This window comes from Malania oleifera, chromosome 6 (genome assembly GCF_029873635.1).
Source record: "Malania oleifera isolate guangnan ecotype guangnan chromosome 6, ASM2987363v1, whole genome shotgun sequence".
Classification (NCBI taxonomy): Eukaryota; Viridiplantae; Streptophyta; class Magnoliopsida; order Santalales; family Ximeniaceae; genus Malania; species Malania oleifera.
The window spans coordinates 22,116,925-22,189,013 of NC_080422.1; the positions used below are offsets into that span (position 1 = coordinate 22,116,925).

The window sequence follows — 72,089 nt, forward strand, 5'->3', positions numbered from 1 at the left end:
AAATATGGGAGTAAAGGGCTTTAATTCTATCAAAGCTATCATAAAATTCTCATACAAAAATTCCATCAAATCTTGCTCATTGTTCTACCTACTGCCAATTTTTTTAGCAGCTAGCATTCATGATAAAGAGTATACTCCAATGCTTTGAATTAAACAAGACCTCAATTCATCTTGGGTGATTGCTTTTAATTAATTTGAACATTGTGTTTAAATTCTATGTTATATATAAAGTACTCTCAGCTGCTTTATAGTTTTATAACGTATGATTACAGTGGTAGACATTTACCAAAGATATGTAGAAACATGTTCTATAGTGAATCATGAAGGCTATTTTGATCATTTGTAGATTGCAATACAAAGTTTTGTCACACTGTAAACAAAGTTTTGAAAATATTATCAATGCTTGTAACAACAGCTTAGGATGAATGGTTAGGTGTTTATTGATCTATGGCACATTAATTGATTATAATTATGTAAGGCCTTTTTCCATTATTGATGAGATTGACCAATAAATTTTAGAAGAGGTTGGCCTTCTAAACCAACATTCTTGTCTAAAGGGGGTAGGCTGACTCCTATCAATGTTGTGCTGGAGTCAGGAGATGCGTGAGCTGTGATCTGCAAGCTAAAGACACGTTTGCAAGCTGTAATCTGCGGCTATTTATTTTAGATGAACGTAATTCCTCAAATTTGATTTATTGTGATTTATTGTGGTTGATTACCAGTTACCTATAAATAAAGGAGCTTTTGAGAGATAGTATGTATAGAGAAGAACAAAGAGGAAGAAGAGAGTGTGAGGAAGAGAGAAGAGAGGCCTGAGAGATTGTATTTTCTTTCCCGGTGGTTTTAGTGAATTGTGGTGGCTCCGTGAACGTAGGTTGATCTTGACCGACCCACGTAAATTTCTAGTGTCTCTCAATTTCTGGTACTTGCTTATTGCTCACATGATCCTAACAAGTGGTATCAAAGCATAGTTTGGAGCAAAAATGCCAGATTGGAGATTTTCACCAAAATCATAGCTCTGTCTAGTGGCTCAAAAGTGAATTTTGAGGCCAACATCACTTTCATCTCACCGAGAAGAAACCAACGGTGCAAACCAAAGCTCAAAAGGAGTTTCTGACGGCATCACACGCGCCTCGCTGGAGTCAAACGTGTCCTTACGCACCGTCATGCGCCGGTGACCTACTGGCCACACGCGCCACGCGTCTTCCTTACCCGACCTCTTCGACCCGACCTGGAAACCCTCGACCAGACCTGAAAACCCACTCTAGACCCCGACTTGGATCCATAATGGTCTGTCCACGTCAGCGAGCTAACAAGCCACGCGCCCTGTCAGCACTAAGTTAGCCCCTCGTTAGCCGCCACGTCAACTGCCACGTCAGTTGCCACGTTAGCAATGGGACCCCAAGAATCTGCAAGCAATTGAGCCCCACAGTGCCACGTCAGTGATGGACCCCACACCTGCCACGTCAGCAACCGTTGACCATATTTGACTAGGTTTGACCTAATCTTTGACCGGATTTTTCGGAGTCATTTTAGCTCTGTTTTTCAAACAACTTAAACCATTTCTAAGGTTTTCGACTGTTCTGGATGCAACCGTGCTATCCATTTGAGTTAATTTCATCTCTAGATCAGTGAATTGAGATGTCGAACGAAAAGAGCTCAAAGATCGAGGTGTTCAATGACAACAATTTCGGTTTCTAGAAAATGTAGATTGAAGATTATTTGTTTGGAAAGGAGTTGCCCTTATCATTGAAGGGTAAGCCAGCATCTATGAACGAGGACGAGTGGGAGTTGCTTGACCAGATTGCTCTCAGAGCTATCAAAATGACGTTGTCAAAGTGTGTGACATTTAATATCAAGCACATATCAACCACTAGGTCTCTAATGGATGCACTTTATAATATGTACGAGCAGCCATTGGTCGTTAACAAGGTACATCTTATGAAAAGATTATTTACTATGATCATGTCTACAAATGAAAGTTTTAGCAGACATTTGAATAATTTCAATGAGTTGTCGAATCAATTCGCCTCAGTCGGGAGTATGAGTTTACTTTCTGAAATATAAATCTGATGTTTTTGATGCTTTTAAAATTTGGAAAGCAATGGTAGAAAATGAAATTGGTTTGAAAATCAAGAAGATGAGAATAGATAATGGTGGTGAGTATGATGACACTGAGTTCAAGAAATTCTGCTATGAGCATGGTATTGGAATGGAAAGAATTGCGTCAAGTATGCCTCAACACAACTGCGTAGCCAAGCAGATGAACAGAACATTGATAGAAAAAGCCAAAAGCGTGCGTATGCAGTCAGGCTTGCCAAAGATGATTTGGGCAGAAGCAGTCAACACAGCAGCTTATTTGATTAACAGGAGTCCATTAGTACCATTGGACTATAATCTACCAGAAGATATATGGAGCAATAAAGAGGTAAGACTTTCACATTTGAGAGTTTTTGGTTGTGTTGCATATGTACATATCAATGATCATGTCAGGAATAAGTTGGATCCGAAATCCTAGAAATGCACCTTCATCGGTTATGGTGGAGATGAATATGAGTATCGCATTTGAGATGATGAAAACAAAAACGTGATCAAAAGCAAAGATGTAATTTTTTATGAAAAGGTGGTGTACAAAGATAGACACACAACAGAATCTACAGAGTCTGAAACGACTTTTGTATATATGGATGATGTTCTAGAAGGTGTAAGGATACGTCAGCGAAACATTGAGAATCCTCAGCAGAATATCAAGAATCCTTAGGCAGAGGAACCTGTGGAGTAGATTGTTGCACCACCACCTCCTACTCCAGTAGTAGAGCTTAGGAGATCTTCTCGGCAGCATGTACCAAATAGGAGGTATGTGAATCATTTACTTCTTAGAGATGGAGGAGAACTTGGATGCTATGTTGAAGCATGTCAGGCAGGAGATTCGAGCAAGTGGGAGCTTGCAATGAAAAATGAGATGAAGTCTCTTAACTCCAACAAAACATGGAAACTAGCTAAGTTACCCAATGATAAGAAGACTCTTCACAACAAATGGGTGTACAGGATTAAAGAAGAGCATGATGGATCCAAGAGGTATAAAGCTCGGTTAGTAGTCAAAGGTTTTGAACAGAAGGAAGGAATTAACTACACTGATATTTTTGCACCAGTTGTGAAGCTGACAACCATCAGATTTGTCTTGAGTATTATTGTCTCAGAGGGTTTACATCATGAGCAGTTGGACGTGAAGACGACATTTTATTCACGGTGATCTTGATGAGGAAATTTATATGTAACACCCAGAAGGTTTTTTAGTTAAAGGTAAAGAGAATCTTGTATGCAAATTGAAAAAGAGTTTGTATAGTTTTAAACAAGCTCTTAGGCAGTGGTACAAAAAATTTGACAGTTGTATGTAGAGGAACAATTTTTAGAAGTGCAATGTCGACCACTGTTGTCATTTCAAGAGGTATCGTACTAGCTATATTATTCTATTGTTATATGTTGATGATATGCTAGTCGCAGGATCAGATATAGAAGAGATCAGAAAATTGAAGCAGCAATTGTCAGAAGAATTTGATATGAAAAACTTGGGTCCAGCAAAGCAGATTCTTGGGATGCAGATCTCTAGAGATAAGCAACAAGGAACGTTGCAGCTATCTCAGTCAAAGTACATCAGCCTTGTTTTATAGAGGATTAACATGAGCAGCGCCAAAGCTGTAAATACACCATTGACAAGTCACTTCTGTTTCTCTAAGGATCAGTCTCCCTAGAAAGATAAAGAAAAAAAACTACATGGCTAAGGTACGATACACCTCAGCTGTTGGAAGTCTCATGTATGCTATGGTTGGTACCAGACCAGATATTGGCCAAGCAGTGGAAGCTGTCAGCAAATATATGTCAAATCCAGGGAAGACACACTAGGAAGCAGTGAAGTGGATTTTGAGATATCTACGTAGGACTATTGATAAGTGTCTATGTTTTGGCAAAAGTGATTTGAAAATCCAAGGGTTTGTAGATGCTGATTTTGCAGGTGAAATTGATCATCGCAGAAGCACCATCGGATATATATTCACTGTTGGCACAACAACTGTTAGTTGGATGTCATAGATATAGAAGATTTTTGTTCTATCCACTATAGAAGTTGAGTATGTAGTAGTGACAAAAGCCAATAGAGAGATGATTTGGTTTCAGGGTTTGCTAACGGAGCTTGGATTAAAGTAGAAGAGAAATGTTTTGTACAATGACAGTCTGAGTGCGATACATCTGGCAAAGAACTCCGCATTTCATTCTAAAACTAAACATATTAGATTGCATTATCACTTCGTCAGATTTTTGATAGCGAACAACTTGTTGACACTTGAAAAAATCTAAGGTAGCAAAAATCCGGCAGATATATTAACTAAGGTGGTGACTACAGAAAAACTAAAGTTGTGTTCAACTTCAATTGGTCTTCATACCTGAAAACATATTTTGAGTACATCATTTATTCATATACTGATACTAGTTGAGGAGGTGTCTCTGTCTCCAAGTGGGAGATTGTTGTGCTGGAACTAGGAGACGCGTGAGCTATGATCTGCAAGTTGGAGACGTGTTTGCAAGCTATAATCCACGGCCATTTATTTTAGGTTAATGTAATTCTTCAAATTTAATTTATTGTGATTGATTACTAGCTACCTATAAATAGAGGAGCTGTTGAGAGATAGTATGTACAGAGAGGAACAGACAGGAAGAAGAGAGTGTGAGGAAGAGAAAAGAGAGGCCTGAGAGATTATATTTTCTTTTCCGATGGTTTTAGTGAATTGTGATGTGCTCCGTGGATGTAGGTTGATCTTGATCAAATCACGTAAATTTCTATTGCTTGCTTATTGCTCACAGGGTTCCTAACAATTAATAGCAAAAGTACTAATCTTTTTCTGTAGAATCCTATCGCGATATTCATCTCAACACAAATCGAGATGATAAAAGATATTGTCTTATTAATTAACTTTCTTATGAAACTAATATTGATTTTATCAATTTACGGCACAAGGGCAAACCATCGCAGGTAATACGCAAGATCTGCCCACTATCTACATAAACTAGTTGAACATGCCCATGTTGTGCATGTGGGTCAACTATTCCTAAGTTGAAAATGAAAAATAAAAAGGTTAGAAATTATTATTTTGTATTTAGCAATTTAGTTATAACAGCGAGTTAAATATTTAAAAAGTTGTAATGAAAAAAAAGATCATTTGAGAATAAATAGTGTTTCCGCCTTAACATTTCGCCTTGGAAGTATTAAAAGAAAATAAGAATTTTTAACACAGGTTTTACCTACTTCATCAAGTTTTTTTCAAATTGACCGGTAAAGGTTTCGTGCACAACATCAAATCCTAAAATTAAGGCATTGCCCCATCAAACACTTTACTACTAAAACAAACATCATGCACTAACATTGGGTTTAAGATTTGAAGTTGTATTGGATTTGGATAAAATATAGTATAAAATTATATTGAAATTTGTTCAAATTTACTAATATCTAAATTTAACTTCTTAAATCCATGCTCCCAAACACTATCTGAATGTAGGTACATTGTTCAATCTATTATTATTATTATTATTATTATTATTATTATTATTATTATGTTTTTAAAAATTTTCATGGAAAACTTATCTAATTAGAATATAGGATCTTTGGTACTATGCACATAGCGTCTCAAGAAATTTACTTACTTTCTAGGATAAAGTTTTTAAATTAGTTATTTTCTTTGATTTATAAAAAGTTATTCTAATACCAAGCAGTGCACTTAAAGAGTAAGTTCGAATAAAGATGAAAGGTTTTTCAATCTTTTTTCTAAATTTATTCTAGGTTATGGTTCTAAAAATTAGTTATTTTCTTTGATTTATAAAAAGTTATTCTAATACCAAGCAGTGCACTTAAAGAGTAAGTTCGAATAAAGATGAAAGGTTTTTCAATCTTTTTTCTAAATTTATTCTAGGTTATGGTTCTAAAAATTAGTCTTACGACCAATCCAAAGTCGTAAGTTAATCGGACTAATCAATTATATATATATATATATATATATATATATATATATATTCATAAAGTAAACTAATTAAACATATTTTATACTATTCATTAAAGCATAGATGTGTAAAATTAATTATTGAACATATTACACACACACACACACACACACACACACACACATATATATATATATATATATATATATTATTTTTATTTTTATATTAACATTATTTTTTTTTCTTATTTTTTTTAGTTTCCAAAAATAATCACAAAGGTCAATTATGCATCCATAGCCTCTTCTAACAAAAATTCTTTCTTATTTTTGAAAATTCAAAAAGAAAGAAAGACATTAAAAGATAAACCCTACTATTTAAAATGAAAAATCATATTTATTGAATGCATTACATCATAAATGCTTTGTACATAGAGCACAAGGTGTTGATTTAGAAACATCCATATGAGAAGCCATGGCAAAGTCATTGAGATATGTCTGATAGGTTTGAAAGGCCTTAAACTGTGCCACCACGACCTCCTTTGAGCTCACCATAACCTGCTTATCCTTGGCTAGCTCCTCCTTGATCTTGAAAAGCTTTACCTTTACCTTAGAGAGCTCCTCCCTAAGTGTCGAAGATGCAACCTCTTCCTAGCCTCTAGATTATCTACTAATGGGTGGCCACACCCTTCCAAACGACACTATTTATATGAACATTTTCATCCCTTACGAAGGCGTAAGGGAGTACGTTGATTGGTTAACAACTCAAAACCTATTAACTAAAAGTTTATTAAAAATCCGAATTATTGAAAAGAGTGATTGAATGCTATTTTAATTTTCAATTCAAAGGTCAACTATAGGACTTGCACATTCATATACAGGGTTGCTGAATATTGTAAAACATATATTGATTACTTGTATTGTGTTTGTTTGATTTGAACAGTTAATCAATTGGTTGTGTATGTTGTGATTGTGGATTGAATAGAAGAAGTAAATTTTTATGTGGATTGTCTAATCAATAAGAATATAATAATTGTAAAAAGTCAAGAACTCATAAAAAGACTCTAAAGAAATTTAAATAACCCAATTCAACCCCCTATTGGGACTACACCTTATGTTTCAATTGGTATCAGAGCGCAATTATAGAAAATCCTAACAAGTAACTATATAAAGATCTAGATGACACAAATAGGAGTAGCTCTCTTTGGTGAGGGTCAATCCTCAACTAGACCGCCCATTTTTTGTGGACTCAATTACACCTTTTGGAAGCAAAGAATGAAAATCTGCCTTCAAACAATGGATTGGAAGGCATGGAATGTTGTCACAAATGAAAATATGATCCCTACTAAACTAGTAGATGGAAAAGAAGTACCTAAAGAAAAAAAAGAACTAATCGAATCATATTACAAAATGCTGCAAATTAACTCAAGTGCAATAAACACCCTATATTGTGCACTTGATGCAAATGAATTTAATAGAGTAATGACGTGCAAATGAATTCATGTGATGAATCATGTAATGATTCATGTGAAAGTATGCCCTCTTATAAAGAACTTCAAGCTGAATTATTCTCTCTTCATAATAAGTTCATTAAGATCTCAAAAAGGAACATAAGCTTGAAACAACAAAACGAAACACTTAGAAATCAACTTGAATCTTCAAAAATTGTTGAAAAAGAAAAGGACCTAAAGATTGATGAGCTTGAGAAGAAAGTAGATAACATGTCTCAGAAATTAGCAAAGTCTCAAGTGAATGAAGATGACAAGAAAGAACTAGAAATAGTTGACCTTAAAAACCAAATTCAGATAAGGAAAAGGTTATTTATAACTTTACCAGAGGTAAAGAAAACTTTGAAAAAATGGTAGGACAATAAAGGATGTCTAACAATAAAAAAGGAATTGGTTACAATGGAACACCAAACAAAAGAAAGAAAAACTTGTTTATGAGATATTTTGTAAATCAATCTAAACACTATGCAAGTACTTCATCGACAAACATTTATGAGCATACTACTTGCTACATGTGTAAAAATAAAGGACATATAATGCTTAATTGTACATTCAAGAAAAAGTACATCAAAGTGAAAAATGAATGGAAGATAAACACAAAAACTATACAAGACTTAAAGAGAGTTAAGAAAGTTTGGGTTCCAAAAGTAACCACATGAATCCTCTCTTGTAGGTTTGCTTTAGGTCCACTCTGTCTAAAGAAAAATGGTACTTGGACAATGGATGTTCAAGACATATGACGAGAGATAAATCAAAGTTCACTTCTCTCACTCAAAATGATGGAGGATATGTATCCTTCAGTGACAATGCAAAAGGCAAGATCATTGGAATTGGTAAAATAGGTAAAGATTCCCCGCTCACTATTGATAATGTTTTGCTAGTGGACGATCTAAAGCATAATCTATTAAGTATTAGTCAACTTAGTGACAAAGGATTTGAAATAATCTTTAAGAAAGACAAATGCATAATAAAGAATTCTAAGGATTATAAGATATTATTCACTACACATAGAATGGATAATGTGTATTGCATAAACCTTGATAGCCTGATCGCTTAAGATATAACTTGCTTAGCAGCCATGAATGAAAATAGTTGGTTTTGGCATAGAAGATTAGGACATGCCAGCATGGATCTCATATCTAAACTCTCCAAAAAGAATTTAGTTAAAGGCTTGCCTAATACCAAGTTTATCAAAGATAAAATTTATGATGCCTGTCAACTAGGAAAACAAATCAAGACAAGCTTCAAAAGGAAGAAACATATATCAACTAGTAGACCCGTAGAACTCATACACTTAAACTTGTTTGGCCCTACTAGAACTCAAAGCTTAGAAGGAAAAAAATACGCCTTCGTAATTGTTGACAATTACTCTAGATACACATGGGTATTATTTTTAGCTAACAAAGATGAAGCTTGTAATTTGTTAATCACTCTATGCAAGAAGTTTCAAAATGAGAAAGGGTGCAATGTTTCAAACCTAAAAAGTGACCTAGGAAGAGAATTTAAGAATCAAGATGTTGAAAATTTTTTCAATGATCATGGCATAAGTCACAACTTTTCAGTACCTAGAACCCCACAACAAAATGGAGTTATGAAGAGAAAAAATAGAACTCTTCAAGAAATGGAAAGAACTATGCTTAATGAAAATAACTTACCTAAGTATTTTTGGGCCGAAATTGTAAATACAGCTTGCTATGTAATTAATAAGGTTTCTATTAGATCAAGTTTAAGTAAGACACCTTACGAATTATGGAAAAGAAGAAGACCTAACATAACTTACTTTCATATTTTTGAGTGTAAGTGTTTTGTTCTCAATAACAAAGATAACTTAGGAAAATTTGATGCTAAATCGGATGAAGGAATTTTCCTAAGATACTTTACAAATAGCAAGGCCTATAAGATCTATAACAAAAACACTCACCATAATTGAATCAATTCACGTAGACTTTGATGAATCAAATCCTTTTTCAAAAGAAGTCAAAAATGAAGAAAATGATGATATTTTCAAAAAGGAGAATGAGATAGAAATCAAGGAAGAAAAGGAAGTAAATGAAGAAAACCCAAAAGATGAACCTATAGAAAATCCAAAATTACCAAGAGAATGGAAGTATATAAAAGATCACCCTCAAGATCAAATTATAGGTGAACCATCTATAGGTGTAACTACTAGATCTTCTTTAAAGAATCTATGCAATCACTATGCATTACTATCTCAAGATGAACCTAAAGATGTTGAAGAGGCCCTTAAAGATGACTCTTGGATAATTGCTATGTAAGAAGAATTAAACCAATTTGAAAGAAGTAAAGTATGACAATTAGTACCCAAACCTAAAAATCATTCGATCATAGGAACTAAATGGGTATTTAGAAATAAAAAGGATGAAAATGGTGTAGTAATCAGAAACAAAGCTAGACTTGTAGTTAAAGAGTATAACCAAGAAGAAGGGATAGACTATCATGAAACCTTTGCCCCTGTAGCTAGAATGGAAGCTATAAGAATGTTGTTAGCTTATGCTTCCTACAAAGAATTTAAGTTATACCAAATAGATGTCAAAAGTGCATTCTTAAATGGGTATATTAATGAAGAGGTATATGTTGAACAACCCCCCGGATTCGAAGATATAGAAAATCCTGATTATGTGTTTAAACTAACTAAGACTTTATATGGGTTAAAGCAAGCCCCTAGGGCTTGGTATGAAAGACTTAGTGGATTTTTAATAGAAAAGGGGTTTTCAAGAGGAAAACTTGATAGTACCTTGTTCATTAAAATTAAGAAAGATGACATACTTTTAATTCAAATCTACGTAGATGATATAATATTTGGTGCCACTAATGAACATCTATGTAAAGAATTTGCAAAATGTATGCAAAAAAAAATTGAAATGAGCATGATAGGAGAATTAAACTATTTTGTTGGACTACAAATTAAACAAGCCAAGCATGGGACTTTCTTAAGTCAATCAAAATAATGAGAGAAATGACACAAAAATTTGGTATGGAAAATAGTAAACCCATTGGAACACCTATGAGTACCTCCATCAGCCTAGACAAAGATGAAAAAGGAAAACCTGTAGACACAAAGTATTATAAAGGTATGATTAGAAGTCTACTATGTCTATCAGCAAGTAGACCTGACATAATGTTTAGTGTGTGTATATGTACACGTTTTCAATCAGAACCTAAGGAATCACACCTAATAGCTGTTAAGAGAATCCTAAGATACTTAATAGGCACCATAGACTTAGGACTATGGCATCCTAAGGACATTGGATTTGAAATGATAAGTTATTCAGATGCAAACCATGCAGGGTGTAAAGTAGATAGAAAAGTACAAGGAATATATGCCACTTCTTAGGAAGATCTTTAGTCTCTTGGTTCTCTAAGAAACAAAATTTTGTGACTTTGTCAACTGCTGAGGCTGAATATGTAGCATTCGGGAGTTATTGTGCACAAACATTGTATATGAAACAACAATTAAGAGATTTCAATTTGAAATACACTACTATACCAATTAAGTGTGATAATACGAGTGCGATAAACATATCTAAAAATCCTATTTCACACTCAAGAATCAAACACATTGACATAAAACATCACTTCCTAAGGGATCATATTCAAAAATAAGACATCATTCTAGAATTTATCAATACAAATGATCAATGGGCTGATATCCTCACTAAATCTGTCTCAAAAGATAGATTCATAACCATTAGAAGAGAGTTTGGTCTACTACATAGTAGAAAAACTAAGTGAAAGGACAAAACTTAGAGAAAAAGCTATAGTCAGCCGGCTGACTGAAGTGGTTTTCCTGAAATAGAGGCCAATCAGCCAACTGACTCTGAAGTCAGCCGACTGACTGAATTATTCTTCCTAGATTAGAGAGCAGTCAGCCAACTTAATCTGAGGTCAGCCGACTGACTGACGAAAAAACCCTAAGCTTATTTATAAAACCCGAGCCATTTGAGTGGTCAGTCAACTGACGTAGGGTTTGTCTCTTCGTGTCCTCTCAATTTTTTTTTGCGTGTACTTTGATATGTTGTATGACAAAACACTTAACTTAGTTGTTTTGCTTGTTCCCCCCCCCCCCTAAATTTTTTGAATGATGACCAAAGGGGGAGAGGTTGTGAAAAGCAAAGATGGAATATAATGTGTATGGAATGGAATATTAATGATGTGTATGGAATATGGAATATTTATATGATAATGTGTATGGAATATGAAATATTTATGATGAACATGTTAAACAATGTTGAGCATATTGTTATCTTTGATTTTGAGCATACTGAACATTTCCATATGCTATACATAGTTGATGTTATATGTTAAAGAACACTTATAGTAAGGGGGAACCTTTTCATAGGAACCCTCATCTTTGCTCCTTGTTTGTCATCATAAAAAATGGGGAGATTGTTGACCTAACTTGCTTTTTTAATCTTATTTTAATAATAACAAATGAAAGATGTTTTAACATATGTTGTTGAGTGACTTTATTTTAGGTCTAAGTAAAAGGACACTCATGATTAATCGTGAAAGTAAGCTGGAAATCAAAGTCAATCAAGTGAAAGCTTCTCAGTATATTGAAGTAATGAATGACAAATGAAGAGCTTAAAGACTAAGCAGGTCTCGAAGTAAATGCTGAACCTTAAGAGGCTGCAAGACTTAGTGATTAAGGAAATCATGTTTAGAAGGATATTTGTAAGTACTTCAAGTCATTGCTATTTAGATATGTGAAACTCCTTAAGATACAAAGACCTAGAGACCAGAACTTGAAAAACTCCTGAAAATGTTTTTGAAAAATTGTATTTGAGTTTTTCAAGTAAATTAGATTTTAAAAATCAAAATTAAAAAAAATATTTGAGAAGAGAGGACTGTCTAGCCGACTGACCATTTTTAATGTGGTTCAATCAGCCGACTGACCCAAGTTATATTTTGAAAACCTGTCCAGCAGACTGACCTTTCTGAACTAGAATTAGTTAGCTGACTGACATCCTTGTCTGCTCACCCGACTGACCATTTTGAACATGGTTCAGTCAGCCAACTGATATTTTCTTGAAATAAATTTTTGGCAGATAGAATGTCCTCAGTCACCTATCTAGCCGATTGACCAATACAAATGTTGACTTAGTCTAATGAGTCAGCCAACTGACTCTACGGAGATCTTGAATTTCAAACTATACGGTAGTTGATGTGTTGAGTTGGAAGCTAGAGCATGCGTCAGTATCTACAGTAGTAGATCGGCATCATATCAGACGGGATCTAGAAAGTCTTCGTGTGGAGTTGGTGGATGGTAATCATCAGGCTTTCATTGCTAGCTTGGTGATCCAACCGACATTATTTGAGAGGATCAAAGCCGCACAGGCCAATGATGCGGAGTTAGTCGAGGTTGTAGAGAAAGTGCAGTAAGAGTTGGCTACAGACTTTAACATCTTTAAGGGTGGTGTGTTAAGGTTTGGGACCAGGCTGTGTGTTCCAAATGACGGAGGAATAAAAACGATGATCTTGGAGGAGGCACATTGTTATTTATATACAATACATCCAGGTAGTACGAAGATGTATTGGGATTTGCCCGAGTCCTTCTGGTGGAGTAGTATGAAGCGGGAGATTGCTCGATTTGTGGAGCAATATCTGATGTGTCTACAGGTAAAGGCTGACTATCAAAGGCCAGCAAGGCTATTGCAGCCATTGAGTATCCTAGAGTGGAAATGGGAGCACATCTCCATGGACTTCATTATCTAGTTACCATTAGCACTACATAGGCAGAATACCATTTGGGTAATCGTGGACAGGTTGACTAAATCTGCTCACTTTGTACTGATGAAGGTTAGCTATTCTTTGAGTAGGCTAGCAGAGTTATACATGTAGGAGATAGTTAGAATGCATGGGGTACTGGTGACCATTGTTTCATATTGAGACCCGAGGTTTACTTCTCGATTTTGGAAGAGTTTACAGGAAGCACTGGGGACGAAGCTTACTTTCACTACAACATTCCACCCCTAGTCCAATGGACAATTAGAAAAAATGATACAAATTTTGGAGGATATGTTACGGGCTTGTGTATTAGGCTTTGGTGGTAGTTGGATTTAGTTTCTACCATTAGTGGAGTTTGCCTATAACAACAGCTTCCAGGCTAGTATCGAGATGACATCGTTCGAGGCATTGTATAGTCGGAGGTGTCGGTCTCCTTTGTATTGTGATGAGGTAGGTGAACGACAAATATTGGGTCCTGAACTCGTACAACAGGCTTTTGAGAAGGTTGGTTTGATCAGGGATAGGATTAAATCAACTCACAGCCTGCAGAAGAGTTACACGGATGTTTGCCGTTGTGAGTTGGAATTCGAGGTTGGGGGTAAGATATTTCTAAGAATCACTCCGATCAAAGGGGTGATGAGATTTGAGAAGAAAGGCAAGCTGAACTTGAGGTATATCGGACCATTCGAGGTACTGGAGCAAGCGGGTCCAGTAGCCTACAGGATTGCACTATCCCCTGCACTCTCGAGGATCCATGATGTATTTCACGTATCCACGTTAAGGAGATACATGCTGGATCCGTCGCATGTGATTAGTTATGAGTCCTTAGAGATTGGGGATGCTTTGGCACATGAGGAGATGTTTAGATTCTAGATCGTAAAGTTCAAAAGTTGCGTATCAAAGAGATACCGTTAGTGAAGGTGCTGTGGTATAATTATGCGGTTGAGGAAGCTTCTTGGGAGTTAGAGACGGAAATACGCCATAAATATTCGCAGTTGTTCTGAGTAGTAGTTTTGATAGTAGAGTCAGTATGGGTATGTATGTATGTATATAATACTCTATTATCATAGTAGTATTGTGTGGTTAGTCTCTGGGAGAGTATATGATATTGTGAGCTCCCCAGACAGTGTATGTATGTAACCACGGTATTCCTTTGCCATAAGTGAGGGTATGTATGTATTTGGGACGGGACTACTATGTGGGTGATCACCGGCTCTTCCTAAGAGTCAGGTATGCATATGGGTATGTAGATGACTAGGTAAATGAGAGATTGCAAATTTTGAGGATGAAATTTTTGTAATGAGGGAAGGTTAAGAACTCGACTTGAGGTATGTAGATTGAATAAATGAAAAAGGGTAAAAAGATAAATTTTGCAGGCTTCATCGACGAAGCCATTGTTTTCATCAATGAAGGTCTGCATAATCTTCGCCGCCAAAATTCAGAGTCTCGTCGACGAAGAGATGCCGAATGTGTTGTAAAATATCGGAATATGGTTCATCGCCGAAGGAGCCGGTTCGTCGATGAAATGTATGGATGATTTGTTGATGAAGGCCCCATCTCATCGACGAGGTTAGTCGGGTCAAAGGGGCTATAACTATTCTATTTCATTGCTTCATGGCTAAGTAAGCTAAATATCTCTCTCTCTCTCTCTCTCTCTCTCTCTCTCTCTCTCTTCGATTCTTCGTTGTTCGTCACTTGATTCGATGATCCGACATTACCACGTAGATTAGAAGGAGAAGCTCTACATTTTTAGCAAATCAGAAAGTCGTTTCGAAGATTTTCGGGTTTTGACCCAAAACCGAGGTAAGGGTCCGATTTCAGTTTCATTTTGGAATAGATGTAGTAGTACGAATTGTAGTGAAGTATAGTTCTTGGATGTTTAGGTTTTGGTGTCTCGATTTGTAGTGTTGGAGCCGTAGAGTTCATACTTTGATATTCGGGAAAAAGGTACGGGATTCTATTTATATTAGTTTATTTTTGAAATTGAGATTAGTAAACCTGTAGTTTACGATCGTATGTATGTTTTGGTTACTTATTTGGGAAAATCTATCGGATAAAAATGTGAGATTTTCGGTTATAGTTTTTGGGAAAATTTAGGGTTTCAGGTAACATCTCTATTTTATTAGAGAAATCGTATGTTGTATTAAAATTGTAGTATTGAGATGATCGTACCCATATTTGTATTAAACTGTATTCTTTAACTGAAAACAATAGGATTTGTTGTATACCAAATAAGTGTGGAATGAACTGTTGTATGTAAAATGTTTCAGGTTTTTTAAAAACAGTTAGGGGCGGCTAATTACTATACGCTGATGAGTATAGGGACATGAGTTCCAAAATTATTTCAGGTTTTGTAAATCAGCTAGAGGGGCTAATTACCATACACTGAATTAGTTAGGGGCGGCTAATTATTATATGCTAACGCCATGTCTCGGCTAATTACTGTGGGCGAGAATGTCCGACTCTATACCCAAGGGTGTGAAATATCGCTTGTTTGTTCTGGCTGGTCACCGATGGGTGTGAGCTACACCGTACTGGCAACGATATCACTGTGAGACTTCGGTTATTGCAGGGTATTGGGTGCTTGAGTGCGATGACAGTGATCGTATGTTTGGTATCTTATGTAATGGAGCAAATTTGTGAAAATACTGTAACTGTATTGTGTTATCCTTTATGTTGAAATAACACTTGTATGTCACACGCTGATATAACATGCTTTCTTCCTTATGGAGAGGTATTTCATCCCGAATATACAAATATTTTTCAAGTCCTTCGAGTAGCCGAAACTCGCATCCTAGCGTTCGGAAGCGTGGGTGTCAGCTAACTACGTTTACTACCTGAGTAGGTATGAGTTTTGTAACCGAGATGTCAGTGTTGAGTTTTGTAGACACCCGAAGTATGTAATGTATTTTGGGATGTATATTTCCAGTTATGTATAGACTCTGGTATGGTATGATGTATGTATAGAAAGAACACTTCCGCTGCGTATTTGATGATTATGGATATGTATGTGAATGTGTATAGGGTGTGCGGGTATCCCACGGGGTCAGATCCTCATTTAGTGTAGTATCATGTATGTTTTAATTGATATAGAGACAAGTTAGGTTACTAAAATCACACCTGGGACCTGTTTGTGGGTTCGAGGCACGATAAGATTACATTTACTACAGGGCATACAAATATACACAAGACTACATACAACCAATTTGAGAATTTTCAAAAGAATTACATAGCATATTTTGATTGAATATTTTGTTGATTGGGTTGGTTGATTGGTTTGATTGATTGTGTGGTTGTGGATTGAATAAAAGAACATTAAATTTTGTATGATCGTTAAATCAATAAGAAGTCAAAAAATCTTTGAAAGAATTCATAAAAAGATTTAAAAGAAATTTTAATAACCCAATCCACTCCCCTCTTAGGACTACACTTTCGTTTTCAGGTTGGAATATTCCAACTATTTACAAAGCATTTATGATGTAATGCATTCAATAAATATTATCTTTTCATTTTAAATATGATTTATCTTTTAATGTCTTTCTTTCTTTTCGACTTTCAAAAGAAGAAAGAATTTTTGTTAGAATAGGGGATGAATGCATAATGGACCTTTGTGATTAATATGTGTGTGTGTGTATAATATGTTCAATAATTAATTTTACACATCTATGATTTAATGAATAGTATAAAATATGTTTAATTAGTTTACTTTATGTATATAACTATATATAAAATGTATATAATTGGCTAGTACAATCGATTTTTGACTTTAGATTGGTCATAAGACTAATTTTTAAAACCATACAACGAAACTAGAATAAATTTAGAAAAAGATTGGCATCTTTATTTAAACTAACTCTTAAAATGCACTGCTTAGTAGTGGAATAATTTTTTATAAATCAAAGAAAATAACTAATTTAAAAACTTCATCCTAGAAAGCAAGTAAATTCCTCGAGAGGCTATGTGCAAAGTACCAAAGATCCTATATTCTAACTAGATGAGTTTTCCACGAAAGGCATCATTGTCAATTGTCAAAATAGGTAGAACAGGAGTTAAGTAGAAAAATCTCGGAGTTTCTTCCCCTCCCCTGGAATTGAAAATGAGTGCGGATGTGAAAGGCTCCTTTATGTGATAATCGAGACAGCAGTATGCCCTACATCTCCGCCATTTATGCGCCATCTTACCGTCTCCAAAGGTTTGTTGGCGGGACTATCTTCAATTTTCTCATGATACATGGAAAGTCCTCACTCCTCAACTGAAAGTGCATTACTTTTAGTGGGTCTTCGTTTTTAAATGCCATGGCGCGGCACACAATCACCTACTGCGGAATTAAGTCTTCCAGCTTTTCCAATCTCTTTCCTATCCCACAACCCACCATGGGAAAAAGATCTTCTTGTTCGTATCGCTTTTCCAGTCTTGTTGTCGCAGCGGTTCAAGTGTTTTTGTTGGGGAATCCGACGAGTGCAGAGCATTTGGGGGTTCTAAACCAACCCAGTGCCGAAAGGGTAGTCTATGTCCGGGATTATGGCGCCAAAGGAGATGGTGTCAATGATGATACTCAGGTATACAGCTAAAAACTGGTTTCTTTTCCAGCTCTGTTTTTCTCTTTTTGTATGTGTGAGCTGCCATATCATGTTTGTTTCTTGTCATGGGGTTTATGTCGTGGTCAATTTTTTTCCAGTGTCTGCCCATATTTGTATAAGCTTGCATAAATTGTGATTGTTTGTGAAATTTACTGGAAAAATGATTTTTCAACAAAATTTTAGGGAAATACTATTTTCTGGGATTTTGTTAACATGCGTTTGAAAGTTCAACATGGTTTGCGGGTGGGGGGTTTGCGGAATATGCTCTCGCAAGCTGCCGAGCGAGGGGATATAATAATGACGAGGGATATGGTTGAATGACTGAGGAGATTTGAATGTTCTATTTCTATTATTTTTTTTCTTGTAAGTATAGTGTCTGGTGTAAATTGTTCTTGTCTTGGTTTTGCCATTCGGATAATTTTTGTTAAAGAGAAATAATGGGGAGGTGTCGATATTTGGAACTTACGGATGGGTCAAATGGTCCCTTTTAATGCCTTTGTTTGGACACTGAGAAAGTAGACTAAAAGGAGAGCAAGAATTTTGAAATATTATAGCGTTGTCTGTGCGAGTATATATCTATATAAGTATATATTGGGAAAGGAGCTTGGACACAATGTTTTTTTTTTTTGTTTATTTCCTGAGCAATCATTTGTAAAGCTGGGGTTTCGAATTAAGGTCTGTTATTTAAATGGGTGTTCCAAAATTAAATATTAACTGGCTAATGACCTGTTGGTTGACATGTAAAGTCTTGGTACATTATTTAATAGTAAGTGAGACAGTTGTGAGAAACCAGCTATTATATAAATATCCCCATCTATGTGCTCTGAGATCGCACTCAGAAGCGATCCTTCATCTTCTCATGTTATGCTTTTTTTTCATGTTTTTTAGGCTTTCAAGGATGCTTGGAAAGCAGCTTGTTCTTCCTCCTTGGATACAAGCATGGTAATCCAGGCTGATGACGCTCATCTGGTCCAACCAATTGATTTTGCTGGACCTTGTCTGTCCAGGGTGACTTTCAGGGTATGCACTCTAGAGTTATGAATCAGCTTTTGCAGTTTTATGATTTAATCATAATGCATCTTCTGTTCTTTGGTAGTCTATATTAGTCGATTGTGAAATTATCACCAGAAAATGGAAATTCTCAATTTACTTATTATTATAGTTGCATGTTTAATAGCTATCTGGTGCTATTGTTGCACCCCAAAGTCCCAAATCCTGGGAAGGTTTGGATTCCCTGAAATGGCTCTATTTCCAAGATGTGAAGAACCTCACTCTAGAAGGGAGTGGAGCGGTTGATGGAAGGGGACAGATATGGTGGGAGCAAGTTCGGTCCTGCAAGATCCACAACACATCTGTACTATTGGCTTGCTTACCTATCAATTTATCGTCTAGAGATTATCTTTACCTGCTTCTGATATTTTACACTAGCTTTAATATCTTTTAATTTTATTTTTGTTTTCTGTTTTTCCAGATTTGTGTACATCCTCCAATGGTTAGAACTGCTTTATTCTTGAAACAACAGTATCTTTTTTTTTTAATCCTTTCCCACTGCAAGCTTTATGATTTTATTTTCCTTGGGGCAATTATACTGCAGGCCATGATTTTTGATAATTGTGAGAACTTGAACGTCAGCAACCTTGTGCTGAGGAATAGTCAACAAATGCACATGGCATTCTACAAGTGTGTTCATGTTTACGCATCCCATATTAAAGTGTTTGCACCTGATGATAGCCCTAACACCGATGCTATCCATGTCAATGCATCTATACATGTTCAAATCTGGGACAGCGTCCTTAAAACAGGTTGATTCACCTATAAACTCTTACCTTCCCATGCTTGATCTTTCTGTTTCTGAGAGCATACATGTTGAATCTTTAACCACTAAGCCCATAAAGCGTGACACTTTTGAAATTGTGTCTGAATATGATTTAAGACTCTGTGACTGATTGCGCTGAAGTTTGAAGAACTAAGGAGATCACAAATTAGGTTTTTCTCTATCACATTTGTCATTGTTACCCAATTGTGTGCATGTGTGCATCTTTGTTCAAGAATATTGGTAGAACTTTGTAAGCAAGAGACAAAATGTTTTAGGCATCAAAGTATTTAGGTGATTGAGAGAGGAAGAAATATTTGACCTATGCTTTTGCAAGAAGACAAAATGCCATGCTTAAAGTATTTTGTGCTTCCAATCCCCAAGTAATGCTTTTAAAATTTAAAAAAAAGAAAAGAAAACTGTTAGATTTGAGAAGTGTAAGGGCACCAATGAATCAGATTTTTTTGCATGGTGCACTTTGTTGAAAGTTCTGTGATTCTTGTTCCGTTGACCACGGGTTCCACTCTCAACTTTCTTGTCACATGGCATCCAAAGTACTGCTCCTTGTTTCGCACAATGCATTAAAACCATTAAAATACTTATGTATTTTCAAATGCTTTGCATATTCTACATTTTTTTACAGTTTTTTTAGTAGATGAAGTCAAACTTAATATATTCACCTGTACATTATGATATGTGGACAATTGTAAACCCATAATTTGAATGTAGGAAATAATTTGTAGTGAAAGATGAATTGCACAGCAGAATAAATTGATTTTACAACGCAACACTCAAAGGTGAAATATACGGAACAACAATCACGCCAATTATAATGAAAGCAATAACAATAGGACAAGGAATTACGTGGTTTGGTAGTGTCTACATCCACAGGAGCAAACGACAGTGTTTTTCACTATATTCTTGTCCAAAGACTTGAACATTACAGAGTTGTAACATATACAATATATATATATAATCCTCCCAAAAGTTTTCCCCCGAAACCCAACCTATCCAACGTCCCAAAATTCAAAATTCAAAAATCAGCACTGAGAAATTGAGCCAAACCGTCGACGGTTTCAGACATACTGTCAACGATAAAATACTGAGAGTAAACATTCGCAGAAATAGACTCAGAACTGGTGATTGTTTCACTGAATTGGGCCAAACCATCGTCAGTTACAGGGAAACCGTCGACAGTTTCCTCTAGCAAGCATCAACTGTTGTTTTCTTCCATATTTTCTCATTGTATATGCATTTCATTCAATATATGAGTCACATATCACAACAATCTCCACCTTGGCGAAATATGCACCCCTTAAGAGAAAATTAAAAACATAAACCTGTTGCTTGACTTGGGATAAAAATTCGTATAGGTTGGGACCGCCTCATGTCTAGCAATTGGAGACAAAAACCAAGTCCAAGCAAAGCTTGAACTTGTCCGTTGCAGCTTCGGCTTCTGCCAAAAATCCCTACTCAGTTGTAGATATAATAATCGGAGATTGTACCTTAAACTTCCAACAAACAGGTCTTCCCACAGCAGTAAACACATACCTTGTTGTAAACCTTCTGTCATCAAAGCCTTCTGCATAGTTTCTATCAACAAATCTCATAACTGATGGATCACTTTGTTGTTTGCCGAAAAACCTCATTGCACCAGCATAGGGGACCTTTGATATATCTCGAACATCACCGTCCGTCCTTGGGTACTCAGCGGTAGATAATCTATATTGATTCTCCACAAAACCATCCTGAAACAACCACAATCTCCCTCCAGTTCTGTCCACAAAGTCACCCTGAGATAACCCTAATCTCCCTATGACTTTGTCCTTGCAAATCTCAAAACCAAGATTCTCCTTGGCCGTACCCAAAATCTTCATGTCAAAACATTTTCTCAACAGAGTTCCCAACTGATTAGACTCAGTCAAAGCCTTCCCAACAAATAACATGTTATCGACAAACAACAGAAACATCACTCCTTTGAATCCTATCACCCTTCTCCATCCTGGAAGTTCTACCAACTCACACATCTGATTCATATGCAGTAACTCCATCTCCTCTACCATAGCACTCATCCATCTACCTTTTGTCATACACCACATCTTGAAAAATAGTAGGAACCTTGCTGGTAGAAATGAATGCATAAAACACCAGAACATCAAATTTATACTTGAGTTGTGGCCTGATAGTGCATCTGAGTCCACTGTTATCTTGCTAGTATCTCGAGTTATAACTTTTGCATTATGAACAATGTCATCTCTATCCTAAGTCTGTAACTTCACCTGCATCACATGTTTATTATTGCTGCAGTTTTCTGACCTCTATTTTTCTTCCTTTACCTGAGTACGCTACACCATGATTTTCACACCAAAAACCATGTCTTCATTAATCGTCACCTTGTTTGTCATTGGATCACCCAACTTGAACTCACATTTCTTATACCCCAAAAATATGTACCGTTTGGATATTACACCAAGCTTAGATCTCACCTCACTAGAAACGTGCATGGCTGGACATTCGAATACTCTCACACTGGAGTGGTCTACCGCATAACCTGTCCAAAACTCTTCTACAACTCTCCCATCTAGTGATACCCTTAGTGATCGGTTAAACGAGAAATGCATCATACTCACTGACTTCACCAAGAAGTTCTTTACAGACACTGCATACAACTCGCCATGCTGCTCACAAAAATCCTTGAACAAAACCAGCATACTCAATACCAATGTTTGACTTGAGGATCTCTCTCCCGATCTGGTTTTTCACCTTAGCCACAAGTTAAACCTGGCAAACATTTCTGACTTGTGCCGCATGAGATATACCAAGACCTTTCGTGATAAACCCACGAAATACATATGTTCACCCCGTGATGCTATCCTCATCAGCCTCCAAACATTTGAATACATGTAGTTAAGAATACCCTTCATCTTATCTGTTCTTGTTTTACACAAAACAATATTACCGGACTCAGAATCTATAGCTGGAGTTCACCTACAACCGTGGTACCCTGCAATGCATAAATATTTCCCGCTAACTTCTATCCCTTCATCACCATCAAGTCTCCTTCACACACCTTTATTATCCCACTTTCAGCTTTGTAACTATACCCATTACAATCTAAAGTGCCTAATGAAATCACATTCTTCCATAGATGTGCTACATGCCTTACATCACATAAAGTTCTCACAACACCATCATACATTAATTCTGATATTTCCTATTCCAATTATTTTGCATACAACTAGGGGTGAGCATAATTCGGTGAAAACCGAATTAATCGGCCGAAATTGGCCAGTTCGGTTCGGGTAAAAAACCCGGTTCGGTTGGTTCGGTTAGAATTCTACAAACTTTTGGTTAATCGGTTTTGATTCGGTTAACGGTAAAAAAAATATCGGTTAATCGATTAACCGAATTACTAATTAATTACATTTTTAATATAATTTATAATAGGGTCGGGCAGTGAACGGCAGTCGGGCTTGGGGTCTGGGGGGAAAAAAGACTTCGTTCACAGTGGGGGATTGGGGATTAGAGTTAGGGCTAGCCGGCTAGGTTTCTCACCTTCTCTGTGCTTTGCCGATTTGCCCCACAAGCCGCGGCTCGCAACTCTCCATCGGACCACCTCTCGGAGTCGGCAAATCCCCTCTAGCCTCTTCGAGTCTTTGGCAGCTCGGCTCTCCAGAGTCCAGCCTCTCGGCCCTCAGCGTCTCAACCACCAGCTTGCCGTGCAAAACAGGATTTGCACTTCTGGATTTGCACTTCTATTATCTGCATTTTTTGGGTTCGCATTTATCGACATTTTTGCTGCTTTATTTTTAATTTTTGGTAGAAATTATTAGAAGGTTAAGAATGGAAAATATGTTTTGTCTTTGAAGTTGATTTTGCATTTAGGATAAGTATTTCAGTTTCAGTGTAAATAGTTACGACCTTCAGATTATTCAACAAATTTGGTTTTGTGTGTATTAACGAAGTTAATTAAGCTGGATTTGGTTTTTTAAATTTTTTTATAATAATCAATTTTAAATAATTTCGGTTAAAATCGGTTAACCAAATTACCCATTCGGGTAATTCGGTCGGGTTCGGTTCGGTTTCCTCCTCCAATTCAGTCGGTTCGGTTAATGGTATTATTTAATCGAATTTTTCGGTTAATTCGGTTAATTACCTGAATTTGGCCAAACCGACCATTTGCTCACCCCTATATACAACATCATTTCCCATTAGAACATAACCAAAATTAACTGGTTTGTAGGTGTTGAACTAATTTCTATTTGGTGTCATGTGATAAGAACATTCGGAATCTAGGATCCAAGAATCTGTGAGGCGTTTTGAACCCGATGAAACAAATAGCATATCACCATCACTGCTCCTTGAGTTTCCTTCCACTACATTTGCTGATTTGGATAAACTCTATTGATTTTCAGCATTCCCCTCCTTTCACTCCGGACACTCTGATTTTATATGGTCAATTTTCCCGTATTTAAAACACCTTATGTCCTTCTTCTCGGACTGCAAGCGAGATTTGCTCCGGGACTTGCTTCTACCGCATTCCTGGTTTCCCTTTACCTCAAGCCCTTCAACATATGAAATTTCATCGCTGGTCATCTTTCTTTGATGAAAACTCAGCAATACACTTGTTACCTCTTCCAAATTCAGGCTTTCTTTGCCCCATGTTAGAATAGTTACCAAATTCTCACACGTGTGAGACGTAAGTGGGGAATTCAATAGCATCAACGCCTTGTATTCCTCCTCGAACTTCACATCAACACGCATCAAATCACTTACAATCTGATTGAATTCGTTGATGTGTTGGTTCAAATCCAAACCCTCCAGCATCTTAAGCCAATGCAATCTTTGCTTAAGAAATAATTTGTTCGATAAAGACTTAGACATATACCGGCTTTCCAATTTTTACCAAACTGCTGCCGAAGAATCCTCATACATGACGTGATACAACACGTCATCAGCCAAACAGAGTCAGATAGTCGACACCGCCTTCATTTCCAATTCATTCCAGCTTGTTTCATCCATGCTTTCCAGTTGAACTCCGTATAAAGTCTTCACCATTCCTTACTGCACTAACAGATCCTTAACCCTTCTCTGCCATAAACCGAAGTTTCCTGTTCCATCGAATTTAACGACATCGAACTTTGCAGAAGAAGTTCCAGAAGTCATTACAACAATGCTCTGATACCATTTTGTTGTGAAAAAACAAATTGTACAGCGGAATAATTGATCTTACAATGCAACACTCAACGGTGAAATATACAAAACAACAATCACGCAAATTATAATAAAAGTAATAATAATAACACAAGAAATTATGTGGTTCAGTAATGCCTACATCAACGGGAGCAAATGGTAGTGTTTTTCACTATCTTCTTGTCCAAAGGCTTGAACATTACAGAGTTACAACATATACAACATATATATAATCCTCTCAGAAGTTTCCCCCAAAACCCAACCTATCCAACATCCCAAAATTCAAAATTCGAAAATTAGCGTTGGGAACCTGAGCCAAACCATCGACGGTTTCAGACATACCGTCGATGGTTTAATACTGAGAGTAAAAATTCGCAAAAATAGACTCAGAATCGGCAACTGTTTCATTGAACTGGGCCAAACCGTTGACGGTTACAGGGAAGCCATCGACGGTTTCCTCCTACAAGCATCAGCTGCTGTTTTCTTCCATGTTTTCTCATTGTATATGCATTCCACTCAATATATGAATCACATATCACAACATATTTTATAAGCATTAGCGAACATGAGGGAACTTGATTTCTGTTAGCAATGTTTTATGCTGGAAAGGACCCTCGGATCTTATGTTCAAAGGACAACCAAGTTAGCAGTTCAAAATGCTATGTTTTCTTTATATTGGAAACGTGTTTTGCATTTCTTTACAAGCAATATACGCATTATATTCTACGGATTTTATTTTGAATTTATTGTAGGGGATGACTGCATCTCTATTGTTGGCAATTGTTCATTTATCAAAATCAGAAATATTACATGCGGGCCAGGCCATGGTATAAGGTACAAACAATCTATTTTCCTCGAGTGATGTATGAGCACTTCTGTTTTCAACAACTGAAAACTAATTTCTGCATGTCTATCAGTGTTGGAAGCATGGGAAAAGCAAATGCCTGGGATGAGATACATGATTTAACAGTTGATGGAGTATCCCTGCTTAACACTGAGAATGGGGTAAGGGTCAAAACATGGCAGGTATTCTTCAGCTCTCTCTCTCTCCACGCTTATGCATTCATCAATCTGTTTTGAAGGTGAATCATAGCTTATTAATTCACTTATTATCTTTCTTTCTTTCTTTTTTGTTTGTTTTTAATGCTTTCCTCAGGGAGGTCAAGGTTATGCTTCCAACATTATTTTCCAGAACGTGTTCATGGAAAATGTCTCTCGTCCAATAATAATAGATCAATATTATTGTGATTCTTCACTGCCATGTGCAAATCAGGTACAAATTCATTCCAGGTTCTGAACTTCAGCATTCAAGAAAATAAACAGAGATCTGGGACTGATTTGCATATCTATGTATGTTTGTGCAGTACAATTGATTTTGTCAATGGATTTTGACAGTTATGTGTGTTACTCCAAATGCTTATATAATATCAAATGACAATTGTTTATAAAACACTTGCTACTTGATAAAAATGTTGACTTCTGATACCCATGTGGAATGCAGACTGCCGCTGTTAAACTAAGTGACATACTTTTCAAGAACATTACAGGAACTTCGCCTACTGAGAAAGCAATAGTATTTTCCTGCAGCGACAGCATCCCATGTGAAGGGATAACTTTAGAAGATATCATGCTCGAGTCATCCACCGGGCATAGTTTAAAGTCCTCTTGCTGGCAAGCTTATGGCTGGACCAAAGGTGTGGTACAACCCCCTCCTTGCTTCTCTCATGATAGAAGTATGGCCATCAATCCGCCAAGGTGAGTTTGGAAAAACTTTGGTTAAACTGAGTCGATATAAGAGGGGTCCAAGCTCATGCCCAGCCATTGTTTTCAACCGTGTTTGAGACTGAGATTGGGCAACTCAGCATTAGGAATATATAGTTCGTGGTCGCATATAATGCAGAACTACTTGTCAAACTTATTTTCCATATAGATTTTGCAAGAAATAAGACCAGAAGGCATGATATCAATTTTGACTTGGTGCGTTAAACGAGTTATATTTATTTTCATACAACAATACATAAATATATTAAGCTGATATAAAATAAAAATTAATTCAAGTTGATCAATTTCAGGCTTAGTTGGTTCAAGGTTGGCTCCATGTCATGTTTAGCCGCCGAGTTATTATTCAAACTCATATTTTCACTGTAGCGTGCGGTAGTTTGCCCAATGTGCCAGGATGAAAGCTTTTTTAGCAGAAAGTTCAGTTTGCCTTGTTATTTTTAGTCTTAGATGCCTAGTGTATTAAAGCCAATTCATGGAGCAGGAAATGCGATGTGCGGAATATGTGTGTATATATTTGGATTGTACATTTTGTTATTTTATGTTCTTCCATTCCAGACCCAGATGAGGTATATCTGAGCAAAAGGCTTGAATTCTATCCATATTATCATAAAATTGTTATTCAAAAATTCCATCAAAGCTTGATCATCCTTCTGCCTGCTGCAAATTCCTTCTGTACTTAGCAGTCATGATGGGGTATTACTCCAATGCTTTGAATCAAACCAGAGCTCAAGCCATATTGGGTGATTATACATACAGTATGCACAATGGTTGGATTGGAAATTGAAGCTCAAGATTGCTTTTAAAGACTGTTACATATAAAAGCGTACCCAGCTGCTTCCTAGCTCTAAAAATGTATGGCTACATGGAAGGATATACGGAAATCACGTGCATCACATGCTTTAAGGTGTGTAGAAACATGTTTTCCGCAAAGTTCACTCCTACCACTCTCATCAAGGATGAGTCCGGCCTAACTAGTGAAAAAGTTGGATATCTCACACGTCATCTCATAAATAACTTTTCTAATATTTGAAAGTTTATTTTTATGTTGGAGAGTATTCGGACTTTAAATTTAAATTTGAACAAATTTTAATATAATTTATATTGCATCTTATTCAAACTCAATACTAATTCAAATTCAAAATCTTTTCAAATATAGTATTAGTTTTTTAAAAATAATTTTCAAAGAATATAAAATTGAGGTTTTTTTTATTAAAAGCTAAGAGCTAATTTTTTTTCAAAAAAATATTTTATTTCATTGTTATTTTTTTTCTAAATATTATAAAATTGTCAATGCCTTAATTATATTTTTTTTAAAAATAAGTATTTATTTTAATTATTTTTGGGAAGTTATAAAAGGTCAAAGTAAGCAATGAAGAAATTTAGAGTTTAGAAATTCATAGAGGGAAGACAGAGAAGAGGAGAATTGAGAATTGTATATTTTTCAGTGTGAAAATTACATTATATAGAGGCTCCTATTTATACACATTCTTTACAGACAAATTATACCAGTTTAGCCTAATCAATTACCTACAATCAAGCCAAATCAATCAATAATATCAATCTCAACAAATCAGTCCTTATTTGCTTTTTTGACCAATCTCAAGAGTGATTCTCTCTCATCAATCTTTAATGTCAAATCTCTCATATCCTTAATACTCCCCCTCAAGTTGGAGTGGATATTAATGACACTCAACTTGTTTAGTAGATGGTTGAATTGAGCAGGTTCAAGTGCTTTGGTAAATAGATCTGCTAGTCGTTGACTTGTGAGTATGTGAATGGTTTGAATGACTTGGTTCGTGGATAGCTTCTTTGTTATCACAGTATAATTTGACTGATTTTGGATGTGCTATTTGGAGATCTGTCAAAAGTTGCTTTAATCAAGTAATCTCACAATAAGTTGATGCCATAGATTGGTACTCCGCTTCAACCGAAGATCGTGAAATTGGTGTTTGCTTTTTGGTCTTCCAATAAATTGGTGATTTTCCAAGTAGAATATAGTATCCGGTGACTGATCATCGAGTATCTCTACATCGAGCCCAATCTACATCACAAAATGCATGCTTGAATATTACTAGAAGTTGATAGGAAAATTCCTTATCCAAATGATTGTATCATCTTGAGATATCATAAGACTCGATGTGTTGCATCCAAGTGAGATGTTTGAGGTTTGTCCATAAATTGACTCAGAATGTGTACGACATATGCTAAGTCTGGCCTAGTGATGGTCAAATATATCAGCTTCCCAACCAATCGTCGGTATGAAGATGGATCTGAAAGTGGTTCTCTATCAGTCTTATTAAGAGCTAGATTGTTTCCATGGGTAGATTTCTTGGTTTAGCACCAAGAAATCCAATTTCCTCAAGTATCTCCAAGGCATATTTCATTTTGTGATAAAAGGATGCTAGTTTTTGAGTGGGCCACTTCTATACCCAGAAAATATTTTAGAATGCCAAGATCTTTGAGTTTGAAACATTCTCCTAAGTATTTCTTAAGTGCATCAATATGTTTGAAGTTGTTTACTGCCAAGATGATGTCGTCTACATATACCAAAACAATTGTAAAACTGTTTTTGTAGGATCAGATGAGCATGGAATAATCAGCTTTAGACTGTTTATATCCGGCACTAATGAGAGTGGAAGAAAGCTTGGCATACCATTGCCTGGAGGCTTGTTTAAAGTCGTATAAGGATTTGTTGAGCTTGCAGATTCAGTTCTCTCATTTTCGTCCAAAACCAAGAGGAAGGTGCATGTAAACGTCTTCATCAAGGTCTCCATGCAGGAAGGCATTGTTGACATCAAGTTGATGGAGATGCCAATTTTGTGCAGCAGAAAGGGCGAGAATAGTGCGAACAGTAACCTTTTTTGCAACAGGAGCAAAGGTTTCAGAGTAATCGATGCCTTCCTTCAGATTATAGCCTTTAGCAACAAGGCGAGCCTTATAACGTTCCACAGATTCATCTAGATTGTGTTTGATTTTGTATACCCATTTGCAACCAATGAGTTTCTTGTGGGGTGGAAGAGGAGTCAAAGTCCAAGTATGGTTAGCTTCCAAGGCATCAATCTCAACACGCATGACATCACGCCACTTAGGATCCTACATAGCCTGCAAGAATGACTTGGGTTCTTGTGCAAAGGAGATGGTAGTGGTGAAGGCACGCTGTGTAGGAGAAAGAGAATCATAAGAAAGAAAATTAGAGAGAGGATAAATAGTACCTGGGGAGCGGATTGACCGAGTCAGATGATGGGATAGGTTGAGACGGGAGTGCTTGTTCAACATGAAAATTTTGTAAGTAGGTGGGGGGCTGAATCTGATGTTTGGATCGCGAAACTTGGACAGGTGGGGTAGGAGAAAGGGGAACGTCATTAGGTGGGGAAGTATGTGGTTGGGTAGATGGTTCATAAAGAAGATCTGGAGAGTCAATGGGATGAAGTAAAATAGTAGAGGGCGACTCTATGGTAGTTTGGCTAAAAGGAAATTGATCCTCATAAAAGACTACATCACGGGATACAAAGGTTTGGTGAGTTGCAAGATTGTATATGTAACGACCCGAATAATAATGCTATTTAGATAGTAAAGAGGGAGGAAAATAGAAACAGTAACAGAAGGAGGCAGTCGACTTCGTCGACGAATGCGGACATTACATTTTGAGTATAATAACATAAGGGATTTTCTCATGGCCTCATCGACCAACACAGGGGATTCTTTGACAAGGGCACAAGAGGATCTCGTCGACAGGGGTAAGTTTCGTCGACGAGAAGATACCGAGAGAGGATTTTTGGAAGTCTAAAATTCGTCGATGAAGGTCGCAGTATAAATAGTGCTAAACTCATTTTCTTGCACAGAAATTCACTGAAACTCTCTTCTCTCTCTCTCTCTTTCTCTCCTTTATGACTCCACCTCCATCTCTCTTCGATTTCGGTCTCGTCAATTGCCAGATCGACGATCTAAGACCACCACGACTCTCCTGGCGGAGTTCTTTTCAAGTCTGCTAGGGTAGATCGTCAGTGGGATCGAGTCGAATTTCATCCCAAATTCAGGATAAGACCTTTTAGTCCATTTTTTGTCTTTTAGCAGTTGTAGGAAATGATGTAGGCGAAGAAATATTGATATTATGTTCTGGAGAATGTGGTTTTCAGGGTATTAAGTGGAGAACCCTACAGGTGTAGGACCCGCTACAGTAGAGAGATTTTAGCACAAATCAGGTAAGGGAAATATATTATGCTAGAGAAATTTAGTATGATTTTCAGTATAGTATATATATTTATACCAGATTATTATTCACAGCAGGAATTAATATAGTTTTACTGTTTATCCATTAGATATAATATGTTTTAAATTACTGTATGGTTTGAGAATATAAATATAGTATAGAGACATGATTTATAGTATTTTCAGAGCTATGTTTCACAGAAAATATAAACAGAGGAAATATTTATAGTAATTATAGAATACCATGATTATATAGTTGATACAGATACAGTTTACAATACCATGACATATAGTTTTACATTTCATTTCAAAAATACAGTTGATACAGATACAATTTATCACAGCATCATGGTTTATACAGTTATTACAGAATCATGGTAAAACAGATAGTTCTATATAGAAATGTATTATATAGTATCAGATAATGTTGGACCATTACATATTACAGAGTACGGTACCGTAGCTACATATAGTATATAGAGTGCAACCGCCTATTCAGATAATACGTGGTATAAAGGTCGATCGTATAGAGCTCATGAGTGGACAGACTCCCCATCAAATATGGGTTGATGAGGGCTGATCAGACCTATGGAGTATAGTGATTTATCTTGGACCGCCAGCCAAGATAGATCCCACCTACAGGGTCGCACAACCCTATTATGAGGGGTTAAATCATAATGTACAGTTATCCATAGAGAAGTTTTTAGTTATTACTATGTATATACAGATTTACAAAGACAGAAAATATATATATAGAGCCCACGAGTGGACAGACTCCCCATCAAATATGGGTTGATGAGGGCTGATCAAACCTATGGAGTATAGTGATTTATCCTGGACGGCCAGCCAAGATAGATCCCACCTACGGGGTCACACAACCCTATCATAAGGGGTTAAATCGTGATACACAGTTATCCATAGAGAAGTTTTTAGTTATTACTATGTATATACAGATTTACAGAGACAAAAAATATATATTATAAGTATTTTGAGTAGAAACCTAAAGTATAGATATGTTAAGCAACAGGGAAAAGATGATGGTTGATATTACTGGTATTGTATTTACATATTCAGTGATACATGATCATATAGTAATAGATTTTCACAGTATTGTAACTCATTTGCCACACACTAGCAATATCATATCTCGTCTTACTGAGCGTTGGCTCATTCCATTGTTTTAACATTTTTTCAGGTGGTCAAAGTAAGCGAGTAGATCAGGCTCGCAGATAGAGGGACCTTGGTATTGCCCTGACAGTAGAGTGAGTATTTTGGGAGTATTTTTGTATAGCCCTAGCCCAGTTGATGGTGTTTTTGGGAACAATCATATATGTATATTTTGGGAAACATGTTAGCACTCTGGTATTGTAGAAAATTATATATGGATATGTTTATTTGATTTCCACTTCTCGCTGCTAGGTTGATGGCTGGGTTTAATTCTGTTTAGTATCAGAGTATTATAAATGTTATAATATATATATATATATATATATATATATATATATAAAATAATAGACAGAACTGGAAAAGAAATAGCAGGTCGTTACAATATAGCTCATAACCTTTTTGGTTGTATGGATAGCCAAGGAAGACACAATGGGTCGTATGGGGATCAAAATTGGAGGGATGGCGGAAGTGAGTGGAGGCACAACAAAGGTATCCAAAGACTCGAAGATGGTCGTATTTAGGTGGGGTACTATATAGCTTCTCATAAGGAGATTTCTCATCCAAAAGAGGAGTAGGTGTTCTATTAATCAAATAAGCTACAGTGAGAAGAGCATGACCCCAAAAATGTTTAGGCATATTGGCCTGAAAAAGAAGGGCTTGAGAAACATTTAAACATGACGATGTTTAGGTTCCACAAATCCATTTTGTTGAGGAGTAGATACGCAACTCGTTTGGTGAATGAAGCCTTTTTCTGAATAGAAGGAGGAAAGGTCAAATTCTGGTCCATTTTCACTACGGACAATTTTGATCATAGTGGAATGTTGGTTTTCAATGAGCCGAATAAAAGAAAGAAGAAGGTGCCAAGTATCTAAGTTACGATGCATTAAGTATACCCAAGTGCATCTGGTGTAATAATTGACAATGGTCAGAAAATATTGAGCCGTAGTGAGTGATGGGACACGGTAACCCCCCCAAATGTCTACATGTATTAAATGAAAAGGTGTAGGAGAAGAAATTGAACTAGAAGGAAATTCAAGATGGGTTTGTTTAGCCAATGGGAAAATATAACATGGTTCAGAATTGAAACAAATTTCGCAAACATTATTGGAAAGTAAAGACAAAACTTTATTGGATAAATGGTCTAGTCGGCGATGTCAAAGTTGGGAATTTGATGTAGTCACCTGACAACGAGCAGGATTCGTTCTGGTGAAGTAGTACAAGCCATCCCGCTCAATGCTCAATCCAATCATCCTCATCGAGGGTAGGTCCTGAATTAGGCGCATATGAGCAGAAAAAATGATTAGACAATAGAGTGTGTGGCATAGCATACGAACAGAAATAAGGTTAAAATGAAAGGAGGGGACATAAAGGACATTCTCCAAAATGAAGGAGGAAGAGAAAACGATAGAACCAATGTGAGTTACCACAGCATGAGAGCCATTAGGGATTCGTATAGTACGACCATGAACAGGAATGCAGTAGCTTAAATCAGAGGGAGAACACACCATATGATCAGTGGCTCCACTATCAAGGATCCAAAGTGTTTCAGGAGAGAGGAGGGGTGGTTTACCTAATAAGGATGACGTAATATTACCTATGTGATTGGTCATAGATGATGACTAAGTAGCAGTGTTGAGCATGGCTATGAACTGTTGGCATTGATCAAGGCTAAATAGGAAATTGCTAGTGGATGGGTTGTTGTCAGCAAAGGAGACTTGGTGTGCACTTGGTTTTGAACCTGAGCTAGGCTTGCGGGAGCTAGGTGGGAACCCATGGATGAAGTAACAACAGTCAATGGTATGACCTTCCTTGTGGCAGTGCATGCATTTTGGCAGTGGATTGTGAAAATTCTTCTCATCTTTTGGAGTGAGGAGGATACCTTTTGTGGCTAAGGCAACACCGTCAATGGGTGAAGGAGTCTGAATGTCCTTTGGCATTCCTCTTGAAGAACCAAGCCGTAGATGTGACTAACTATGGGGAGAGGGTCTATCAACAAAATCTAGGCACGAATGGCGCCAAAAGACTCATTAAGGCCCATGAGAAACTTCATGGTGCGCTGATACTACTGGTATTGAGCGATGTCTTCTTGGAACAAATGGGATTGAAGTGATGCAAGATCGTCCCATAATAGCTTCAGCTTGGTAAAATATGTAGCCACTAATGTATTACCTTGAATAAGATTATGAATTTCTTGTTCAAGGTGATACATGCAAGGGCCATTGACTTACGAAAAACGATCCTTCAAATCTACCTAAATATCTCGAGTAAGAACACAGAAAATAACGCTAGTAGAAATGTCTTGAGAAAGATAATTGATTAACCAAGCTATACCATGTTGTTGTAGTAGGACCACAAGAGGTATTTTGTAGGGGAAGATTTGTAAGGCTTCAGAATAGTGTCATCGATGAAGCCAATCTTGTTTTCGGTGTCAAGGGCAAAGAGCATAGATTGACTCTTTGTGGTGTAATTGGTTTTCGTCAATGGTTGAGAAATCAAAACAACATCGGGAATGTCGGTGTTGCAGACAAACAAATGGTGACTGGGATAATCAAATTTTTGGGAAAGTTGGGTGCTTTCAACATTGGAAGGCATAATGTAGGAAGTGGTGCAGACGGTGATCTCGAAAAGACAATCTGGTAACCTCCCAGAAAAGTGAGGGGAGTCACAATGGCGGCTTAAAACCCAAGACTTTCCTTAACCAGAGCTTACCTAGACATTGTATTTGTTGAGAATACTATAAGTCCCACTAATAAAAATGACAGCCTTTGTAGAAAGAAAAAAAAAGTTGGAGAGTTTTAAACTAATAGCAATTGAAATAAGTTGTAACTTACTGATAGTTTGTTGCAAATAAATAGTAGAGAATATAGGGCTGAACAACGTGTGATAATCACATTGACAGGCCTAGAAAAGAAAAATAGAGAGTGTTTTGTTTTGTGACCGAGAAGAAGAAATTGAGAAGAGAAGATTATGCCCTTCCAAATCCTAAAGCTCTGATACCATGAAGAAATTCAGAGTCTAGAAATTGATAGACGGAAGACAACGAGAGAAGGAGAATTGAGAATTGTCTATTTCTCGGTGTAAAGATTACACTATACAGAAGCTCCTATTTATATACATTCTCTATAGACAAATTACACCAATTTAGCATAATCAATTACCTATAATCAAGTCAAATCAATGAATAATATCAATCTCAACAACAAACTAGCCCTTATTTGCTTTGTTGACCAATCTCAATAGTGATTCTCTCTCATCAATCTTTAATGCCAAATCTCCCATATCCTTAATAAGTATTTTTTTTCTTTTTCTTTTTACGAAAACCTCAAATTGATTGATAGCCCTCATTTATAGCGAAAGAATACCATGATTACAAATATGTCACAAGGAATTTACAAATAAACTATCAAAACCAACCTTGGCAGCAAAACCAAAATAAGCCTATCAAAACTCGTACCTTTAACCAACTAAACCAAACTAAATATGCCCATATGTAGTCAAAACAAACAAACACAAACAAAAATAAAAAAAAAACTTGTGAACTGATGTAAATTACTTGCAAAACAAAAACCTGAGGAAAACATAGGTGAACCAAATGATGACAATTAAAGACAAAGACTTGGAATACTCATCTTATCCATACGAATTAGACTTCTCATTTTACTCGGCATCACATTACCTACAAAATATCTCCTCGTGTTGCCTCCCTCGCCTTGACGAGTCAAGTAATCCGCCACTTGATTACCTTCTCTAAATTGGTGCTTTATAGAGAACTGAAGTCCTTGTAGTTCCTTCTCTAACAGTTCCCAAAAGTCCCATAAATACCAGGAAGAGCAAATTCTAGATGTGATCCATCCCACCACCAATTCCAAGTCGCTTTCAATACAAATATCAGTCCCTAATTTGTGGATTGCATATCTAAAAATAAATTGAATATTCAATTTAAGTAAATAAAAAGTCTTCAACGTGTAGGAAATTTATAGTAAGCACAACTTTTAAACAATATTTTCTGAAAAAAATGATTGAAAGAGATTGTGGAACAAATAATAGGAAGAAATGTTTTCAAATTTGCTTGCTGGCATATAAATAGAAATAAAATTAAATTTTCTTTGAATAATTGTGTCAGCAAATTTTAGAAGTAATAGCCATTTTTCTTGTAAAGCTCTGTTCTAAAAATTTTAAATCTTAAATTTTCTTATCACAATCACTTGCCATAATTAAATTTCAATACATAATTCAAAACGAAATAGGCTAAAATCCAGCCTACTCGCATGATGCCAATCTGCATAGTGCTAATTGTTCTAAAATGGTACACCATGCACCACTACTAACCAGGGTTGTTCAATAATATTTGTAAACTAATTCAATTCAAAACAAACCAAAAATTTGGTTAATCAATTTGTTCAATTTAATTTTGGTTCATATTTTTTACGATTTTCAGGTTTTGGTTCGATTTCAGTTTTTATGTTCATGAACCGATGGTTATCCGAACCAAACCAATATATGTATTTATTTATACTATAAATTATTTATATTATAAATTACTATATAATAATTTATAAAATATATATCTTAAAGTTCTAAAATAGCATGCACTAAACATTTTTTGGGTGATTAATTTATATAAATAAAGTGTAAATGTACACACTAAATCAAAATCTAAGTAAAATATCTAATTTTTCTTTACAAAAATTATAATGATTTAAAAATTAGTTCGGATTGGATAACTAAACCGAACTGGCAGTTAACAATACTATCAGTTAACCAAAAGGTTCAAATTAATTTCAGTTCACAAAAATACCAAACCAAAACTTTCGTTTTGATTTGGTTTCTGAAGGTTCAACTGAACCACGCAAAACCTCTACTACCAACCATGCAATAGTATTGTTCCTTAATCAATCTGATATTATTATTTTTAGATTATCTATTTATTTAATATTAGGAGAAACTTTAGAAAAAAGTTTGATGTGTAACCCTAAGAAACAAATATTGGAATATTGAGCATTAAGCCCCAAATTGAATTTTGCTATGATTTTTCATCTTTTATACCTTCTTTTGATTCTCTCTCATGATGCAGAATTTGATGTGAGAGCAAGATTAAGTTATTTGGAAATGATTGAGTTAGGGTTCGTATTACTTCCCAATTATATCTCATTATCTTATTATTTCCTAGAGATTGATTCTTTGTTGGATTTGACATTGTTTTTCTAGAGATTGTTTCCTTCTTTAGCGTTAGGAGAAAGCCTTTACTTGATGCATAGCCATGAGAGGTAGGTTGGAATATTAAGAATTGAACCCTAAATTTAGTTTTGAAATTCATTCAACTTTCTTTCTTTTTTAAACCTAATGTTTTCTCTTAATTCCCTACTTCATTCTCTTTTTTTTTTTTTTTTCAATTAGCCGCACATCAATTGGTATTAGAGCATAATTTGGATCCTTCTCGCTTCGATCATCAAACCACCATCCACCATTGTTAGTTCAATCATCATACAACTATAAGTTTGATCATGCTAGCTATACCTAAAACCCTAAACTAGACCTACATTTAGCATCCACATCACCACCATCTTCCTTATTGAACAATTCCCAATTGATCATAATCTTTCTTTGCTTTCCATCGTAGGCCACAACCAAAGTACCATTGTCGTCAAAGCCTCACTAGTAAAAGTCACAACATCACAAATTGCTAGTTGCGCATCTCCAACATTTTGGATTTGTAGTTCTTCCTTTTTCTATCTCTCATCTACAAGTGCTAGCTCCTAGGATGCTTCATAGTGAGGTATGATATAACTTTTCAAGTGGGTTGGTATTTGCGAACATTCCCTACCATCCTTCCCCACAAAAGGGAATAGTTATTGGTTATCTCAAGAAAGAACTTCCTAAATCTCTAACCCATACAACCTAATACTTCATGTTGTTGTTGCTCCCCAACTACCACTGTTTCTTCGTTGTTGTCATTACCTATATTGAGTCCGAGCCAACAACCATGATGACTAAGAATCCAATTCAAGTTTGTTCAATAAGATGTATTTGAGTTGAAGATCTAAACAGATACTCATATTTATCGTTAGTTACAGGGTTAAGATTCACAAAGCGCAAAAGGGTAGTGAGGCGAAAATCTGTGCCTCACGAAGGCAAGAGAGCTGTTTATTGAGATTGTATTCCCTATCCAATGGATTATTGATTTATAAACATATTAGCAATAACATTTGAATTCAAAAGTACTAAAATGTTCAATACCAAAACATAAATTCATAAAACTTATGACTACCAAGTACCAAGTTGCATGCAAGGTGATCATAATTTAAAGTAATCATGCAAGAGTTAAACTTCAAATCACAGTGAAAATGAAATTGCCAAACCAAAAGTCCAAAAGCATCAACAACATAGTTTAATATCAAAACAAAAGAATAAAATTAAAGATTTCATAACCTAAAATCTAGTAGTCATCATCGTTCCCTTTTGAGCTACCTAAAAAAATATACTTAAATGCTTGTCTAAAAAAGATATTTTTTTGGCTTATATAAAAATAAGTCCTTCCTCTTAAAGTATTTTTTTTCCAAAATTACTTTCTTTTTTTTTAACTGAGGGGTAGTGATTGTTTTTTGGATACTTACAAATGGTAGAAAATCAGTGGCAAACTTGTAATTTTGACAATTTTTAGTGGTAAATTTAGGAAATTTAGAAAAACTTCCTTCCCTCTCCCCCTCTCTCTTCCATTAACCAAAGTGATCTCCTATGCATAGGTCTTTCTTTCGCGGCCTCACGCTGCCACCTCCTCCTCCTCCTCCTCCTCCTCCTATACCTTTGTAAACCTTCTCCACCCTTGCTAGCCTCCTCTTTGTAGCACCACTACCTTCTCTTCCTCCTTTGCTGGCCTTCTCCTCCTACTCCACCAACCTCCTCCTAGAATCATAATTAGGAATCATAACCACAAAATCTATTATCACGGCCACAAGATCCTAAACCCTCACAAGTTATTAAAATTGTCATTAAAAATGTTAGAATAATATTAATTATTTTTTAATCAGAAAAAATATGATTAAAAATGTTAGTTTTTTTTAAGTAGTATTTTGTTATATAATAGAATATATTAATTATGTGATAAATAATATGACAACAATTTATTATTATTATTATTATTGTAAAGGTGAAATTCCAAACACAATTTATTTTTACCATATTTATAATCAGCACTAAAACCAAACAATATTTATGACTATTATCACTCCAATTATTGATGCCTTACTATACATTATCTCATCATCGTCATCTTCATTATCTGGATTATTATCTTTAAGATCATCTTACTCTTCAATCTCCTCTGCACAAGACTTTTGGATCTCAACCTTATCTATAAGTTATATTGTTGTACCTCCAAGAGTGCTAAATGAAGCTCTTCCTCTAGAAGATTATGAGACATTCATGCTTATTCTTGACATAGTGCAATTTGGGTATGGAGAGCTAGGGTGGGAGGGTGCTCTAGTGGATCTAACAATAGCATCGCATGCCAAAATAATTATCTTCTAATAGACATTCATTGTCTTCATTGGAATCTTCATCCGTTTACCAATTATTCACTCATTTCTATTAAAAATGTCTTTCAGAAGGATGGGATCAATAGTACCTACCATACCTATTCTATTGACACCTCAAAGTTCAATTATATTTCACAAACACTAAATCATTCAAGTGTTATTGAACTAATATATTCCTCCTTTCTCTAATAAATTGCAAGGAAATAACATAATAAATATGATTTTAAAGGTAATAATAAATAAAAATATTTTATATTATTTAACTCATGATATCATAGTGACTCACATATGGAATATTCTCCAATTTCTTACGCAATCTATAGTTGTACATGTCCAGCGAACAATTCTCGCATATCAAAATTTTGCAAGTTCAAAGATGACAATCCAAATGAGCTCTGCCATTTCATTGTTAATTAAATGATTTCAAATTAATAGCTACTATACTACTAGCTAGGATGAGCTTGTGTTAGCATTGAGAGACATACATTATAAAATGGAATATGTTTATAGGGAGGCGAATCAAAGTGCGGATTTCTTTGCCAAGCAGGGTGAATCTGGTATATCTCGATCATATAGTTGTTAGGATGAGCTTCCACAACAAGTCAGGGAAATGATTCTATTGGATTTGTTGGGATTTACTTCCTTGCGCTCGTGATGCTTTGTGCTGGTGTTTGTGAAGGCTGGAGTGGTTGATTTATTCCTCAAGATCTTCCAGAGTTTTGTTTGTTTTCCACTTATAGTTGTTTAGTTCTTATTTATTCGTTTGGTTGTTGGTCATTGGTTTATTGGTTTTGAATAAATTGGTTAAGTCAGTTTTAGATTCTTGGGGTTTTTGTTTTCCTCAAGTCTCGAGGTTGGAACCATGGTATTCTTCCGCCATAAGTGAGGAGTTTTCTAATAAAGATAGGAAGTGTCGCCCTCTTTTTCCCAAAAAAAAAAAAAAAGGGTAGCTAAAAGTATTTTAAAAAAAATTTAAGTAAAAATGCACATAAATACTAACTAAAACCAAAGTAGTTAAAAACCACTATACTTTCTGCCTTTGTCTTCCTTTATCTCACAGTCATATCAACTATAGAGAAGTCATTATTGTTAGTTTTATTTGCCAACTCATTTGAACTTTTATCTTAGAATTCAATGGGTGGCACAAATCCTATTATGCATTTGACTAACTCAGTCATCATGATTTCTTTATCTTGTTGAACATTGGGGTTTAAATAATGAACTTTGGGTTCAAGAAGTGTGCAATTTCAAATTAGTGAATTTGGCATTCCCACCTTGTCTCAATAATTTCAGATGCTTCCTTGAATTTATCCTCTCTTATGTCATGGTCCCACATCAAAGCTATACTAGGGAGATATTGGGTTTATAAGGTTAATTTAGACTCCAACTATATGGAGGCACCATTTATAAGACAAAGCCAAAAGACCAATGGGCCAAGAGTTGGGCTCGAGAATATTATACACAAGCTTCATAAGTATGACTCGTTACACTTCCCCATCAACCAATTGGAGTAACGAACAAGTAAGCTTGTCAATTTAAGGGAATATACTATAGTAATTCAAAAGACAAACGTCACAACATTACCAATTTCTCTTTTACTTGTCATCTATCCATCTACTAATATTCCAATGCTCCGAGGAAAACATGCATGTTCCTCAATATTTTCTTCTAAAATATATTGAACAAAGAGCAATGAATGTTGTTGTTGTGAGGTAAGTAAAGTCCACCACCAATTTATGGGCCCCACGACAAAATAATAATGAGGAAAAGAGAAGAAAATATTGAACAATGTGGTAGATGGTGTACATTTGGTCAAAAAGGGGTAGCAGTTGTTATTACTACAAGACCACACAGTATTACTACAATACTGCATAGTACTACTACAGTACCACACAATACGACCGTAGTACTCACATTTTGATTATAAATAGGTTCATCTCATCTCATTTCAATCATCCCCAAAAACTTAGAATTCCTTTTATGTTGAAGGCTTGTTAGCTAATTTGTATTTGAGCATGGAGAGATGTTGTAGTTTGTTCTCGGATACACACAGTAGAAGCACACAATCACACACGAATCAATCAAAAACCACCAATGCAATCACTCAATGATGAAATATACTCAAGAAGCAAACACTTAGTAATGATAAGAACCAAAAACACAAGAAAAAATGCAAGATTTATGTGGTTCGACAATTTGCCTACGTCCATGGGAGTAGCATCCTCTTTTCCACTATGAACAATGTCAAAGCTTACAATAGGGTTACAAATCAATGATTATATGTGAACCCTAATTGTACAAGAACCTTAGATCTTATCTAAACAATCCCTATAGAAACCATCAACGGTTTGGAGCGGAAAGAAAACACCTCTGCATTCTGTCTGAATTCATCGACAGTTTGCCCTCTGACTTGCAAACTTCTCTCATGTCATTGCCCCTCGCTTCATGTAGCTTTCTCTAGTGCATGTGATCTGCTTTGAGCCATGTTCCCAACAATCTCTACCTTGGTGAATATTCACAACCTTGGACATCTTAAAACATAACTGCTACTCCACCCGGGATAGTAGATTGGACCCATATCCCATCTAGAACTTGGAGATGATGATCAAGTCCAAGAAATGCTTGAACTTGTCTGTTGTGTCTGGTTTTGTTAGCATATCAGCTGCATAATCAGACGTATGCACCTTCTCAAAAAGAAGTTCTCTTAAAGCAATCAATTCCCTGACCCTGTGATACTGTAGATAGATGTGCTTCGTCCTCGCATAGTGTACCTGATTCTTCACTAAGTAAATGACACTCTGACTATCACACTGCAGTTGATCTCCATCTTGCTGGACACCCAGCTCTCTAACCAACTCCATAAGCCACAATGCTTTCTTGGCAGCCTCAGCCACTATCATGTACTCCGACTCAGTTGTAAACAAAGCCACAAGTGACTGCACCATAAACCTCCAACAAATAGGTCATCCCACAAGGGTAAATATGTACCTTGTGGTAGACCTCCTGTCATCCAGATCTCCCGTGTAGTTACCATCCATATACCCTACTACTGACGGATCACTCTATTGTGCACTTAACACTATATCATATCCGGTCATACCCCTCAAGTACCTGAGAATCCACTTCACAACATCCCAATGTTGTCGACTCGGATTTAAGAAGAACTTGTTCACCACGCTGACAGCATGTGCCAAGTCTGGCCTCGTACACACCAAGGCATACATCTGACACCCCACTGTGCTAGCATAAGGGACCCTCGACATATCACAAATCTCATCGTCCTTCCTTGGGCAATGGGCGGTTTACAACCTGAAATGACTCGCCAAAGACGTACTCATTGGCTTAGCATTAGTCATGATAAACCTCTCCAGCACCTTATCCACATAGACGCCCTAAGGTAACCATACTCTCCCTGCAACTTTGTCCCTGGGAATATCCATGCCAAGTATCCTTTTGGCTGCACCCAAATCTTTCATGTCAAATTCCTTTTCCAATAGAGTCTTCAACCAATTTACCTCAGTCATGTCTTTAGCAGCAATCAACATATCGTCAACGTATAGCAGCATAAATATAAGACACATGTCCACAAGTTTCCTCACATAGACACAACAATCGTACTCACACCTCCTGTAGCCGATATGGGTTATATAGGCTTCAAACCTCTTGTACCACTGCCTCAGAGACTGCTTTAGCCCGTACAGTGACTTCTTCAGTTTGCATACTAAGTGCTCCTGTCTAGGTTGGCTAAACCCTTTATGTTGTGTCATGTAAATCAACTCCTCTATATCACCATGGAGGAATGTTGTCTTTACGTCCATCTGCTCTAGATGCGGATCATTTTGCGCCACTAATACCCATACTACCCTGATGAAAGTGTGTCTGACCACAGGGGAGAAGATTTCATCATAATATACTCCATTCCGCTGTAAGTACCCCTTCGCTAGCAAGTGAGCCTTGTGCTTCTCTCTTTCCCTTTATGAAATTGCTTCCTTCTTTCTGTATACCCACTTGCATCCAATCGCCCACTTCCCAACTGGAAGCTCCACTAAGTTCCACGTCTAGTTCTTATGTAATGACTTCATCTCCTCTACCTTAGTGCCTATCGAACTACCCTTCTACTGGTTGTGCACGACCTCCTGATAGATAGTAGGATCCTCACTGCTGGTGACAAGCACATAAAACACTAGGTCATCTAAATTGTACCTAGGGGGTGGCATGACGACGCGTCTAGGTCTGTCTATAGCTATGCTACGATGCGGCTACTTGTCATCCGAGCTATAACTCCTAGTGTCATCTCCACCCTGAGTCTCTAACTCCATCTGCACCGCTGGCTGATCTCTCAGGCTAGGACTCCCTCCATGTATGCCCTGAGTCTCTAACTCCACCTAAATCGCACGCTTATTGCAGCTACGATTTTTTGGTATCTGTTTCTCTATTTCTTCTTGAGTATGCCGTAACATGGCTTTCTTATTGAAAACCATGTCCCTACTGATCACCACCTTGTTTTGACACTAAATCCCATAGCTTGAACTCTTTCATGCCTTTCTGATATCCTAGAAAATGCACTGTCTAGACTTTGCCTCAAATTTAGGTCTCTCCTTACCAGGAATGTGCGCATTAGTCGGACACCCAAATATTCTAAGTCCAAAGTAGTCTACCTTTTCACCTGTCCACCCCTCCTTAGCAGCTTTCCCATTCTGTGATGCCATTGGTGATCTATTTACCAAGAAACATCATACTAACCACCTTGGCCTAGAAATTCATGGCGAGCCTAGCCTGCAACTTGAGGCACCGAGCCCTTTCAACCAGGGTTTGGTTCATCCTCTCTGCCACACCATTTTTCTACGGTGTCCGACATACAGTAAAATTCCTCTTTATGCCTTGCTGCTTGCAAAACTACTTGAATTGCGAGTTTGTGTACTCAATCCCATTTTCTGTCCTGAGGAATTTGATCTTTCTCCCAGTCTAGTTTTCTTCTTCAGCTTTCCATAATATAAACCTAACAAACATCTTGTTGACTTTTTTAGTCCGATCTTTGGTTTTGATTCCGACAAAACACAAAGATCTTATGTGTGATCTAGTTTGTATGTAGGATAAATTAGAAGTATCATATGCGGCACATATTGACTTGAAGAAAAAGAAGACCCAAAGTGTTTAATTCCCTTTTTGTTTTTAATTCGGGTATGTAATATTATTTAAATTCCAATGGTCTGTAATAATTGGTGCATATCATGCATGTAGGATCTATAAGTTCAAGACCATAGATGGACCTTAGGGATCACCCTTCAGTCGATCGAGGTCGGATTTTTTCGGTCGGCTCTCAAAGGCTTTAAATCGACCATGTGACCCAAAGTTTTGCATGAAAATGTCCCCTATTGTCTTAGAATTAAGTATTATGTGATTAAGGAAAATTTCATAAAAGGAATAGGACCGAAATGTATAGTGTTGGCATGTTCGGTCGACCGAACCTTCCCAAGGTCAAACTATTGACCACTCAGTCGACCCTCCTAAAATGTATACCAACGCCCTAGTCGACCAAACGGACACGTGAGAAGTCCCAATGCCCTGGTCGACCGAACCTCCATGTTCAAAAGGACTTGGTCGACTGAAGTATATGAAGTTCCGTAAACCAAACTAAGTCTAGTCAACCGAACCTCGAAGGGTTCAGAATCGCCTTTGATTGGTCGACCATCTTCCGGGTTCAAATTCATCCTGGTCGACCGAACTGAGCACCCTGGTTGACCGAACCATAAAAATGGTCGACCGACCCTCTCGGGTCGCTCGGATTTTACCGAGGTTAAAACAAAGTCAATGCACCTTAGATTCAGAATGTATGGTTGCAGCTTCACCTACAACTGTGGTACCCAAAAGTATGTAAATATTACCTAACACTCTCTTCCCCTTCATCACTGTCAAAATTCTCTTACTCACCTTCATTACCCCACCTTCAGACTTGTAATTGAATCTGTTACAATCCAAGGTGCCTAACGAAACTAGATTCTTCCCCAACTCTAATATGTGCCTCACATCACAAGACGTCCTCACCACACTATCATACATACTAATTCTGATATTTCCCATCCTGATCACTTTGCATACAGCATCGCTCCCCATCAGAACGAAACTAGAATTGACCAATTTGTATGTAGTAAACCAATCCTTGTTGGGCGTTATATGATACAAACAAGCAAAGTCCAAAATTCAAGAATCTGTGAACTCATCTGACCCCGATGAAATCGAGAGTATTTCACCTTCACTGTTCCCAAAGTCTCCTTTTTCAACTACATTTGTCGTTGTTAACGAACCTTATTTGCTTTCAGCAATTCGCTTTCTCCTCTCCAGTCACTTGGATTTTATGTGCCCCTTTTTTTCCTGCACTTAAAACACTGCACGTCCTTCTTCTTCCTAGACTTGGACCGATCCCTATGGCTGCTCAATCTAGCCCAAAACCTGCTCCCCCTACGATCCTTATTCAATTTCGTAACAAGCCCTTTAGAATATGAACCCTTGTCACTAGCCTTCTTCCTTTGGTGGAACCCCTGCAACGCACTCATGATGTCCTCTAACTCTAGGGTTTATTTCCCCTAAGTCAACGTCGTAACTAGGTTTTTGTATGTAGGAGACATCGGTAGAGAATTCAATAAAATCAATGCTTTATCCTCTTCCTCGAACTTCACATCAATGTGCTTTAGATCACTAATGATCTGATTAAAAGTGTTAATGTACTGACTCAAGTTCGAACCCTCCGGCATCTTAAGCCAATAAAGCTTTTGATTAAGATACATCTTGTTCGTAAGCGACTTGGACATGTACCAACTTTCAAGTTTTAACAAAATTATAGCCATCAATTCCTCATCCATGACGTTGTACATAACGTCATCGGCTAGACAATGTCAGATAGTGGACACCGCCTTTGCTTCAAGCTCCTTCCAACTTGTGTCATTCATTTCATCCGATTTATTTATGTACAAAGCCTTCACCATCCCTTGTTGCACTAGCAAGTCTTTCACCCTTCGTTGCCAAAGCCCAAAATTACCAATTTTGTTGAACTTGTTCACATCAAACTTCATCGAAGAGACCCCAGCCATTGTTGAACCAATAGCTCTAATACCACTTGTTGTTGTTCATTCTTGGATACACATAGTGGAAGCATAAAATCCCATACGAATCAATCAACAACCACCAATGCAATCACTCGATAATGAAATATACTCAAGAAGCAAACACTCAGTAATGATAAGAATCAAAAACACTAGCAAAAATGCAAGAATTACTTGGTTTAGCAATTAGCCTATGTCCACGGGAGCAGCAACCTCTTTTCCACTATGAACAATGTCAAAGCTTACAATAGGGTTACAAATCAATGATTATATGTGAACCCTAAACATATAAGAACCTTAGATCCTATCTAAACAATCCCTGTAGCAATCCCTAGAGGAAATATATCTGATTAGCCCAATCTATTAGTCTCCAAATTCAAAATATGTAACTTGCATCGATTGAAAACGTCGACAATTTGGAGTAGAAAGAAAACACGTCTGGATTCTGCTTGAAATTTTTGACGATTTGACCAATCCATCGACGGTTTGCCCTCTTACCTGAAGACTCCTCTCATGCCACATCTCCAACGAGAGAGAAATTGAGAGTTCTTTTGTATTATTGTATTCTCCTTATTTGAATTAGTGAATTGCATATAGCTGCTTCGTGGTTTTTCTCTCCAAATTGGATAGTTTTCCATATAAAATTCATGGTGTTGTATTTGTATGGCTTGTTCTTCATTGTCTTTCTCTATATCAATTCGATCTTGAATTAGGTATAAAATAAGTGGTATCATATAAAGCTGAATTTTTTACTTTTTACATATATGTACTATTCATGTATACGAATACAATTCAACCACACTCCCAACAATTGGTATCAGAGCCATATATTTGATTTAAAGAAATATGGCAAGCGAAGATAGAAGTACAAACGGTTCCAAAGTTGCAAGTTTGAAGTCAAAAAATTTTATGGAAGTAATACTTTTGGAATGTGGCAATGTGAAGTTATGGATGTCCTTAATCAACAAGAACTTGGTAGAACATTGAAAGATAAACCCGATGACATGAAGGAGGTAGACTGGAAGCATCTAAATCGAAAAGCTTGCGGGATGATCTGGTTGTTCCTCGTGAAATATGTTTAGTACACCATCATGAGAGAAAACATAGCCAAGACGCTATGGTTGAAGCTTGAAGACAAAAACATGATGAAAAGCATCAAAAACAGGTGCATTTGAAAAAGAAGCTCTTTTGTAATGACCCAAATATTCTACCATTTTTTTCAGCTATAATTCATATCTCTGATACCCAGTATATAAAAATATTTGTCATCATCACGACCCAGAGTGGATGTCGTTGTAACCTGTGCATACCATGTATATTACCTATGTAGCGGGAAACATAAATATTCAATCATAACCCAAAATACACAATACCAAAGTGCTACAGATCCTCCATATACATATATATAGATATATATACACACTCACATACACATTTCCCAAAAAAAATTTCAAAAATACTAAGGACTCTACTACTCAGCCCAAGACTCACCCCAAAACTATGCCGACTCAGCTGCCTCTTCTATCTCTAAGCTGGTCCTGCACGTCTTTCTGGGTTACCTAAAATGTTTATAACACTGGGGTGAGACACCTCTTAGTAAGGAGAAACATGTTATTACCAGTGTGTGGCATATGAGTCTGTATACAAAACATAATCTATAATGATGCTACGAATCTGAAACCATGTAAAAGTATCAGTGTAATAACCCACACCTATATCATTTAAAATACAGAATTTTTGAGTTATTTATTCAATCATACTTCTAACTATAATAGATAATCTTTTTTTCTGTGTATACTATATATGTACATCATTCTGAAAACTTCCCTGGATGGATGTATGTCATGATTTAATCCCTCATGATAGAGTTGTGCGACGCGTAGGCAAGACTAAACAATGGTTAGCCTACTAGAGTTAGTCTAACTATATGCATATGTCTATATATGCCTATAGCACAAAAGGTCCGCTCCACCTAGTCCGGATGCCAAAGAGCCCTCTACCCTACCTATGGCACAATCGGCAATACCATACTCTATCTGAGACATATGGTTGTACTGTCTATATTGTATAGTTACGGTACCGTGCTCTATAAACTGCTCTATTCCATCAGGGTCTGATACTATATAATATTGTTTCTATATAACACCTATCTGTTTAGCCATGATTCTGTATAAACATTATTAACCATGACATTGTATTAACTGTATATCTATATAATCTGTATTTCTGTATGTCATGGTTCTATGCTCTGTATATCATGGTTTTGTAAAACTCTGTATAATCATGGTTCTGTAAAATACTGTATAAATATGGTTCTGTAAAACCATGTAAACTGTGATTCTATAAACCTTTGTATAGTCGTAGCTCTGCAAATAAAACTATATAAGTTGTATTTTATAACTTTGTAAAATCTATGTAATCATAAATCTGTAAATCTGTATAAGATTCTGTAAATATTCCAGTATTTCTTATGCCACACAATTTAATAAAACTCAATAAATATCATCTCTAGTACTATATAATTTCCATGCTCTAATTTATTCAAAACCATACTCTGTAATCCATATTCAAATACTATACTTGCTGATAATATTTCTAATCTAACTGGCATAACATATTTCCCTTCCCTGACTAACTGAGTTTGTCTACTAATTTCTAACACACGCCTACAGCGTTCATAATTCCAAACCCTGAAATTATCTAAACTATAAACTATTTATCATTTACTTGGGTTCCTGAGATAACACCCGCTGGGATCCTCAACCCATGCCTGCGGTGTTTGGAAACCCTAACCCTAAAACCGCAACACCGTAGTTTAATCATCCCAAACACCAGTATATCAACATCTAATACAAAATTTGAATTCAGAAAAGCCTGATAACTATGAAAACCCTAAAATATCCTACTTACCCTGATTTTGGGATGGTGCCTAAACTTCTCCAACTAAAATTCTGCTCTGGCTAAGTTGTAGAGAATCTCCCCGGGATCATCATGGTAGCTTCTAATCGTCGAATCGGGGAGAAATGGGGCCGAAATCTTAGAGAGAAGGTGAGAGGGCCGAATTTTTAGAGAGAGAAATAGTAAGAAAACAATTCTCTCATTGAAAATGCAATTTCTGACTATATATAGACAGTTGTCCATGTGGCTTCGTCGATGAGCCACGTGTACTCGTCGACGAACCAAAGAAGGGAGTTCGTCGACGAAGGTGATGAGCTCATCAATGAACCAGAGGGTCTGGAATCACCCTTCTCAGTATCTCTTCGTCAATGAAACATTGCAATTCATCCACGAACCCATATGGGAGTTCGTCGACAAAACTAGGGCATTCATCGATGAACCCTGCTTTGTCCCTTTTTAATTCTCCTTTCTCTCTATTATTTATTTGCTATTATTTTTCAGGTCTCTACATCTTTCAATTCCAATACAATTAAGGTATGTCTATGATCAATCATTTGAATATTATGAACAAACTTTTGGTTAATTTGTTAAATTTAGATAAGAAATTAAAGATGAAGATAAAGCTATTGTTTTTCTAAACTCCTAGCCTGATCCTTATAAGCATTTTGTAACCACCATAATGTATGTGAAAGATACTCTTTCTTGTAAGAATGTCTCAGATGCATTGATGAATCATGAAGTTTGTAAAAAGAATAAAGAAGTTGAAAGTAATGCATCAGAAGCTATGGTGGTATAATAGAGGTCCAAAAACCGCAAAATTGTTGGCTTAACAAGGCTTAATCTCGTTTTGATGATAACAAATTAAGGTTACTAAGCATGCTTTCAAGTTAAGTTTTAGGAATCAAGTATCTTACAGAGTTAAGTGATCCTAATTGATGAGATTGAATGAGACTTAGACTTAAAGCTACAAGTCATGAAGAACATGAAGCATATTGAAGAATTGATCAAAGTTCAGATGATTATTGAAGCTATACAATATGAAGACTTAGGAACTTAGTTGTTTTTATCTTAATAGTCTCACGTAAGTACTTCTATTTTCAATATTGCATTTGAAGCTCTTAGGTTTTATTCTACACTAGAGACCTGATTTAGAACATGGAAAATATTTTTATAAGGTCTAAAATGCATTTTCAAAGTTATCAAAAATAAGTTTTGGAATCAAAATGTGAAAGAGACTAAGTAGTTTAGTGGTTAGGCGACTGATGATTCTTTATCAAGACTGATGTGCTACCCCCCAGTGTTAATGAAAGAACAAAATAAAAATCAGTCGACTGAACTCTCGGGATCAGGCGGCTGACCTTCTACTGCCTGTTCTGGTGTGCTATTTTGAATAAGTTCAGGAGACTTAATTCTATGTTTTAAACTTCTAACAACGCAGATTTTCTTTTTAAATTCAAATTTTTGAGTTTCCAAACTTGGGGAAAACGGTAAGAAAGTTTCCTACACTATATAAAGCTTATGTTTTCACAAATTAGGGCAACCAAACTCTCACATATAATTCAAATTCATGTTATACTCTTATTATACTCTCTGAAAATCTGCTGAGAGCTTTTACTGAAATCCCTAGCTGATATTCTGATTTGTTCTTCTTAAATCTTCATTCCACAATCAGAATACTTTAAATTTATTGTGAGCTTCAATCTGATATTAATTATCTGAAGTATATTGTGCTTTATTTTGTACAATTTCTACCCTAATTGAGAGTGATTATCTCGTACGAATTTTGTATTGCTGTTGTGCAAACTTTGATAGTTTAGGGTTGTTGAATCATTGCCTAGCAAAAGGGTGCTCTCGTTAGAGTGGGGTCTCAACCTACCAACGGAGAGGGGGGTACTTCACCTATTTAATGAAGTGGTAAAGGAAATCCTCACAACAAGTTGCTTGAGGCAAGGACGTAGGCGGTATGCCAAACCTTGTAAAAAGTATTGTGTTCGCTCTTCTTCCCTATCTCTTTAAATTTAGCACCTTATAATATGCGTGTATGTTTTAAATTCATTGAGAAATTTTTTGAATTCTAAGAGTTGATTGTGGCTAAATCAAATTATTATATTGGATATTGGTTTATGTTGTTGGATGAAAAATTAGACAAGTTTTGATATCTGAATTCAGGTGTGATCAGCTGAGGTAAACTTATTGTAATTGATTGTTTAATAGAAGCATAAGCATCAAGATAACCTAACTTGTATTACTGAATTTGTGCCTTGAGAAAATCATTGATTATTGCTGAATTTTAGAATTGAATATTAAAATAACTGAAGTTTAAATTTGATTTGTATTTTCAGTATTCATATATAACTAGGATTGTCAATTGGTATAGCACGTTCGCTGATTAGCATATTGTGATTGATATTAGAGTGTGGTTGTGGTTGGTTAAATTTAAAAGGGTTTAAAGTAAACCAAAATTCCACTAAATAATTTTTAAATACCCAATTCACCCCCCCCCCCCCTCTTGGGATTACATTTTAATTTCAAAAACATCCAAAAGGAACAACTCTCGCTCCAAATCGAAAGTAGTTTCTTCGAATGGAAAAAGATTCCTTACTAAAGATGAATGTGGATTTTGTCACAGGAAAAGCTATTGGAAGAAGGACTGCCCTAAATTGAAGCACAAGGAGAAGCAAAATGCAAGCGCCAACACAAGTGCTAATGTAGCTGATGAGGATATAGACATAGCACGTACTTATCTCCACAACAGAATGTCAGCCTAATGAATGGATCCTAGATTTGGGATTCACCCACCATATGACATACAATAAAATATATTTCACTAGTATTGAAATAGTAGATGGTGGAAAAGTACTCATGGGAGACGACCATCCATGCCAAATGAAAAGAGTTGCTACTTCCGATTGGAACTACATAATGGAACAACTTTAAAGCTGACAAATGTATGGTATGTACCTGATTTGAAAAAGAATTTGATTTCAATAGGTTATTTAGATTCCAAAAGATTCAAAATCACCATTGAAAATGGAGTCATGAAGGTGATTAAAGGGCATAAGGAGAAATAACCTATATTTTTTGCAAGGACACATAGTTGTAGGTAGAGCCAACACCACCATGGAAAAATCTGAAGGAGACAATTCTGATACTACAAGGCTTTGGCACATGCAACTTGGACATGCCAGTGAAAAAGCTATGCAAGCGCTGGCAAAAATAGGCTTTTTGAAAGCTGCCAAAACTTGTAAATTAGAATTTTGTGAACATTGTGTACTTGGAAAACAAATAAGAGTGAAGTTTGGTTTTTTTGTCCATAAAAAAAAGGCATATATTCTTGACTATATATGTGTATACTGATGTGTGGGGTCCCACTAAGACTCCATCATTAGCCGGCAAACATTGGTTCGTCACTTTGTAGATGACTTCTTTGGAAGACTTTGGGTGTATACCATGAAGCATAAAGATGGAGTCCTAAACGTGTTCTTAGCTTAGAAGAAGATGATCGAAAACCAAATAGGAAGAAAGATAAAGTGCACCTACTATCAGACAATGGTGGAGAATACAAGTTTGATCCATTTTAGAAGTATTGCAAAGATGAAGGAATCAGGAGGCATTTCACCGTAAAGGGAACTCCACAACAAAATGGCATAGCAGAAAGAATGAATCACACTTTGATGGAAAAAGGTGAGATGCATGCTTTTCAACGCTGGTTTGGGTAAGGCATTTAGGGTAGAAGCTATTACATGTGCCAACTATATCATCAACAGACTGCCATCTGCAGTACTTGAAGGAAAAACACCCATTTAGGTATGGATTGGGAAACTTGCTACCGAATATGATTCCTTACATATATTTGGTTTTCTAGCTTATTACCATGTAACTAGTGGTATTCTTGATCCCCCAAGCAAAAGAAGCCATTTTTCTTGGCTTTAGTAGTGGTGTGAAAGGTTACAGGTTGTGGGGTAAAGAAGCAAAAAAGGTGATATTTAGCAAGGATGTCATTTTTTACGAAAGTCAAATGCTCAAGAAAAGAGAAGAAGATGCACCCATGGAAAATACTAACAAAGGTTATTTGCAAGATGTAGAAATTAGAAAGGCCATTATAAGACCTTAATATGAATATAGTCCTTCAGTCACAGAAGAAAATGATGAAGGAGACGATGAAGAGGAGGATCCAGTAGAAGAGCCATAACAACACGAAGAGTCTATTAAAACTAGGTGACCTAGAAGAGAGATTAAGAAGCCAGTGTGGTATACAAACATGATTGCGTATGCCCTACCTATAGTTGAGTATGATATTCCTGCCACATATAAAGAAGTTGTTGCATGTTCTAAAAATGTGGAATGGAGTAAAGTCATGAATGAAGAAATGCAATCTCTTTAGAAGAATAATACCTAAGAGCTTGTGAAGTTTCCCAAAGGAAGTAAGCAATTGGTTGCAAACGGGTCTTTGCCAAGAAGGAAGATCCAAGTAAAAAAGAGAAAATCATATTCAAGGCTCAATTGGTGGCAAAAGGGTATGCTCAAAACGAGGCAATTAATTATAATGAAGTTTTCTCTCCAGTAGTGGGGCATTCCTTTATTCGAATTTCACTATCCATGGTAGCTCAATTTGATTTGAATTTGGTTCAACTTGATGTGAAGACGGCTTTCTTACATGGAGGTATGAAAGAAGAAATTTATATGACACAACTAGATGGCTTCAAGACAAAAGGCAAAGAAGAATGGGTGTGCAAGTTGAAAAGGTCTTTGTATGGTTTAAAATAATCTCCAAGGCAATGGTATAAGAAATTTGATCATTTTATGAAAGACCATGGCTACATAAGCAGCCAATATAATCACTGTGTTTATCTTTGAAAATTGAATGATGGTTATTTCAAATATTTTCTCTTGTATGTTGATAACATGTTGATTGCAAGAAAAAGTACACAGAGATTGAAGAATTGAAGACCAAATTGATGATGAAATTTGGGATGAAAAATTTTGGTGAAGCCAAGAAAATTCTTGGAATGGAAATCACTCATGACGAGGAAAAGGGTGTTGTGCTCCTAACCCAGAAGCAATATTTGAAGATAGTACTACAACTATTTGGCATGAAAGAAAATACAAAAGTAGTAAGTACTCCTTTAGCTCTCCATTTTAAACCTAGTGCAAAATTGTCTCCCAAGCACTAATAAAAAAAAAAAAAGATATGGAACGAATACCATATGCTAGTTTGGTGGGAAGTCTTATATATTTGAAGGTATGTACTAGACTTGATATTTCTCAAGTTGTTGATGTAATTAGTAGATATATGCATAATCCAGGTAAAAAGAATTGGGAAGCAACTAAGTGGGTTTTGAGGTATCTTAAAGGTTCCATGAATATTGGTTTGAAATTTGAAAAAGATTCTAACAGTTTAGATAACTTTCTTATGGGATATGTAGATTCAGATTATGCAGGTGATATTTATCTACTTCAGAAGTAGAATATATGGCAACTAGAGATGCTATAAAAGAAGCCATTTGGATTCATGGTTTGATTGCATAATTGGAAATTCGCCAAGAAAAAGTGATGGTGTACTGTGATAATCAAAATGCTATCAATTTAGAAAAGAATCAGGTTTATCATGCTAGAACTACGCACATTGATGTTAGGTATCACTTTCTTCATAATATAATGAATAATGGATAGTTTCGACTCTAAAAAATAGACATGAAGGAGAATCCCACCAATATGTTGACCAAGGTAGTAAATGGAACTAAGTTCAACCATTGCTTGAACTTAGCCAATATCGTAAATGTTTGAAAAAGAACGATGAGCAATGAGAGGCTTAAGTTTGGAGGGAAGAAACATAGAGGTTGGAATTTTTGAAAGGAATTTTTAAAGATTAGAAACATCCCAAAAATGGTAGTGAGGGGGAGATTTGTGAGGTAAGTAGAGTCCACCACCAATTCATGGGCCCCATGAAAAAATAATAATAAGGAAAATAGAAGAGAAGATTAAAGAAGGTGGTAGATGATTTACATTTGGTAAAAAAAAGGGGGGGGGGGGGGTTTGACAATTGTTATTACTACATTACCCACAATACTACTATAGTATCACACAATAATACTACAGTATCGTATAGTACTACTACAGTACTCAAATTTTGATTATAAATAGGTTCATCCCATAATCATCCCCAAAAACTTAGAATTCCTTGTATTTTGAAGGCTTGTTAGCCAATTTTGTATTTGAGTATGGAAAGAGAATTTGAAAGTTCTTTTGTATTATTGTATTCTCCTCATTTGAACTAGTGAATTGCTTCTACCTACTCTGTGGTTTTCTCTCCAAATTGGAGAGTTTTCCATGTAAAATTCATGGTGTTATATTTGTATGGCTTGTTCTTCATTGCCTTTCTCCATATTAGTTTAATCTTGAATTTGGTATAAAATAAGTGATATCAGATAAAGCTAAATTTGATACTGTTTACGTATATGTTACTATTCACGTATACGGATATTGCTCAACCACGCTCCCAACAGTTGCAAATCTTGTCACCACAAGCCTACGTAACTTCTTTTGTCTTGTAAATTGCATCATTATGTTTACCACTTTAACAATGTTACAAATATAATCATTGTAAGAAAAAGTTAGCATTTTTGAAGTTGGACGAACTATAGTCATCTTCCTAAAATCCCTAATAATCAAGGTAATGTTCAACACATGGTGTTTGGTATAAATATGACATTTTCATTTTAAAGTGTAATTCTTGTAGTACCGTGACAGAAGGGTGAAAAGAACCCCCATTGGGGAGTGTTTTTGCATCCAACAATATTTTTGTTAAAAAATCAAGAGCAATGCCACTAATATACTAAAAATAAACAATATATTCATTATAAAATTAAGTTTTAGGGATAAGTTCTTCCTTAAATCACATTTAATCATCAAATTCCATTCACCATCTCATCAAACAATTTGTACATTCTATCTCAATTTTGGACAATGTTAGAAGCATGAATAGATTTCATAAGTACCGAACCCCTTGGAGGGTTCGCTAAGAAGATAGTTATGTCCTTATTGGCAATTGAATCCTTCCAACCATCAGACATTTGTTCTTCCTTATGGACCTTCATCAATTTTTTTTGTTCAACTAAGTACTTCCTTCTTCGAGGAAGGAACTCTCACATCATAATTAGCTAAGTGCCTCTAATTCAAGTGCCATTGCATAAAATTTTCCAAGCATGCATCTTAAAATAATATTTCAACATTATACATCCACCTTGCTACATCAATACACTCCTTCTCTCTTAGTTCTATAGATGTTTGCTTCATCTTCTATTTTCTTACTTTGAACGACTTTTTTTTTGGATCGGGAATAATAAAAATTCATAGACCCTTATTGCTTTGTTTCCTTAAAGTAGAGTCAGTTAATTTCCACCAACTAGATTGGTAGGTAGTTTGACTTCCACTGCAGAACATTATCATCACGCGAGTCGATTTCTTAAACTAATTCCTTTTCATCTTCACGATAACAATCTATGTTATCTAAATCAAGCATGGGTAATAAATCATTTTCCTCCAATTCTACTTCTTTCTTCAACATTATACGTCCTTACAAACATGTGTTTGACGCTTAGGTATTTCTTTTACATTTCTAAATCATCCAACAATATGTTTGGTTAGAATAATACTCCCTTTGTTACTTTTCGTTTCCACCAAAATGGCAAATTCATTTGTTGCAGTAGTACAAATGTGCATACTTCCATAGATGCTTAGGTCTTTCTTTTACATCACTGAATCCTCCAGCAAAATGTTGTTTGGTTGGAATAATACTCCCTTTGTTACTTTTCTTTTCCACAAAAATGGCAAATTCATTTGTTCTAGTAATCCAAATGTGCATACTTCCACGCTAGTTTTTTCCTCAAGAAGCCTTCAAAACACTAAATGCAAGGTATAACTGTAACGACCCGGCCCTTTATACAGACCCATACTGTTATCACAAATACAAAATACCTGTACCTGGTAAACATACATGAACAACCCGCCCTAAACAGGAACATACGGGTGTAAACCATACATAAATATAATGTAAATGTTGCGAAAAAACATTAACATTCATTAGGATTTCTACTAGACTTATACCAGAGTTTATTTGTCATTTTTATAATTATAGGCATTCACCTAACACATATCCAATACTTACAATCTCCAAGAAGTACTCCAGCTAAGTTCAATACATTATCCAAACACTTACGTAGGCTAAACCCAAAAACAACCTCCCGAGTCCCTCTAGATACTAGGATCGACGTCCTGATGGACCTGAAAATAAAGGTTAAATACAAGGTGAGACACTTCTCAGTAAGGTGGAAAGTATTACAACAATGCATGACTGTATATGCTATTCCAATCAAATTCAATACATATAACGAACATTTTCATTACTGTGTAGCAACATGTATAATAAAGTAAATACTATAAATTTCTTCCATAAAATCCTTTAAATCATGTATATGAATATTAGAACGACGACCAGCTTGGTGTAACATAATTACGCCTATTTTCCCTGTGGCACGGGTTGTGCACTGATGACTCTAACATGCCCTGTTCGTGCAGACATTACCGAGCATCTATTCTATAGTCCAACTGCTTCCCGTGGTCTATTATTTCACCCGTGATTACAAACTCCTGCAAACCGACTATCTTATGTACCCACACTGATTCACATGTGTGATTGCACTGTACTTACTAGCTACGGAACCGAGCCTTTAGGAGTATATTTCAACCCCCGCACTGAAGTATTTTTCAACTCCTTTCACTGAAGTATTTTTCAACTCCTTTGGTAGCAAGTTGTGTTTCCATTAATCATATATATTTATAATGAAAATATAATAACCTGTGCAATTCCAGTGTTTTCACAAACTCATTCAGTCACTTCGGGTATAAACCGGCACACACTCTCTCGGTTTACCCTTTTTCCTATTTAGCATGGTATATATAACCGGCACCTGTTTTCCACATTTTCAGTATAGCAAAGTGGAACTCCAGTTCCCATAATTCATACGCATATTATAAAAGATTCATACATTCCCATTTCAACATAGGTCACACGGGTTTAAATCAAAAGTTTGCTATATGATATAACATTCAGTAAACATCATTTAATGCAAATAAGTGGTTTTTGTAAAGTTTGGAGATCATATGCCAAAATTCTTGTTTTTACAAAAAATCGTAAAACCGGCATTTCTACCCGGTGAAATTTAGTAAATAAGCAGTTAAATCATACATATAATTATAACCTAACTTTTTAGCGCTTTAGTTTTTCAGAAATACTGTTGTAATGAAATTCCCCTTACCTTAAACCTAAAAATGAATATACATATGGAACGGTCCAAAACGACAACTTGGGATCCTCGAAACCTAAAAACACAGAACGTAACTTCACTGCAATCGAGACTACTACATAACTACCTAATCAAAAACGGAATCAGGTCCTTACCTCAAATTTTTGGGGAAAACCCAAAAACCTTTAAAATGATGATTTGATCCGCTAGAATCGTAGAGCTTCCTCCCCTTATCCACGCAGGAACCTCCGTTTTTAGAAACAGACGTCGAACGACAAAGGATCGTAGAAAAAAAGAGAGAGAGAGAGAGAGAGAGAGAGAGAGAGAGCTTTTGGGAGAAAACTTAGCCCTTAAGCAACCAAAATGGATATTTATAGGGCTTTTGACCGAGTCAAACTCGTCGACGAGGCGGCGTCTTCGTCGATGAATCTGCCACACAGCTCGTCGACGAAGCCATACCTTCATCGCCGAGCCCTTTCCGGATATTTTCTTGGCTCTCTCGGTATTTCCTCGTCGACAATGCTCTAAATTTCGTCGATGATGAACTGAAGGGACCTCGTCGAGGAACTCACCACCTTCATCGACGAGCCCTGCTATAAAACCCTCTTTATTCTGTTTCTTACATATTTTCCTTATTTACGGGTTCAGGTCTCTACAATCTCCCCTCATTATAAGAATTTCGTCCTCAAAATTTACTAACTGCTACTAAACATAATCTTTTCTTATAATTCCGCTTTACAAAAGAGTTGACAGTCACTAACAAAGCGACTTCGGCCCAAATTCATTACATAATGTAACATATGGCAGAGGAATACTATGGATACAAAAAGATACTTCGGAAGATTACATACACATACAAAACACTCCCGAAGATTATGCCATTTAATCTACACCATCTATACTACTATACATACTTACGTACTCAGAAATCATTGCGGGTACTTCTGGCATATTTCATATTCTAACTTCCATGAAGCTTCTTCCACTGCATGGTTACGCCATAATGCCTTCACGAGAGGTATTTCCTTAGTCTATAACTGCTGAACCTTTCGGTCCAATACCTATACTGGTACCTCCTCATAGGATAGAGCATCATTGATCTCAAGAGGTTTGTAACTCAATACGTGTGATGGATTTGGTACATACTTTCTCAGTACAAACACGTGAAATACATCATGGACTCTAGATAATGTTGGGGATAAAGCCACTCGATAAGCAACTAAACCTATCCTTTTAAGGATCTCAAAAGGCCCGATATACCGAGGACTTAGCTTCCCCTTCTTCCCGAACCTCATCACCCCTTTCAGCGAAGTGAACCTTAGGAATACCATATCTCCTATCTTAATTTCCAACTCTCGTTGACGAGTATCAGCATAACTCTTCTGTCGACTCTGAACTGTCTTGATTCTTTCCCTAATCAAATCGACCTTTGCAGAGGTCTGCTGAACAAATTATGGGCCCAATATCTACCGCTCACCTACCTGATCCCAGTACAACGAAGATCGACACCGACGACCATAAAGTGTTTCGTAAGGTGCCATCTCTATGCTAGCCTGGTAACTGTTGTTATATGCAAACTCAACAAGTGATAGGTATCGTATCCAACTATCACTGAAATCCAGTACACAAACCCGCAACATATCCTCCAACGTCTGAAAATTCCTCTCAGACTGTCCATCCGTCTGCGGGTGAAAAGACGTACTAAATGTCAGCCATGATCCCAAGGCATCCTGCAAACTCTTCCAGAAACGAGATGTAAAATGCGGATCCCGATCTGAAACAATAGAAATAGGGACACCATGGAGTCGTACCACCACCTACACATAAAGTTCTGCAAGCCTATTCAGAGAGTAGCTGACTCTAATTAGAATAAAATGTGCAGTCTTCGTCAGCCGATCCACTATAACCCATATAGCATTCACCCTATGCACCGCCGCAGGTATACCCATCACAAAATCCATTAAGACATGTTCCCACTTCCACTCAGGGATGTCAAGTCGCTGAAGTGGTCCTGCTGACCTTTGATACTCTGCTTTGATCCGCTGACATGTCAGGCACTACTCTACAAAACAAGCAATCTCTCTTTTCATGTTGAACCCTGGTACATTTTCGTACTACCAGGATGTACAATGTAGAGTGAACGGTGTGCCTCCTCCAAAATAACCTATTTAATCACGACATCATTTGATACACAAACCCTGCTGCGAAATCTCAATATCCCGTTGCCGGAGATTCTAAAATCCAACTTCAACCCCTTCTGAATTCCTTCTCTAACCTCAACCAACTCTGAATCCTCCTCTTGCGTAACACGGATCCTCTCCTGCAAAGTCGGTTGTACCACCAAGCTGGCAAGAACAGCCTGATGATTTCCTTCCACTACCTCTAAACTCAACCTTTCAAGGTCCATACAAATCTGATGCTGAACCTCCACTACTGAGACCGACGCATCAATAGACTTTCGACTCAGAGCATCAGTTACCACATTAGCCTTTCCTAGGTGATAGCTAATAATACAATCGTAGTCTTTTATCAACTCAAGCCACCTGCTTTGTCTCATGTTTAGCTCCTTTTGGGTGAAAAAGTATTTAAGACTTTTATGGTCAGTAAAAATCTCACACCTTTCACTATATAGGTAGTGCCTCCAAATTTTCAATGCAAACACCACCGCTTCTAATTCCATATCATATGTCGGGTAGTTCTTCTCGTATTCTTTGAGTTGACGAGAAGCATAAGCAACTACTCTACCCTGCTGCATTAGAACACAGCCACAACCCTTTTTAGAGGCATCACTGTAAATAACAAAGCCGCCAACACCAAATGGAATAGTCAAAACTGGAGCAGTAACCAGTCACCGTTTCAGCTCCTGGAACCTCAGCTCTCACTCATTAGTCCAATCGTACCTCATGTTCTTCCGTGTGAGTCTCGTCAAAGGACCTGCTAAATTGGAGAACCCTTCTACAAACCGACGGTAGTAACTTGCAAGCCCTAGAAAACTTCTAACCTCCCGAACATTCTTCGGTCTCGCCCAGTCCACTACTGCTTCAATCTTACTTGGGTCCACTGATACACCTTATTTAGACACTACGTGCCCTAGAAATGCAATATGTTCCAGCCAAAACTCTCACTTCTTTAGCTTAGCATACAACCTCTTATCCCTAAGCATTTACAATACCAGTCTCAAATGAACTTCATGTTTTGCAGCACTCCTAGAATACACTAGGATGTCATCGATAAATACCACGACGAACTGATCTAAATATTCGTGAAAGATCCTGTTCATCAAATCCATAAATGCTGCAGATGCATTAGTCAAACCAAAAGGCATAACCATAAATTCGTAATGGCCACATCGGGTTCGAAATGTTGTTTTTGGGACGTCCTTCGCTTTCACCTTCAGCTAGTGATACCCAGATCGTAGATCGATCTTAGAAAAGATCTGCGTGCCCTGAAGCTGATCGAACAAATCATCGATCCTGGGTAGCGGGTATTTATTATTTACCGTCACCTTGTTAAGCTCTCTATAGTTGATGCACATTCTCATCGACCCATCCTTCTTCTTCACAAATAACACCAGTGCTCCCCACGGAGAAACACTTGGTCGAATGTACCCCTTGTCAAGCAGCCCCTGAAGTTGTTCTTTCAACTCTCTCAATTCGGTTGGAGTCATACGATAAGGAGCTTTTGATATAGGCATCATACCTAAAGCTAACTCAATAGCAAATTCCACTTCACGGTCCAAAGGTAAACCTAGCAAGTCCTCTGGAAACACGTTAGGAACTCGCGCACTACTGCAATCATCTCCAGATCCCGTTCTTCTGCTGGCGTGTCTTTCACAAACGCTAGATACCCCTGGCATCCCTTCAGGAGTAGCTTCCTAACTTGCATAGCCAAAAGGATCCGTGGTACAAAACGCACGCACGACCCTAAGAATCTGAATTCCTGCTCCCCTAACAGTCTGAATAACACCCCCTCCTGTGGCAATCAATACTGGCATAACTAACCGATAACCAGTCCACCCCTAAGATGATATCAAAGTCGAACATATCATACACCACAAGGTCGACTGGTAGTATCCTCCCCTGAATTTCAACCGGGAAGTTATGGACTACACTGCTACACCTAACTGCAGACCCAGATGGCGTAGCCACTACCAGTTCATAATCTAACAGTTGCACCTCTAAACCACACAGTTTAACAAACCCTCGAGAAATAAAAGAATGCATTGCCCCAGAATCAAATAATATAACAGCTTTATGAAAAAGCATATAAATGATACCTATAACAACATCACCAGCGTTTTCGGCATCAGCTGGAGTCAAAGAATACACCCTAGCCTGGGTCGTACCTCCTTGCTGACCACCATGTTGTGCTTGAGCATTTCCCCTATATGGCTACTGCGAGGTTCCACTGTTCCCCCACATGCGACAGTCTCTCGCCTGATGCCCTTGCCTACCACACCTCATACAAGCCCCCGTAGTCAACCAACACTGCCCAGCGTGTTTCTTACCACAAAGAGAGGAACTACGGTAAGATGTGGTATTCTGGGACGTACCACCACTGTTCTTCTTCCAATTTCCCTACCTTGCCCCAGACAAAGAACTAGGAGGCGCTGGCCTTTTCTTCGAGACCTAAATCGAGACATAAACCTCAGCGTCCTCTAGCAAACACTCCTTGGCCACAGTGGCTTTGTCAACCAACGTAGCAAAGTCCTGTAACTGCAAGATCTCTATCTTCCTACGAATCTCCTTCCTCAAAAGCCTCTGAAACTTCCAGGCCTTCTTCGCTTCATCCGGTATCAAGAATGGAGCGAATCGAGACAACTCCTGGAATTTGGCAGCATACTGCTACACCTCAGTAACTTCTGCGTCAGGTTCATAAATTCCTCCATCTTCATGTTTCTAACCATGGCCAGAAAATATAGTTCAAAGAAGAGCTCTTTGAACCAAGCCCACGTCAACGCTACTAGTATCGGTCGGTCCTCCTCCATCTTCCTTACAGAAACCCACCATCTCTCAGCCTCCCCTACCAACTTGAACGTGACAAAGGTGACCTTCTTCAGTTTAAAGCATCCAGGATCTTCTCGATCTCCTGGATCCAATTCTCAGCACAAACTGGATCTACACTTCCCACAAAAACTGAAGGCTTCAACCTAGTGAACTGCTCAATTGAGCAATCCATCTCAATCGTAGAAGGATCCTGCACTCTATTCGTTCGCACCACCTCAGCCACAAGCTGTTGTGTGAAACCCCGAAGTACACTAGTAGAGTTGCTGCCAACATCATGGCCAGCACCCTCACTATTACTGCCTCCCATGTTGGCAGTAATATCCCTGGATTCCATCATGAAAACAATTACGAGAATCCATTAGAAAGAGTATTAATGTAAGCATCGGTTACCACTATCATATTATAAATTCAATCCCCTAAATCCATACCCTCAATATTGACACACCTCAACAATTTTAACACCATTATTTGAACTCAGATTCCACCCTTCCACTTGGAAACAAAATCGTCAATGGATTGCCGTAATTTTCTAAACCTTTCGATTGACCCAAAAAAACATAAAAGTCTATTAATGGATTTCCGTCTCCAAGTATACAAAGAAAAACCCAAGGTCTCATCCATGTCCTATACTCTGGTATATTCTAGACTGCTGGAACTAATAAATCCTAAGTTTTACACATATCCCTAACTAGGCAGCATGAATTAGATCACACTTCCGACTGGTTAAGGGCTCTAATACCAACTGTAACAACCCGACCCTTTATACGGACCTATATTGTTATCACAAATATAGAATACCTATACCTGGTAAACATACATGAACAACACACCCCAAATAGGGACATACAAGTGTAAACCATACATAACTATAATGTAAATGTTGTGAAAAAACATTAACATTCATTGGGATTTCTACTAGACTTATACTAGAGTTTAATTGTCATTTTTATAATTACAAGCATTCACCTAACACATATCCAATACTTACAATCTCCAAGAAGTACTCCATCTAAGTTCAATACATTATCAAAACACTTACGTAGGCTAAACCCAAAAACAACATCCCGAGTCCCTCTAGCTACTAGGACCGACGTCCTGATGGACTTGAAAATAAAGGTTAGATACGAGGTGAGACACTTCTCAATAAGGTGGAAAGTATTACAACAGTGCGTGACTGCATATGCTATATTCCAATCAAATTCAATACATATAACGAACATTTTCATTACTGTGTAGCAACAGGTATAATAAAGTAAATACTATAAATTTCTTCCATAAAAGCCTTTAAATTATGTATATGAATATTAGAATGACGACCAACTTGGTATAACCTAATTATGCCTATTTACCCCGTGGCACGGGTTGTGCATTGATGACTCTAACATGCCCTGTTCGTGCAGACATTGCCGAGCATCTATTCTATAGTCCAACTGCCTCCCCTAGTCTATTATTTCACCAGTGATTACAAACTCCTGCAAGCCGACTATCTTATGTACCCACACTGATTCACATGTGTGATTGCACTGTACTTACTAGCTACGGAACCGAGCCTCTAGGAGTATATTTCAACCCTCGCACTGAAGTATATTTCAACTCCTTTCACTTAAGTCTTTTTCAACTCCTTTGGTAGCAAGCTATGTTTCCATTAATCATATATACAATTTATAATGAAAATATAATAACCTGTGCAATTCCAGTATTTTCACAAACTCATTCAGTCACTTCGGGTATAAACCGGCACACACTCTCTCGGTTTACCCTTTTTCCTATTTAGCATGGTATATATTACTAGCACCTGTTTTCCACATTTCAGTATAACAAAGTGGAACTCTAGTTCCCATAATTCATACACATATTATAAAAGATTCATACATTCCCATTTCAACAATTCAAGCATCTCCTACTACAGTATTAATGCAAATAAGTGGTTTTTGTAAAGTTTGGAGATCATATGCCAAAATCCTTGTTTTTACCAAAAATCGTAAAATCGTAAAACCGACATTTCTACTCGGTGAAATTTAGCAAATAAGCCGTTAAATCATACATATAATTATAACCTAGATTTTTAGTGATTTAGTTTTTCAGAAATACTTTTGTTATCAAATTCCCCTTACCTTAAACTCGAAAATAAATATACGTACGGATCGGTCCAAAACGACAACCCGGGATCTTTGAAACCTAAAAACACAGAACGTAATTTCACTGCAATCGAGACTACTACATAACTGCCTAATCAAAAAGGGAATCAAGTCCTTACCTCGATTTTTGGGGAAAACCCGAAAACCTTCAAAATGATGATCTGATCTGCTAGAATCATAGAGCTTCCTCCCTTGATCCACGCAGGTCCTCCGTTTTTAGAAACGGACGTCGAACGGCAAAGGATCGTAGAGAGAGAGAGAGAGAGAGAGAGAGAGAGAGAGAGAGAGAGAGCTTTTGGGAGAAAACTTAGCTCTTAAGCAACCAAAATGGATACTTATAGGGCTTTTGATCGAGTCAAACTCATCAACGAGGCGGCGTCTTCGTCGACGAATCTGCCACACAGCTCGTCGACAAAGCCATACCTTCGTCGCCGAGCCCTTTTCGGATATTTTCTAGGCTCTCTCGGTATTTCCTCATCAATGACGCTTTAAATTTCATCGACGAGGAACTAAAGGGACCTCGTCGACGAACTCACTACCTTCATCAACGAGCCCTGCTATAAAACCTCCTTTATTTTGTTTCTTACATATTTTCCTTATTTACGGGTTCGGGTCTCTACAATAATTATTTATTTACATTGAATAATAGGTTGCATGGTAGGAACTAGCAAATTTTAAAAAATTAGCATGAACATTATGCAAGAAAGCATATTTCAAAAAAAAATATATTTCTAAAGTTTGGCTAAGCGCAAGTAGATTGGTTTGAATGTAAAGACTGCTCTAAAGTCACTTAGTCACTCACCAAAAAAGAGAAGAACAATTTGTTAACATAAATGTTCAAAGAAGAAGAAGTGCACTCCAACTATTTGAAACACTTCCACTTGGTCACAAAGATTCGAGGAAGAAGAAGAAGAACTAGAGAGAACTTGCATGGTTAAAGAATCTTTCAAGTAGAAGACCGAAAGAAGATGAGCCTTGAAGAAGATCACTTGGTCAAGACGAAGCTTTGAACTTTGCCTATATTTTCATGTAGGTTCATAAAGCTTAGAACTTAGAATTAGTGCTTTCACTAAGAAAAAGATCCTTCAAAGAAGAAGAATCTTTCACGTAGATTCGAGGAGTTGAAGGACTTCGAATAGGGTCTAAGTAAATGAGTTAAGGATGCATAAAATTAAAATTCTGCTCATTGATTTAGTATTTTTTTTTTTTTTTTCTTTTTCACTTTCCTTGATAATCAAACACAAAAGAGCAGAATCATTTTTATTTTCCTTTCCTTTTTCCTGAATGGATATTATTTCCTCCAAATTATTCCCTTATTTAGTACATGGAGAAAGCCCTACATAAAAACCTCGTGTGTATCCACTAAAGGCAAATTGGGATATAAAGCCTATTGAGTTTTTATCTTTATTTTCATTATCATTTAACTTCCTATTTATTTTCCTATTGCATTCTCTTATTTTCCTCCATCCTTGCATACCCTGATCATTCAAAGAGACATTAATAAACACATTTTTCTTTTCTTAAATCTTCCATGTGCATGGGAATATTTAGAGGTGAGCAAATGGTTGGTTCAACCAAATTCAGTTAATTAACCGAATTAACCGAAATTTTTGGTTACTGAGAACTGTTAACCGAATCGAACCTGACCAAATTACCTTTTCGGGTAATTTGGTTAACCAAATTTAACCAAATTAATTTGAAATTAATTAATAAAAACATAATATAAATGTAGATTTTTTATCAAATATTAATTAACATATTAACAAATTAATATATTAATAAATTAGTATATACTAATTAACTTATTAACAAATTATCATATACTAATTTATATTTAAATTTTAATTAATTATTAAATTGATTATTTTGGTTAACCGAATTCACATTCCTCTTAACCGAACCTATTAACCAATTAACCAATTAACCGAACTTTGTAAAATCATAACCGAATCAACCGATCTTGTGTTCTTAACCAAACTAAACAGACCAATTTCGATTAGTTAATTTGGGTTTCCTCAAATTATGCTCACTCCTAAGAATACTAATAAACTCATCTTTCTTTTCTTAACTTTTCAATGCGAAACAACTTTTCTATACATCTCTCAAAGGCACCTCCCACGAGTTGATTGATACACTTACCTGACATATGGCTCAGATGAGGTCGAAGTGGTAGACCATAATGATATTATGAAGACAAAAGACGTTCCTTTGATGGCAAAGCTATCGGTGGGGGATATTGGGGGCACTGCCCCCAAACAACGGAGTCCGAGACTGTATGACCTATCTAATGTGAACGGTGGGCACAGTAGGTGAGCGACAACTACGAGTATGAACGGCAACCGCAATTGGTGAATGACAACCACCAGTGTAAACAATGACCATGGCAGGTGAGCCACCGCCAAGATTGGTGAATGACAGTCACCAGTGTGAACGGTGACCATGATAGGTGAGCCACCGCCACCTACCGTGATAGGTGAGCCGCCCATGTGTTTCTTCCACAGACCAAAGACTATAATTAAACCCCACCCCCCCCCCCCTGGGGGCTCTCCAATCGAAGCAAAACACACATTTCAACTGCAAGTTGTGTCCTCTTTTGTTTTTTATATTTGTTATCCTTTCGCCCTTGAAACTCATCTATTGAGTGTATAATTGGACAGATTGTTGTCCGATTGTTGTAATAAAACTTTATGTTGTCTCTTCAATCGTTTGTTCAAAGCAAATCTTGGTATTGCTAATAGTGGGTTTTGAAACCCACTCAAATATCCATTAATTTCAAAACTTTCTTACATCTCATTAACAGATACAGGAATAGAGAAAAAATGAATACAAAACTCCCAGCAATTTTGAAGAAAAGAATGCCAACTTCCAATATGTTCAAATGCTGCAAGAAGAATTACCCTTGAACACCAAGCTTTGGGCATCCAACGGCAAGTGGTAAGTCCAAGTTCTTCACGGTTCGAAATGTTCTTGGAACCATCTTGTCAACATAGACAACTCCATCCAAATGATCACACTCATGCTGTAATATGCGTGCTTGCCAGCCTGAAGCATCTACTTTGATGGGCTTACCATCACGACCCAAACCTGTAACCTCAACCTCAAGGGATCGCTCCACCACCGCTCTGAATCCACCAACACTGCAAAAATAATGCAGATAAAATTTGTACTTAAAAAATAATAGAAGCATCTATAATTGACCATAAACACAATTGATAGAATAAGCACAATTGATAATTGCTTCACTAATGATTCATTACCATATGGAACACAACTCGTGCAATTTCAACAACAGAGTAGAAGCTAGACTTGCCTCTCCACCCACACATTTAATAGCATGTAAAGACCCAATGGACATGAAACCATTCCATTTTTCTAGCCAGTTTTGCAAGATGCAAGTCTATTCACTAGAACGGACTCAATAATTAAGAGGAATGACGATGGACCAGAAAATACTACAAAGAATGCAAAAGTAATTTCTTTGGATGCTGGAAAAAATTCTATGATGTGATGAAAGAGGGATTTTTAAGTGATATGTTAAGACAAGATGAACCAACCTCATATTGTACCCAAAATAAATGCCATTATGAGATCATGTCGTTCAGCAATGTCCGTTTTGCAAAATTTATTACCCAAGCAGCACAAGTGATTTTTCAGTATCTGTCTCTAAATAAAATTGAATATCAATTTCTCCTGCTTATGTCAAATGGTTTAAATGTTTTACTAGAGCTCCTTTTCAGCTTTTGGTCATTTTCTCCCCAATGGGGAGTATGCTGTACCTATAAAATAAAATGAGAACTCAAAATTATAAAATTTTTACAATCCTTTCAGCTGCTGACAACCTGAATTTTCTGAAGTAATCCAGCTACTTGAGTTAAAATTGAGCACAAAAGAGGGAAGAAAAAAAAAATAGATTTGAATTACCAAAAGAGAAATTACTGTTGCAAAGTGCAAAGCTTTGGCATTAACAATATCAGTGTTAAGGTCCATATTATCAGAATAAGTTTAAAAAACTAAACATACAAAGTCACTATATCTTTTCAAAATGAAACAAAAAATATAGAATGAACAAATTGTGCTGCTAACTAAGTTTCATCTAAAAAATTTAAATGAAATATTGACGCTGCGTTTGGGAGCATAGATTTCGGACCTCAGATTTGGATTTGAGTGGACTTAATAAATTTCAATATAATTTTATATTACATCTCATCCAAATCCAATACAACTTCAAATCCAAAGTCATTCCAAATATAGGGTGAATGCATTCACTCTTTTTAATTAAACCCATCTTTTAGATGTCATTGCTAGAGAGCTAAAACCTCAGAATTTAGAAAGTACCAAGTATAATCTAGCTACTTTATCTGGTGTTAGAGATAAAACTGATGGCTGACCTAGGTACTAATGTTAATAATCACTGGATCAAGTTTCAACACCATATGGCATAGAAGGAATATTGGATTAATAAAGACACACAGATTACTGTACTTCATACTTAAGAAGAATTCCATGTTAAAAAGATATTAGCCACATCTTACCTCAAACACCCTTCAAAAAATAGTGCTGTTTTGTTGCCCTTTCTTCTAAGCTTTGGATTCAGAATCACCTGCATTAGAAGAATTGTTAAATTGTATTATTATAATAAAATGTTTATCATATAGCAATACATCATTTATACTTTGTCCTTTCCCATGTATTATCATACCAGAAGATCAAAAGGACGTCTATCTTGTGCTTCAGTCTCTTTTTTTGGTGCATAACTAATATACTCTTTTGTATCTTCCAAAACAATTATCTGCACTCATGAAAAATTGATAACCTGGTACTTAGCTGCTAATATAAGGTTCCCCTTTTTTCTAAGAAGAGATTTAATAAAAAAAGAAGCATGTATGTGGAGGAAAATTAGAAAAAGGTAAAAATCCTTCCAATCTCTCTGCATATCGGTCAAAGACACTCCTACCAAATATCCAGCAGTAGCTGACCAAAATATGAGAAAACTGCCCTACAACATCAGTTTAGGAAATTGCCTGCCCCCAAGTTCTCGCATTTTGTTCCAACCAAATACATAAACCACTGCAGAAGGAGCACAAAGACAAAGAATCCAATAATCTTTGAGCATTTGGAACAAACTTGCCATTGAGGAGAGGAGATGAGAATATAGTCACTAGAGAAATTAAATAAACAAACAAAACATTAATCATACACAAAACATACAGAAAATTTTCTTCATGAAAATCCAACTTGACATATTGAATTGCCTGTTCTTTAAAGAGAAAAAATATGATGCTAATATCATAGCTTGCGCAACTACATTATGAGTTTTAAAAGCAATCTGCACTCTTCACATCCTCTAAAAGTTGGGTTAATCATTTTTTCTCTTACCTCCATGCAAGTCCTGATAAGTGTAATCATCATGTAGCCTATTAGCCATTAATGTTAGTTAAATCACCCTTACTCACTAGTGTGCTACCTTGTCTATATTACCAGTGTCCAAACCATCCCAATTGCCTTGCCTTCATTTTATCTTTTACAAGGGCTACTCTTAGTCTACTATAGATGTGTTCATTTCTTGCTTATCCTTTTTTTCTTTTTTTTTCTGATAACAAAATTTTCAGTAAAACAAGAACAAGAACAATTAAGAGGAGGATGATAAGGTGTCCTCCATAAGAACAAAAACAGAAGTTAAAAATGCAAAATATTTGCATCAATGCTGCCTTCCAGTTCCTAATATCGGATAGTGAGAGACCCTCAAAAACACCAAAAAAGTGAGCTCAAAAAGGAAGCAAAAAACGTAGCTTTCGCCCACATTAAACTCAGGGGAGTTTTCTGGTCTTGAAAATCCTAACATTCCTTTCAAGCGAAGGTGTCCACGACGTAGCAAAAACTGCACAATTCCAAAACTTCTATTTTTTCTGTTAATTTCAAAACCCCAAAACTGCACCGCTATAAATTCATGAATAGTCTGCAGTGCCACTCAAACCCCGTCAAAGCAGGAGAACAGGTGGTTCCATAAAAAACTTGCCACCCCAAAATGCAAAAATAAATGGCAATTGATCTCATTCTCCTCATGACACATCATGCATACATCTGGCCTGAGAGCCTAGTGAGGCCTCCTAGTCTGAAGTAAGT

At 36.6% G+C, this 72,089-nt stretch overlaps 2 protein-coding genes across 4 annotated transcripts in view; one reads left to right on the forward strand and one right to left on the reverse strand.

The window, feature by feature from the left end:
• Window positions 1-17,245: 17,245 nt before the first annotated feature.
• On the forward strand, window positions 17,246-32,220 carry LOC131157198 (probable polygalacturonase At1g80170). 2 transcript variants are annotated; one of them, XM_058111172.1, is made up of 10 exons: window positions 17,246-17,799; window positions 18,709-18,840; window positions 18,998-19,174; window positions 19,292-19,312; window positions 19,415-19,622; window positions 25,579-25,660; window positions 25,744-25,852; window positions 25,983-26,099; window positions 26,328-26,581; window positions 26,899-27,244. In XM_058111172.1, the coding sequence occupies exons 1-10, from the start codon at window positions 17,536-17,538 to the stop codon at window positions 26,972-26,974; spliced, it is 1,440 nt and encodes a 479-aa protein (XP_057967155.1). In that variant the 5' UTR covers window positions 17,246-17,535; the 3' UTR covers window positions 26,975-27,244. The 2 variants fall into 2 exon arrangements, with proteins under 2 accessions (XP_057967155.1, XP_057967156.1); XM_058111173.1 differs by lacking the exon at window positions 26,899-27,244 and adding an exon at window positions 32,013-32,220 and having other exon boundaries at window positions 17,247-17,799.
• A 36,451-nt stretch (window positions 32,221-68,671) lies between these two features.
• Window positions 68,672-72,089, reverse strand: part of LOC131157199 (peptide deformylase 1A, chloroplastic) — a 36,194-nt gene continuing 32,776 nt past the window's right edge. Inside the window, exons 2-4 of one of the 2 annotated variants that reach the window (XM_058111175.1) lie at window positions 70,666-70,755; window positions 70,499-70,566; window positions 68,672-69,103 (exon numbers count right to left, since the gene is read on the reverse strand). In XM_058111175.1, the coding sequence (XP_057967158.1) occupies window positions 68,860-69,103; window positions 70,499-70,566; window positions 70,666-70,755 (402 nt within the window). In that variant the 3' untranslated portion in view covers window positions 68,672-68,859. The remainder of the gene's footprint in view (window positions 69,104-70,498; window positions 70,567-70,665; window positions 70,756-72,089) is intronic. The other variant, XM_058111176.1, reaches the window with a different exon arrangement.

Bases quoted from the DNA above. Each gene is read 5' to 3' on its own strand.
- LOC131157198 (XM_058111172.1), top strand. From the start codon at position 17,536: ATGGCGCGGCACACAATCACCTACTGCGGAATTAAGTCTTCCAGCTTT. The intron at 18,841-18,997 runs GTATGCACTCTA...CATGTTTAATAG, and splicing joins TGTCCAGGGTGACTTTCAGG to CTATCTGGTGCTATTGTTGC. The intron at 25,853-25,982 runs GTATTCTTCAGC...TGCTTTCCTCAG, and splicing joins TAAGGGTCAAAACATGGCAG to GGAGGTCAAGGTTATGCTTC.